The 66714-nt window shown below is 22.5% G+C and overlaps 5 protein-coding genes and 1 long non-coding RNA gene across 6 annotated transcripts; 4 read left to right on the top strand and 2 right to left on the bottom strand.

Annotated features, from left to right (window-relative positions):
* Positions 1–9749: 9749 nt before the first annotated feature.
* On the bottom strand, positions 9750–12770 carry LOC135145217 (uncharacterized). The gene is made up of 16 exons (XM_064077333.1): positions 12662–12770; positions 12478–12574; positions 12312–12421; positions 12120–12177; positions 11958–12045; positions 11873–11904; positions 11335–11421; positions 11258–11283; positions 11100–11203; positions 10972–11045; positions 10850–10916; positions 10459–10533; positions 10302–10352; positions 10166–10243; positions 9941–10110; positions 9750–9885 (listed from the first exon to the last, which is right to left on the bottom strand). Exons 2-16 carry the CDS (start codon positions 12532–12534, stop codon positions 9787–9789), a joined length of 1176 nt encoding a protein of 391 aa, XP_063933403.1. The 5' UTR covers positions 12535–12574; positions 12662–12770; the 3' UTR covers positions 9750–9786.
* A 1161-nt stretch (positions 12771–13931) lies between these two features.
* LOC135145221 (CLIP-associating protein 1-B-like) lies at positions 13932–18120 on the top strand. The gene is made up of 19 exons (XM_064077338.1): positions 13932–13988; positions 14046–14133; positions 14230–14324; positions 14379–14516; positions 15102–15140; positions 15199–15297; positions 15363–15526; positions 15590–15818; positions 15883–15930; positions 15992–16039; positions 16092–16457; positions 16506–16577; positions 16669–16800; positions 16870–16938; positions 17006–17088; positions 17432–17558; positions 17623–17817; positions 17868–17943; positions 18047–18120. Exons 3-19 carry the CDS (start codon positions 14304–14306, stop codon positions 18118–18120), a joined length of 1980 nt encoding a protein of 659 aa, XP_063933408.1. The 5' UTR covers positions 13932–13988; positions 14046–14133; positions 14230–14303.
* Positions 18121–24969: 6849 nt separating this feature from the next.
* Positions 24970–33044, top strand: LOC135145224 (squalene synthase-like). Its single transcript, XM_064077341.1, has 9 exons — positions 24970–25052; positions 25134–25252; positions 25350–25453; positions 25565–25773; positions 26944–27036; positions 28647–28703; positions 31866–31993; positions 32180–32393; positions 32763–33044. Exons 2-9 carry the CDS (start codon positions 25148–25150, stop codon positions 32966–32968), a joined length of 1116 nt encoding a protein of 371 aa, XP_063933411.1. The 5' UTR covers positions 24970–25052; positions 25134–25147; the 3' UTR covers positions 32969–33044.
* Positions 33045–33110: 66 nt separating this feature from the next.
* On the bottom strand, positions 33111–44144 carry LOC135145220 (CCA tRNA nucleotidyltransferase 1, mitochondrial-like). The gene is made up of 16 exons (XM_064077337.1): positions 44105–44144; positions 43768–43832; positions 41356–41503; positions 36614–36687; positions 35313–35366; positions 35190–35256; positions 35048–35141; positions 34841–34911; positions 34648–34782; positions 34500–34594; positions 34112–34214; positions 33990–34055; positions 33845–33907; positions 33663–33749; positions 33431–33523; positions 33111–33238 (listed from the first exon to the last, which is right to left on the bottom strand). Exons 3-16 carry the CDS (start codon positions 41492–41494, stop codon positions 33111–33113), a joined length of 1269 nt encoding a protein of 422 aa, XP_063933407.1. The 5' UTR covers positions 41495–41503; positions 43768–43832; positions 44105–44144.
* Positions 44145–44468: 324 nt separating this feature from the next.
* Positions 44469–50990, top strand: LOC135145219 (succinate--CoA ligase [GDP-forming] subunit beta, mitochondrial-like). Its single transcript, XM_064077336.1, has 12 exons — positions 44469–44550; positions 45117–45216; positions 46225–46337; positions 47725–47804; positions 47981–48064; positions 48440–48499; positions 49073–49169; positions 49233–49327; positions 49383–49494; positions 49605–49696; positions 50675–50795; positions 50854–50990. The coding sequence occupies exons 1-12, from the start codon at positions 44469–44471 to the stop codon at positions 50988–50990; spliced, it is 1173 nt and encodes a 390-aa protein (XP_063933406.1).
* Positions 50991–57274: 6284 nt separating this feature from the next.
* LOC135145212 (uncharacterized) lies at positions 57275–59313 on the top strand. Its single transcript, XR_010283370.1, has 3 exons — positions 57275–57363; positions 57466–57529; positions 59235–59313. It is a non-coding gene; the product is annotated as an uncharacterized LOC135145212 (long non-coding RNA).
* The last annotated feature ends 7401 nt before the right edge of the window (positions 59314–66714 follow it).

Below are 66714 nucleotides of genomic sequence, written 5' to 3'. Positions count from 1 at the left end.
ACGAAGAGAACTAAAATTTATAGAAAGCCCCAAGCAGATCATTACACCTTTACTAGCTCCTCCCAATCCACCGAACACCCATTCTCCCCTTATCCTCAAGTACAGAACCAAATAATCAATATCACCAACACCGAAGTCATTACATAAAACATAGGTTACGAGTTCAGAAGAATCAATAAACCAGTTACGGTTAATGAAGTTGAAAGTAATTGGCTAAATAAAAATACATTAGATGCTGTTGAATACACTTCAAAAAATGATGTGTAATATACAAATACTTTGGAAGACATGAAAAGAAGTAATATTTATAAAGCTGAGACCAATCAGAGAAAACAAGAATAGTTTACTGTATACCATCCATGACATATTTGACCTAAAATGAGGCAAAATCATCAGGTGACTATAATAACCATATGAAAGCTGCAAAAATATCCACAAAAAAACATATTTACCATCACTTGGAGATTATCATTAAAAGAAAAAACATAGTAAAGTCAGGCTCACTGCAAGAGGTTTTTAACAAACAAAAAGTTTAAGCTACAGCATTTTATTAAAAGTCCCTTTCAAATTATTGGTGCTAATCGCCTAAAAAAAGGTCCACAAATTAGATCAGCAGACATTAATTCGGCACTTATGTAAGAGGTATCGAGGGTTGCATGTGCTTATGTAAATGCAGCTCATGCATGCGCTAGTTCTGCTTTTACCTTTATCCTCTTATTTTTTGTAAGGTTGGTTTAGGGCTTCTTACGAACCACTATTATCATATGTAAAATTTTATAAAAGATGTAATTTTTATTATAAAAATAAGTAATTGCATTCATGCATTTTAGTTTTTCGAGTACGTATATTAAATTACATTAAAGACTATATTTTATCTTATTATTAGCTTTTATACGTATTGTTTTAGAATATATATCCTCGAGGGCTCTCGGCCTATATAATCAACAAAACACAAGACTCGAAAACCCCGTATACATACATATTTCCGAAAGGTTTTTATTTACCCAGAGACCATAGATTATTTAGATATTAGTTAACAACAACTTCCACTTAAACTATACCAAAACGGTACAAAATGCATACTATAAATAATGTAGCGTTTTATGGTCTTTAAGATTCTGCTCGATTAATTCAATAAGATTATACTAAGAGAAAAGTAATACGCATATATTTAAAGACTAATTGGGGGAAAATGTATATTCTACTTTGATAACTATGAAATTATAGTAGACATATACGTTGAAGACTGCATCATTATAGGAAATCACTTAACATTTAAAAATTATTTACGAGAGGAATATAATGTTAAGAATGGCTGTGGTACTGAGACAATTTTGGGAATAAACGTAAACAATTAAATCCAAAAATCGTAGTGAGTAAAAAAGATAAATTCGAACAACTAGCACTTTTATACCAAGTTGATATTAACAAAGTAAAAATTATCTTTGTCAAGGGGAATTAAATTATACTCTCTCGAAAACAAAAACAAATTGAATACTAAGCATTATAAACTTCCGAGTCTTCTAAGAAATATTGCAGACAGTACAAAACTTTATTTTGCCTTCGGTACTTCCCTTTTAGGAAGGTTTATGCATAACAATGATTAGTTTCCCCTCAAAGTGGAAAGAAAAATTTCTGAGCTATTTAAATAACATATAAGATACACAACTAATAATTAAGACGCCCAACTGATAAAAAATATAGTAATAATTTGCTATATGAACGCGTAAAGGAGAGATAACTATGACTTTCCCACTACAAATTGGTCATACTGCGCTTGTAAATGGCAATCTAGTGCACTGAAAATCAAGCATGGGTAGCCCTGTGGAGCTGAATACATAGAAATTAGAAAATATACCCAAACAATAAAAAATATGCTAATAGAATTATTACCTAACAAGGAAACGAAAATATGTTATATTCTGGCAGTGAAACAGTAAAAACATCTTTAGGTATGAAGCCTCCAACAAGAGGCCACTATGTCACGTAAAATTAATTTATCACATCAATAACATCTGCAAAGAATAATTAAAAGATCAAAACCACACGGTCTAAAATTAACTCAGCGCGTTAAGAAGAAACAGGCTATACAAAATATAAATACATACACAATCAAATATACAAGGAAAGTAACCCATAACAGAGGGTCACAACAGGAAACAACTAACAACAAAACATAATTTCCTATGCAAAACATTTTCTAAGCAAATAATTTTACATCTGATAGTCAACAAAACCACAACTACCATTCATCAATAAATAAACAAGAAAATCAATTATAATTTTATATAATGAAAGCATTATAGAATGTAATAGACATAAGAATACGTAAGCGAAAGACAACCAAAAAACTAAAATTACAGAAGTAAAACAAAATAGAAATAAAATTTTTTTTTGAAAAATGACCCTTAATAAACCAATCAGTAACCAGTAATTTAACCACTTAAAAAACAGAATGGGGAAAATTATTCTTTCGAATGTAATGATCTTCAACTAATATATTATAAACAAATAAGAATATTATATTATATTATGATACAAAGGAATATAATAGGGTTAGTTAAAAAATAAGAAGAGCTGTCATTTTTTTTAATTGCTCTCGAGCCGTTTTAGTAGCACAACGCCACAACCTTACGAACACTGACAACAACACGACACAAAAAAGAAAGAGGGCGACGCTTTCAGCACCCCTTAAAATTGTTTAATTAGGTTTGTGCCCTCAGATGGTCAACCCTCAACTACATATAACACAAAAAATTTTAAATTTGTTAAAAAGTAAATCAATGTTATAAACATGGTAATAATTTTTGATCTTGTGTAAAGGTATAAATTCATTGAGAAAACTGAGCATTAAGTGTGCTTGCTTTATAAACCTTTATATTTTCTTCTTACAACTCCTCTCCATAATGAGGGATTCAGATTAAGCAGTTTGATTATAGAAGATATAAATTTATAAATAAAATTGTCGTGACAACAAAACTAATTATAAAAAACCGTCGTCCCAGACGCATTAACAAAGAGCTTACCGCATTTCTCAACAGGCAAAACTGTGGGACTTTTCTGTAGTAGCCGACGATAGATGACCATCTTTTTGGCGTTTTGTAGAAACCTCTGCCGCACCCCCACCTACGCCACTTAAGAACCACATGAGGTGTATGAAAACAACAAAGGTTAGGCGACGAAAGCAAGACACCGCAAGAGCCCTCGCCTTTGGTGACGGACTTAGTAAACTGAGCACAGATGAAACCGCTGCTGAAATCTCTGCACTTTATAACCGGAAAGTAGTCGACCCTAACGACATTACTATGAATTGCTAAAAAAGTTGAGATCTGTAGCGATTAAAACCACCTTTCCTGTTTTGCAACTTCTACAACGTTGGTTGGCTCCTTCCTATTACGAAGAAAAACAGACACTGTTGTAATATTACCTAAGTCTTCGTGGGATTCAGCAGATTCAGCAGATATGGACAAAAACCACAAAAACTTTGGTGATCTTTTTATTACGCCGGTTATGAGAGTTTGTGGAGACACACGAATCGCTTCCAAATTCCAAATTTGGTTTTCGAAGAGGTCTCTTAACGATAAAACAACTTTTGAACTTCGTTGAGTAGTCAACTAAGAACTTTAATTTTTAAGAACTTTACGGTATCGTCTTTCTCCATGAAAATGTCTCTGACCGCATAGGGCATGAGAAGTCTTTTACGCAAGATACGTGCATTAAAAACTCCACCCTCTTAGGTTATAAGCGTCGTTACTGTACGGATGCACCTTTCAAATGACACTCGGCATTGCGCTGTAGCCATACCGACTACTGACAGCTGATGTTCGGCAAAGCTCTTTTTTTTTCTCTCGCCTTGCTCTTCGCTCTGTGCATCAGTGACAACCCACTCCCTACAAATTCTCACTTCCGTGTCGCAGTTTATGCCGATTACACTGCAGCTTACGCACCCTCTAAGCTCCTCTCATTACTATGGCAAGAACTACAATACTACTGAAAAAAGGCCAACTGGGGTTGGTTGTGGGGGGCTACCATTAATGCAGAAAAAGCAAGCATTTCTCCTTTTAAGAAAAAGCACTACACTATCCCGTTCCTAGATTCTTCGGGGCTCTCAGGCCAAGTACTGGGACTTCATACTTGTTGCGACAAAGTTGGTTGCAAACGGAGAATTTGTTGCGACTTGGGTGAAAGTAGCAATCCAGTTACTCTGCCCTCTATTGTGTGCAAGAAACACAATATACTGCGCAATAAACTGCGCTCCTATAATGCGTACTAGTGCCCTATTATGGCCTAGCATCTTTTGGATGAACGTACAAAAATCATCAACTATGCATTCCAGCTGTCGCAACAAAACAAAAACCTGCAATTAATGACCGATGCACCTTCATTCGCACTGAAAAGTTACATAACACAGGACGACCAGAAAACATTTTTTGGAGAGCAACTACTATTTCTTTTGAACGTGTTAATAAACACTTAAAACACCATTGGATCTTACACATGAATCCTGGATAGGCGCACGCTTTGAAGGGCTTCGTAACTTTCCACACTTTGCATACCTCTTCGCACACATTTATGTATATATAAACTGGTGAGGTAACTAAGGAAAATTGAATAGGGACTTCTCCAATTAACCTGAATTATTAGCCAAACTAAGCGATCTGCGCTCAATATTACCAAGTAGATGCATAAAACTTATTACCAAAATGAACGAGGTTTTTCTGCTCTCTGCTTGTTTGTTCATTTTTCATTTTTGTACGGTAAGCCACAGTCTCGGTCTGGATTTGCCTGTATGGTATCTAACAGTAATTGTTATGGATTCTGGTCCACAAGACTAGAATATAAAAGGACAATGATCAGTAATAAGGTTATCATTCCAGTAATTAATTGATTAAAAATAAGTGTTAGTAATAATCTTTTAACAGAGAATATTAATAATAGATTAAGGCTTTATTTAAACATTTACGTCTGTGGGCTCCAAAGTAGATAACAGTTATTTTTATAACAGTTAAAGAAAACTTACATTAGTAATTATTAATTTTTTTCCATTTCTAAATTATTTATATTGTTTTGTGTATTCTTAATTTGTAGGAGCAATACACAGTTTCCCTAACGGCTTCTTTTGGTGTAATTTAAAAAACAGTATTAACGTATGATAAGCGTTAGTTTAAACTTTTAAACGGCGTGCCCTAGTTAAACTATAAGATTAAATTGGTATGCAATTAAGCAGAGGGTAGACACGTCTTAATAAATTGCTGCGCACTACACTTGTAACGAACCGGTGAAATAATGTTACTTCCATAAAAATAATTTGGGAAAGGAAAGCTATTAATATAAAAACATAAAATTCTTTAAATAAAAAACATGAACGGAATAACCAAAGATTAGCAATGAAAACGAGGAATAATAACCGAAAAGTTTACATATCATGTCACGTGAAAATTGTCTTTCGCATCTTAAAGGCTTGCTTCTTCTTTTAATATACGCATGAACACTATTGGAACCTGCAACAATTTACACAAGTTTAGCATGACTGCTTCCGTACTCTTATAAATCTAAAACTTAATGTTTTTTTGGACAACTGTGCAAGTTCAAAAGGGCTTACAAGAGCTCTTTTAATTGAGGCTATTAGAGTAAGTTAATAATAATGATATGGATGTCTATAATTTTTAGCATCACTGCATTTCCACACCAAGTAAAAACAGAGATTTTTTGCTAGATAAAAAAGGGAGTTTAAAGTAAAAATTAACCCTCTTTCTTCTGGTGTTCCAAGCTACATAAGTATAACTAAGCTAAAATAGATTGTAGCTTTTATTTATTCACCAACGATATATTTTATTTTTATTAAGCAATTACGCTTTTAATTGACTTTAATAAATATTTTGTAAAAACTATAGGTATAGTATAAGTGCATGTTATTTTCTATCCGCCCAAAAAATTGCTTTTAATATGTTAAATTCAATGAAGTGATGTTCCACAGTACACGATTAAAGAATAAGCGCTTTTTTAGAAAACACGCTAAAAGTAGTGCTGCTATAATTTTTAGCGTACAGATGGAGTTAATTACAACTACTATTTTGTATAAATTATGGGAACATAAAGTATATTCGAATTTATTCTAAATTTTACCATAGATGTATATGTATATATATATATTTAGAAAAACAAGGAGTATTTTCTTAATACCCACATATATATGTAGCTATTTTAATTAAGAAAACAAGGAGGTTCATCGCTATTTGCTTATTTGCACGTTTGTTATTTTTATTCGATATTTGGGCCCCAGTCTTTAGGTCTTGATTGATTTGTATTGAAGCTAACAGTAAAAGTCTGTTCTACAAAGCTGAGATGTGAAATAACAAAATTTTTCGGTAGTGATCATTCTAGTAATTAACTGTTTAGTAACAATCTAGTTAATAGAGAATATCTTTAATTAGTTAAGACTTTATTATAACAAGTATATCTTGGATTGTATATACTAAATATTTTTTAAGCTACTAATAACAGAAGGAAAAATAGTAGAAATAGTACTATGTTCTTTTCATAATTTTTTTTTAACATTTACTAATGAAAATTTTCGGCTTTAATGATGACAGAATGCTAACATTTTTTTTTACACTCTCATTATATTTATATTAGGCAAAATCTTGTGTTATTAGTATTTATTTAAAAAAGTAATATGTAAAAACACAAAGCTCACCTCTTTCTCATCTAAGCTGATGCTAAATAGAGACTGTGCAAGGAAAGTACATGTTTTGTTGTTGTTAAACACACAATAATACTGTCTAGGTAAACAGGTTAGTCATACTATGATTATATGAAAATGACTAAAGTACATACTGAAGTAAAAGTAAACTATTTTGGCTATTTTAAGTATATAAATATAGAAGAATCTTAACATTTCTTAAGTTCATAGTTCTTGCCTTATATAGGTGCTCGGTAAAGTTATTCTCATGACCAAAGTATCCTTACTTAAGTTCTTTTTTTCGCATTTTCGAAAAACAACCTTTTATACCAAATTCTAGTTTATATATAACTTTCAAATAGTTATATGTATTACATAAATAAAAGATAACCAAATTGCAGAAAACAAAAGAGGGTAGGCCGTCCAATAATAAGCTGGAGGGAGTTATTAAGGTTTAACTTTTCGGGTTTCTTGAAAGTAGCTTTCCCCCCCCCCCGTCTGTTCCCTAATAGTTCATTAAAAAAACCCCAAAACCTAAAGCTGGCCTTTCTCCTCTAAACTGCCGAGTTCCCAATAAATCCAGCAAAGATTTAACTTAAATAGCTTTTTCCTCAGTAAACTGATATATTATGTTGTAACTCTAAAATACGCAAGATGTGATAGCACCGTATTCACCGGCCGTTGTCAGAATTATTTTGTCTTCGCGCCGCCGAAGTTTTGCAAAAGTTGTAAAAAGAAAGGCCGCTTTAGTTTTTTACAAAGAGGACGGGCGAGTGCTTCTCTTTATGTGCTTGCGGAGATAATACTGCAACAAATAGTTGTTCTGCAATAAAAAAGAGGTAGTAGCAGACTACGGTGTCACTAGAGCTCTTGAGTCTGCCTAAGTGCAATAACTTTATATTCTAATATTATTTGTTTTTGTTACAATTAGTATCTTCTGGAGATAAGACAGACCAGAAATTGTGTAAGGTATAATGTTTTCAAGAAAAAAGGTAATAACTTTAGTTATATTGGGAGCAAATGAACTGAATAAGATTGGAACAGTTCTCTAGTCTTTCTGTCTTAATGTAAACCGTTCTTAAATTAAAACAGCACTGGTATTAAATGGTAGCATGCGCTTTACTAAATTCAATCAAATTTATTTTAAAAAATGTATATAAATGCCCTTCTTGAGGGAGAGGACAACTTTTTTTGGTTTTGGCTCTCGAGGTGAGCGAACTGGTAACCAGTTTTAAGTGCACAAAACGCATGCAAGTTATCACGACGCATTTTTGCATTAAATGGTCATAACTGGCAATGAAACTACACTTAATCTATACAATATTAAAATTTATGCAGAAACGGGTCAAAAACTTTGTCTTAAAGCTGTTTGTTTCTTCTAAAGGGCTTGATAACCGTTTAAAACTAAGTAAAATCAAATCGATAAAAGAAACGTAGGGACATTTGGAAATAGTATTTCTCAAAACACACAATAATTAGTTTTGTTAACGCTATATATATTGTCATCACTACTGTTAGTGCTATAATTAATATTTTAAAAAAATTTACTATTAAGCTTAAAAGTATAAAAAGGACAAACTGTAATTCATCTATCCGGTCGCCACTACTAACACATATTTTCCGGTCTTTGAACCCCCTTTCATCTAACTGTTTTAGTTTAAAACAGATTTATTAAAAAGTCGTAGTCGAAAAGCAAGGGAAAAAAAAGAAAGAATTTACCAGTATGGTCTAGCATTCTTAAGAAATTTCTTCTAAATATTTTTATGATTCCATTATCTTATAACAATAAAATAACAAGTAATTACGTATTCTATACCTCCCAAAATATTTAGTAAATGAAAAGTTAAAATTGTAATTAGTAAGTAAATTTGCTTTTATGCCAGTGGCTGTAGGATGGTTCTTTTCATTGGTGACCTCCATGGATTTTGTTGACCTCAAAAACTACTATGAAAATGTCTGCATTATGTTGGGCACTCAACCCGCTTAAAATATTATGTGTTGAGATTAATATATTAATAGTGGGGGGAAAAATGGAACATAAAAATATTAACGACGGAGATTTGCGGCCTTTGTCCTCTTATTCTAATTATCTGTTAGTTAAAGAGTTGTATCTTTCACGTAGCGAATTACTTTCTATTACCTCCTGTTTAAACGTAGATAAAACTCAAAATCAACATAATAAACAATTAATGAAGGAAAATATAAACTTTTGGATTGATGAGGGCATTGATAGAAATAAGTGGGGAGTTGATGTTAAAGGATTTATAGTTAAAGTAAGCGCTTGCTTTGAAGTTTGTTCTGCATTTTACTTGGTGGGTGTTATTTCTGGTATCAACTGCTCAGCTTATACCATTTCAGTTGAGTTTTTAACGTTGAAAGATTGCTTATTTGAATTGGTAGTTCCTTTGGAAAGTATTAGTAATCACCAATTCTTTAAAGAAGATTTGAAGTGGGCGACACCTTTACTCTCTGCAACTAATGTAGATATTAGCCAGATGTTGCGTCGTCGAAGACATTTAACAAAGTTTCTCGGAACTTTTGATAATACTTTTAAAAGTGGCACTTCTTTAACTAGTTGTAACGAATTTAATGAGGATATATTTGATGAGGTTATCAGCGAGTGTACAGTTGTATCTCTTTTATGTCCAATAACTTTAGGAAGAATAAGCATTCCTGTGAAAGGAATACGGTGCAAACACGCACAATGCTTTGACAAAAAAAATTTTTTACAGCTAAACGGAAGCAAATCTTTACTGAGCAACTGCCCTATTTGCGGAACTTTAATTAAAAACCCTGAAAAAGGAGGACTCGTAGTTGACCGCTTGCTTTTCGATGTTATTAAGTACGCAGCAGAAAGAAAAATAAATAGTACCAAAGTGTGGATGTATCCGGACAACTCGTGGAAAATAATTGAGCAAGAAAATTTTTATGATGAAACAGCGAAGTATTTTGTTAATGAGTCCACGCAAGATGTTATAATTATAGAAGACTAACGCTATAATTAGTGGATAAATTATTTTGAATACTGTAAAGTTGCTTAAAGATTGCTAATTTTCGCAATCTGTTCTTTATTTTAATTTTTCTCCGGCGGCGTAGAATTTAGTTTAATATAAAACGTTAAAATCAAGACCGCAGGCCGCCTTTTTTACTAAAGAAACTCCGTCCATTATTTTTATTGGTTTGTCCACGTCAAAAGTGATTTTCTATAAATTTAAAAACGATTATTAATAAATATAAATTTTTTTTTAAAATTGTTACGTCGAAGCAGTGACCCCACGCAAAAACATGACCACGTTCTGTTACACCAACCACGTGGTTAGTTCCGCAGTCCACATCCACAAACGGGTCACGCGACTCCTCGTGACCAGTGGAAAGCCGATACACGTGCCTCTCGTTAGCAAAGCCATCAGCACTATTTATGTGGATTTCTAAAGGAAGAGGAAGTCTGATAAGGGAGGGGAGAAACACTTGAAACTTGAAAACCTTGATCGTCCGACTCGGGCACTGCTGCTGCGGGACATACACGTGGGTTCTGGCCAAAACCAAACAACTTTCCGTTCTCTAATAGAAAGAGATTTAGTACCAAAATTGAAAAAAAAAAGTTACCGCAGGTGCTTACCAAGTAGAGCAACAGTGAACGAAGCGCCTGCGCTAATTTTTTTAATGGGACCTGAAAGAAAAAAAAATTATAGTATAGTATAAAAAAGGGTGTAGAAAAAAATATGTTTAAGAAAACTGAAGTTAGAATAAATAAACGGAAATGGGAAAGAGAATACTTTGGTCGGGAAGAAAAACTTCGTCAGGAATAATTCTTTTTACAGTGCGGATGGAGTGAGTTCCTCGCGCAAAGTCTACAAAATTTGGTAAAAAAAAATTACTTGTTATTTTTATTAATAACCTGTTTCCTTTAAAAAATTAAGCAAAAAAAGGTTTAAAAATATTAATTATTTCTATTAAATAAAATAATCTATAAATAATGATTCCTATAAAATAAAAGGTAAGAATAATAACAAATAAAAAATTAATAGTAACAATAAAAAGTACAATTTAGTTTATTAAAATAAGAAAATACTTTATAATAATGATTATAGAAATAAAAAATTTTTTATAAAAGATTTATAATTATTATTATTACTTATAAAAAATTATTTATCATAATTGTGATACTTTCAGAGTAAAAGGGGCAATAGGGGCGCATATAGCCTTCATACTGTTCGTTCCCAAATACAAATAACTATAGTATACTTACAAAATTTCAAAGCGGGAGCATAACTGAATCACAAAATAACTTTTTGACGTCCGTGGCATAAAACCACCACGCTGGTATGCCAAATACCGCACGCAACGCTCGTGACTTCCGTCCCTTTTTCCACAAAAGGAAGAAAAAGTATAGCGCAACCGAATAAATAATAGTAACCCTCAAAGAACTGCAAGGAAACTGGCGTAACGATTTTGTGGTACGGAACGTTGTCAGTGGCATCGCCGGTATTTTGCTTGTATTCCTTTGAAGTGCCACCTAAACTAAGCCATCCCCAAATGTACAACGCGTCCCTTGTGCACGCCACACTGTGGTACCCGCCAGCACTGACCAACCGGACGTCCTATTTATAAAAAATACCATTGAAACATGTGGGAGGTCTGAAAGAAAAAACCTTTTCTAGTAAAGTGCGGACGGGGAGAAGCGTGCTGTCGTAGATGTCCGTCCCGTTTCCCAGTAAACCTCCTCCCCATGAAAATACCTCAAAGCGAATTGTTAAGTTCAATTTTATATAAATTACAAATAATATCTAACACCTTTTAATAATCAGGAAAAATGAGATAATTTATGACAGTAGTAAGTGACAAAGTGTATTATATATAATTTTTTATATGAATATTATATTTACACCTATAAAAAACAGTATATATATAATATACTTTTTAAGTTTATAGTGGTTGTCATAATTTACAGAAGCAGTATAAATAGAAAAAAAGTTTATAAAAGTTTAAATTTTTTTTTTAAAAAATTTGTACTTACCTTTATTATAAACACTAAATAATGAAAGAGAGAAAAAAATTATATTATTGATAATTAAAATTTTCAAAGCTTAACAGGTAGATCCGCTTATAAAAAAATTTTAATTAAAAAAACCATTGGAAATTTTTTATCGAAATCGCTTTTATAATAAAGAAAAAAGCAAATTTACTTACAACTTTTTGGTTTGGTTTTTGAGTAAAAAAACCTAAATTTAAAGCATTAGCTACTGAAATAGTAAAAGGCCTTAAAAAAAGAAACCCAAAGCAACATTGTGATAGAAACCAGAAGACGTGTGCAGGAAGCGCGCTTCTCTTAAAGGTTTGAGACGGAGTGGCACACACTGGTCCTAATTAATCGTAACAGAAAAAATTATATAATTTATTTTAAAATAGTTTTAATAGAAAAGTTAATAAAAGAAACATCTGGCTCAGTTTTACAGTAAGTATGCCTTCCAATTTGGTTAAAGCAGTCGTCGCCCCTTTGATTATAAATTTAAAGGTATAGTTAGAAGTAGCAAAGTTAACTTTTTTTAGTATGCTTTAAAATTTGTGCCTAAAAGTGGTAAAGTCAACTTTTTTAAAGAACGACAAGTAAAAAGAAATATCTTTTTACCATCCGTATAGATGTCCGTACTCTGAACTAAAATTAGTATTAACGTAGTCGTCTGCGCCGTCACCGCATCCTCTGACGATGGCGGTGGTGTGTGCGGCGCCACAACTAACCTTTCCGGTAAAATTAATGTTAAGTAGATAAATATAAGCTTTCAAAAATTTTAAACCTCTATAACTTTACGATTATTAAAATATTTCAGTAGAACAGGTTCAGAGTAAGTCATGTAATTGCCCGTGCCGTTCTGGCCATCTGTACCATTTCCCCTTAAAATTTAAGAAAATTTATCTTACTGTATTTTTTGATTGTTGATATTAAATTATTTAAACGAGAAATTGATGTAGATAGCTGACCAAACGAGAAGAGCAGAATTTAGTTTTTTTAAAACGTTGGGCAAAGGAGTGGCATATGTTTCAAAGTCTTCAAAAGTTAATTTAGGTTCAGAGATAGTTGCTTTATTATTATTTTCTTTTAAATAAAGTTTTTGAAAGTTAATTACTAGATTATGCCAGAAGGACAAAGATCGTATTCTATTATTTAAAAAAGGTTTTATCTCAGGCCTCATATTGCCTAAATCACCATTGTTAAAAACTTGCAAACCAAAACTCCGCAAAGAAAATAAGTAATATATGACTTCCTGCTTTGTTCCTGAAAGCTTTAAGCCTAGTCACTTAGTATATTTATAAGAAAATAGCAGATTGTGGTGGTTTGAAAAGTTATTTCCCTCCTCCAATTCATAAGTTTTTACAGAAGAGTAACGTTCAAAGTAAGTGTTTTAAACAACCAAACCACGAACTAGTTAAAGAGAACCCCTATCTGTTCCTTATAAGAAAAATTAAATCTCGTGTATTTTTTAAATGACTTAATATTTAGTTTCTATATACCATAAAAACCTATAATGAAAAATAATTATCAGAGGATTAGGAGAAACTTCAAACAACTTAGTCCGCAACGTCTAAATTCTACGTAAGCTTAAACTGAATTTTTCCTCTTTACTTGTATAATGGTGTTATTTTTAGTTTATATGTCTAGCAACTCGCTGTGAACGAACTTAACAACCGCTGTTTTGTTGAAAACTCCTATGGAGACAAACTTCTCAATAAAAAATATTTAATTATTTCTTGCAAAAATATAAAAAATAAATAAAAGATGCTTTATTTTACCGTTTACTTTTGGTGTTAACATAGTTAAGCTTATGCTAGGCAAACTAGGCGTTATGCTAAAACTATATTTTTAATCACAATTTAGAAAAGTTTGTACAAAAAATAATAAAAGGTTTACAAAATAATTAGCTCGACATAAACAACTTGTAATTATAAATTTTTTTAAGTTTTTCTTTATATGAGTTCACTTATTATTAAATATTATATAAAATAATAATAGGTTATTAACTAATAAAAAATGAAATAAAAATTTCTATACAAAAACTATAGAGGCAGTGAAGTGGCGTTACAATAAAAATATTGCGTGACCCCTTAGTATCCGGCTTATAACGAGAAGACTCCACTCCCCTTTGCTATTTCTATTACTTGCAGTTTTTCATGTAAATGCTTTTTCACTGGACTCAGTTAAGACGCAGACTTATAAAATATATATACTATTGACTGCAAAATGCAGAACTTCAAGCTTGAAGTAGAGTTTGAAGAAAATAATCTAGAAAAGAATTGCCCTCCCGTTAAAGTATTCTGCTGAAGTTGCTGTTTTGTTTTTTAATAGTTATTAAACTTATACTTGAAGGTCAACGAGAAACAATTACAAACAGAATTTCTTGCTCTTGGAAAGTTATTTACTGATAATACTGCAGATTGGTTAAAAAGGAAGGATGGTGGAGATACCATTTCCCTTTTTTTTTAATTTAATATATATAGTTTTACTACTACATATGCCCTTTTTACTTATAAAAAAATATTTTTAAATATAGCGCTTCTCAGGTTCCGTAGTTTAGTTTCTGGCTCTGCTCAACTTGATTGTTTAATAACTTCCCTCAGCCGTGTTATGTCTGAGCTTACTATAATTGTAAATTTTTCCTTTTATTTTAACTAAATTTTTTGAAATTATTATAATTTATAGTTAAAAGATAGGCGCTCTCAGCTATTTAAAGAAGCTTGTCTTGCAGTAGCTCACCTCTCTATTGTATTGGGGCGTAAATTTGATCCTTTCATCTCGGATGTTTGCAACGCTTTAATATCTGTTATAAATCGCGAAAAAGTTAATTTTACAGCTTATACATATAAGAATTATTAGTTACGTTTTTTTTACACACGCATATATAAAGTTTATATTAACCAATATATTTAATATATATATAATATTTTGGTTATAAATATTGTATTATGATAATAGAAAATACATTTCTTTTAAAAAAAAATACATTTTTTTAATTGGATCTATAATTTGGCTGTACATTGTTTTTTTTCGTTTTTTTAAATAAAATTTAAAATTTTTTACTAAGCGAAAATATTATATTAATAAATTTGTACGTTTTAAATTTTAATAGAAAATTTCTTTATACTTTTATTACAAGATTTAGTTATATAGATATTTAATTACATTTGAAAATTTACGATACTTGTATTTAGTAAAACAATGAAATTAAATTGAATTATTTTATATAATCTAATATTTCCCTTAAATTTATAAGGACTTATTGTTATGCATTTTAAAAGGTTTTTATTTATATTTAATGTGAGTCCTGCAATTAAAATCTACTTGTTTGGTGTTTGCGTAACTAAAGCGATTTAATTTTTTGTACTCTTAATTTTTACGTACAATTAAAACAATTATTCTCTCTAGCGGATTTTTGTTTCCTCTAGCTATTGCGCCATATTGCAGGTTATTATTATATTAATCTTTAAGTATTATAAATCAATCCTTTAAAATTTAAAAATAGATTATATCAAATTGCCCGAGCGCGAAATTTATTTCAGTGTTGGAACAAAACATGAGGAGCAAAAGTATTATTGTTGCGCATCACTGCCTTCTTTGTCTAGTATGTTCTATATGAGTACTAGAAGGAAATACAAAAGAATAGTGTATTATATGTATATATATAAGACTGAAGTCATTAAAATATGGAACGAAAATTTGTTGGGCAAAAGTTTTGGCTCCATTACTACCTGTTTGCAGCAGGGGCTAGGCCACAGTCAGCGGGAGTGCAGAGTTGTCTCACGTGTCGCCTTTTGGGAGATGTACAAAAAGTTTCCGCACGAAGCAATAAAGTTTATAGTCTTTTTTTTACACTGCAAAGTTGCGATCAGCCCGTCTAAACGAAGTTTTGTTAGTTTTTATAAGAAGCTGATTGGCCGGGCAAAGGAAGAGCTCGTTAAAGCCAAACCGCCTTCAGTGGCATTTGAGGCGCCCAGCGAGAAGCCCTTGTTCTTGGAACCCCCTTCTTTGCGATCTCTAAAACGGTCGCTTTCACGAGTCTCTAATGGAAATCAACAAACGCCCACTTTAAGGAAAAGTACGTCAAGATTGGTTAGTAATAAGGAGAATAGAGCAAAAGAGCAGGTGAGCGGGCCTACCGGGTCGAGATTAGTTTTTATTTTAATTTTTTTTTAATTTGTTCGCTGAGGTCTCGTTGAAAATGGGCAAGTCATCATTTTTAAAAGAAAATGGGAAAGTATTTTTCTTTAAATTTACTCTATAACTTTTATTTATAATTTTAAAATACGAACGCATAGTTGAACGTTCCGAATATTGAGCCTCCTCAGCGCGTGGCTGCGAAACCTGTTTATATATATTTTTAAAATTTTTATCATTTCTAAATTCCATTGCGTGAAGGCTGCCAATTGTCAGTTTCCCAGAAGAGTTAACCTCGCGGATACGTTAGAAAAACCTCTAAAAGAGGGGCGGCGTCCGGCTTACATGTCACACCGGCAGCCCCCGTCAACCCCTGCAGGCGAATGTTCTAAAAGGGCCTCCACGAGGCCTCATCCCCGCGAGGGTAAAGCCGTTCTAAAGCCACTTGGAGGAGAGGACGGCAGAGCGTTCTTGCAGGAAAATAGTTTGGTGGTCGGTTCGGGGGAATCCACGGCGGCAGTGCGCAACCCTCAAATTGTCGCGGAAAAGGGCCCGGCGATAGAATTGGCCGAGCTTTCATCGTCCACGTGCCCCTCGTCCTGTCTTCCGGCCGAGCGCATTTCTTCAGTTTATTTTTTTCATAAATTTTTTTTCGTGGATTGTCAGTTTCTTTAGGAAGATATTTTTATTGCGAGTGGAGAATCTACTTTACAAAGTCTGGAAGCGAGATTGGATTGTGATTTGACTGTAAATTTTATTATTTCAATTTTTTTAAATATAAAAAGATTAAATTATTAATAAAAGTTTTCATTTTTTATAATAATCACTTTTTTTACAGGGTAATAAAGAAGAGGAGGAGCTTGCCCAACTAAAAACTATTTTGAGCCAAAAAGCAGCAGTAGATATCAAAGAAGGACTTCCTTGCGTGTTAAATTTAATAAAACAAATTTGTTTACCGGACTACATTTTAGTTAATTTTTTTTTCGTGTCTTTAAATATTTTTTTAAATAATATTAATCATATTTATTTATTAAAAAAGGAAGCAACTTTTGAGTTTTTTATTAAACTTTCTGAAGATGACGGCGTGGAAATTTCAAGGGTCTTTGAAGTATGTTTTTTTAAATCTTTATTTTTTAAATTTTCTACTTTGCAATGAAAAAAAAATTTTTTTGAAGGGCTTGCAAGACTTGATGCCTCGTGTTGGTGAACTTCAGAATGATTTTTTGGCTGTGCAACTTTTAACTTTACTGCTTAACAAGTTTCTTGCTATTCTTTATTATATACTTTTTATATAAAAGGTTAAGAGAAATTTTATTATATGAAAGAAAAACCTTAACACATTATTATTGGTCCTCTAAAATTTTTAAATTGTTTGATTGGGCTTTTTTTATACAGCCAATTTTCTTTAAATTTTTTGATTTTTATATCGGACTTTTTTAACTTAACTATCTAAATTTGATTCTTTTAATTTTTTGAATATTATAAATTGAATTTTAATATTTTAATAATTTTCTTTACTATAAAATTATTAAACTTCCATAAAACTTTTGAATTTATATTGGACTGTATTCTGAATGAATGTAACAAATTTATTTATAAAGAAGAAAAGATCATCCTCTCGCGGAGTTTCTCTTTCAGCTCTACAATGACCATGTGACCAAGTCGTCTTGTTTCCGCCACTGCAAAGGTGTGCTCACTTTGGGCCTGCCCCTCCCCCCACCTGCTCTGGTCGTCCTACGCTCTTCTCCCTTATTTTTTATAAATTTTGCGGAAATTTTTAAACATCTTCCAGCTGGCCGTTTTGCGCCATCTAATCTTATTGGTCCCTCAACTTTTGCCGGAGTACTTTCCGTTTGACCGGAAAGATGTTGGGCTGCTTAAAATAGTGTCGGAGGGCGCTAGTCAAGCTGCCGACGCCGACCTCCGCTACTTGTGCGAGACTCTATTTATTGGTTTGTGTCAACTTAACTCGATTACGGTGAATAAGGTTCCTCTGGTCCATATTTTTTGGTCCTATTTGTTTTTTAACTGTTACAGCATATTGAATTCCTTCCAATTAATCTTCAAAAAGTCGCCATTGATATTTTGAAGCGGAAAAAAGCGGAAAAAAGCGGTTGGGAGTTTTATTTTTTAATTTTTATTTAATTTTTAATTTAGTAATTTTTTTTTTATTGAACTTTCGTTGAAGATAATTTTTTTTTGAACATTTTTTTCAGCTAAAAACGATACCATTTCTATTATTCCTTTTCAAGTACAGCCGAAAAGTTCTGAAGAAAAGAAAATTTACTAATTCAAATAAAAAGTAGTTATAATTATAATAAGCTACTTTTAAAGTATTTATTATTTTGTTATAATTTCAGATCCATTATAGAACTCTTTCAAGATTGAATACTATTTTTTTTCAAAATTGAAAATTTTATATTTTCTGGAATTAAATTCAAAATTTAAATTTTTTTTTTTAGGCTTAAAATTCAGCGGTTTTACTTTTTGTTGCCTGTTTCAACGATATGTATATAAGTTTACAAAGATTTAACCATTTTTATAAAAATAGTATTTGTTAAAAATAAAAAAAAATAATATTAAAAAAAATCGAAAAAAAATTCTTTACAAAAATATGAAACATTGGGTTAATAAAAATAATGAAATTTTTTAAATATAATAATAATTAATGGTAATGTACATATCATAAACGTCACGATAATAATTTTTACATAAATTTAAAATAATGAATGTACACCACCAAAAAGGGAGAAGTTAACATAAAAACATAAAGTACAATAATACGAAATAGCAGAACACCGAGCAACAAACAAACACAGGAACATTAAACTTAACATTCACTATTAAAAAACTAAAATCCAGAAGTAATCCATTCAAATTTGAAGATTTTAGTAGCTTCCGAAGCCCAATTAAAAAAATAATTTGACAGTGATACTAGATCTATACACATTTATTAAGTTTAAAAGAGTGTTATTACAATTAATTATAGAACAGTAATTTATATTACAAAGGTTATTATATTAGAAAGCCCATAGAGAAATTATATGGGTAAGCTTCAAGTAAGTTATGCCCTTGGCAGGAAATTATTAGGAAGAGGCAAGAAATACTAATAAAAAGGTCTGAATGCTTGGCATGCCAATCCTTAGCTTCCTGGGCTTTATTGTGTATCTATAAAGCTACAAGGCCACTTCAGTGAGAGGCTCAACCCCTTTGGTGTTAGTGCAGGCTTTTTTTCCATGAACTTTGTCGTGCTTTTTTCCTGTGTCACGTTAAAGGCGCTATAGTTAATCTATAGGTGCTACGCGTTTAAGAGCTGGTGGTAACGTTCAAAATTAGTTTTTAGTAATACGGTAGGAACAGGTGTGTCCTTTATAAAGGGTATAAACAGTTCGAAAACTAATTAATTAAATGGTTTCCTTGTACTACCTGTACGCTTGTTTTGTTTTTTTGAATTAACTTTATATATATATGTCTACTATTGTATATAATGTATGACGTTTTGCATATACTCACTCTATTTTACGAATTTATAAATCATACATAACTTTTTATATAGAAAATCTGAGTGTGTTGAGTTTTTTTATCTATTCTTATTGTTGACCTTTTTTAGCTCATGGTTAGTAAGAAGAGCCTACCTTTACGAATATTTATATTCATTCAATAGGAGCAATTCATAATTTTAGACGTCATTTAAACTTTTTGTTTGTCGCACTTATTGTAAATAGTTGGAGATAAAAACAAATTTAGAAAAAGAAAATAAACATTTGTTGAATTTTTAAAATTATTTGGTTTTGAACTTTTATTTAAGAGAAAAAAATCCTTCTATTAAAAACTAAATGCTTTAATAATGCTAGCAGTCTAATAATAATTTTAAGTATTGTACGTCAATTTTTTTATTGTTTAAAAAAGCATACGAAAAGTTATTATTTGTTTAGCATATACTTTTTATAATTCTGTTTACTTTTGCTTTAAATAAAGTATGTATAAGCTTTTATTTATGTTTTTCTTTTTTTTTGAAGATTTTAAAGGATTTTTTTTAACTTTAGTTTAGGGACTAGTGGTAAATTAGCAGTTTCTTTTACCTTTGCTAAAAATATTTGGTCTTTTTATCTGTTCCTTATTTAAGCTTTAGTAACTTCATAAACGGATTCTCTTTACAGCAGTTTAGGTTTTGCATTAATTTTAACGGTTTAACATTATATCTATATGTTTATACGGCTATAGTCCGCTTTCTTCGATGTGCTTCAGTCAGCAGACTTAATAAAAATAATTTCATCCTTTATCGCTTAAAATTTCTGCAGCGTTTTTTAAAACAGCTAATTTTATGGGCACGTTTACTTTTTTAGCAACTTTAAACGGGTAACAAATCTTTTTTTTCGCCTGAACGTTTCCTTGTTAACCTTCGTCTGCTAAGGTTTATTATTATATCATAAAAAAGAAGTCCAAATATTTTCAGTTTTTCACACTTTTTTTATACTTTTAAGTAAAAAGAGTATAGAAAGTTTTATATAAAAATCTTCGTAAATTTTACTATTTTAGAAAATAATTTTTCACATTATTTTAATATATATTTAACTTTTATGTTTTAAACAAAGAAAAAGTTTAACCTTAATTTTTTAAGAGATTTTGAAAAAAATAATTTACTAATTTTTTTATTTATATTTGTAAAAGTTAGTAATATTTCTAGCTTTATAACAAAAGTTTTTGTAAACTTTATTAATACTATTATTACCGTTTTTTTCATTTTTTTATTTATAAAGTTCGTTTTATTTATGTATATTTTATTTTTATTATGATTATTACAGAATATTATTAACTTTACTTATTTTTTTTTTTTCATATGCAAATGCCTAGTATGATAGGATGGGTAACTTTAGTAACCTTTCCTATAGAGTACGCGCCTATTGTAAAATGCGAGCGTAAAGTACTTGTATTTTATTTATGTAATAGTTACCTAAAAAGAAGTAAGCAATAAATTTAAGTATTCTTGTTCTCTGCAACCAAAGCAGCGTTGCTATAATTTGTTCCACACCCGCCAGCATTTTAAAAATAGCGTAAATTCTTGTTTTAAAATTCTGCAGTATTCACAGTAGCTTTGATAGGCCTCAAAACTTCTCTTTTAATGTTTTTCTTGCCAAAAAATTCTCTAAAAATTAATATTTTTTAAATTTTATTTACTAACTTGTAATAGGAAAGAATCAATGGCAGAAATATCCGTGCTGCCATAGTGTGGGAAGCTCATTTTTAGGTAATAATACGCCAATTCACCTTTTGTTAAATAGTAAACTGCTATAATCTCCTAAACTACAATGTTAATTCTCCCTCTCATAGAGAGCGACACGCTTTATAATTTTTTTAATTCATTGTACAAGGTAACTGTCCTAGGTTAACTGTACATTTACAGGGAACTTTACAATACGAATGCAAATAAACCCTTAAAAAGGTTATTCCTTCCTATCATCTCCTCTAGAGCCCGCAGTCACTAGATAAGCTTAAAAGTTATAAAAAGCGATCTTTTTTTTAATTCTAAAGCTTCTAGATTATCCCTGAGCTTGCCTGTTTAAAAATAGTAAGCTCTCCCCTGTAGAGTCTTTATTTCTTGAGCTTTTAAAATTTTTAACTGCACTACTATAAGAGGGCTCCCATTTATTAACTGCGCCTGCACAATAATCAATAGTACGAACAGACGATATATTTGAAGTAAATTATAAACTGTAACCTACTTTTTAAGTATTATTGGTTAATAATATAACCAAAGTATATATGTATATAAGTGGAGTAATTAAAATGGTTGTTCTTTTTATTGTGCTGAGGTGACTACGACTTTTACTTGGTTGAGAAACATTTGTTTTATAATATTAGGTAAAGAATAATCTATTAAAGGATCCTCGAGTAACATGGAGGGGTGAATTCTGTTTTGGCATTTAGCAACTTATATTAAAAATAATTAATTTATATAATAACACTATTACTAAGAGTGAACAAGTATTATAAGGTAAAAACTGTTCACTTTAAAAAAATAATAAAAAAATTTAATTTTTTATTTTTGCGAGGGAGTAATACTGCTCGAGCAGTAAAGAGTTAAAGATTACTGATGTAGACCCCAAATTTTGGTCTTAAAAATTCAAAATATAAATTTGTTCTTAATGTTTATATTTAGAAACCAAAGCAAGTTTATTATTTAAGTATTATCGAATGCCATAAAACAATATACATATTAAATCAGAATTATAAGTTTAAAAAATATGAATAACTATTTAAAAGTATAAAATTCAATATATAGATGTATACCATTCTAAAAAATATGGTAACAATTAAGAGATCATCAATAAAAATACCAGGGTCATACTAAGTTAAATAGATTTAGATAAAATATATTCAAATAAATATTTATTATTTTAAGTACAAAGTTGGCATTAGTTATTTTTTAAAATGTTAAGTTTAAAAATGTTGTCAAAATGGAAGTTTACCATGTAACGTAAAAAGTATTATTTTGTGGTCCGTCGCCGGTTTACCGACTATTAATACCATTACAGTATACTTGTATTTTGCTTAGCTTTCTTTTAGGAGTCAAGAATAAAAAACTTGGTTAGATTTTTAGAAAAAATTAATTTTTTTTATTTAAGACGAAATTTATTTACGTTTCACATCAAAAATAACTAAAAAAAATAAATTAATTATAAATTTAAAATAGTTGTAACAAAATTGTTAGTAGAAATATTTTGGTTTTTTTATTAAGTGCACTATAAAGTTTTATAACGAGACGTAAGTTAAAAATTATGCAAACTTGGGGTCATGTCTGTGCCCTCTAAACACTTAGGATAAAGATGAGAGACTGTACTCTATTCCACATCCACTTCCAGTAATAAAATTATGCTAATATTCATTAATATTAAAAAATAGCTTTACTTAAAAGGCCCCTAAATAAATTTACCCCTTTCCTATAACTAATACCAGACAAACTACATTAATAATTTATATAGCAGCGACTAGTGTGAATTTTGGGCCTATAAAAAGTATATATTAAATAATCCGATTTTTTTAATGAAGCACTGACTAATATGTGTTAAACTCAGACTTAGATTTTGAGTTTTCCGCCTAAAAAGCATGAGTACAAATATAAAATTTGTTAAAGATTTAGCTTAACAATTTTAAAAAAAAAGCTGGGCTTTTCTTCTCAAGTTAGTAATATATCCGAATTTATACGGGTAAACTATGAATAAAATATCAGAAAAAATTATTTTTAGAAAATTAAAAGTGTGGCAAAACCTTTGGATTTCTTTTGTGCTACTTTTGTTGTATGGTATATTTTAACTTGCCATTAAAAATGAGTAAAGCAGGTGCTTCAAGTTTTCAATTTTTCGGGCTGACAAAAACAGGTTTACTAAAGTGAATAAGGAAGATTTTAAAATTTATAGTTTTTCGGCAATTTACAGACAAACAAGGAAGGCGGGACCACTTAAATAAAATTTCTTTCTGTAACATTTAAAATTTCAAGTCCCAAAGATGCAACGAAGTTTTTAAAATGATAAAGAGCATTGTGAATCTAGGAAGCATAGTTTGCAGAAGGCTTTACATTATTAAGATGTTTCTAAGAATTACTCTTTTTTTTCTTAAAGAGCTGAAAAAGGGTTTTAAGTTCCCCACTTAATTCGCAGCCGTACGCTTGTAGATTAGCAATAAATAACTAGAATTAAGAAGTTTAGCTAAAAGTCCCTTAAAAAGATTTTCAGTAGTTGACTCACCTAAGCAGAAACCATAGATATAACCAAAGAAAATCCACCAGCTGTATTTGTAATGCAGAGGTGGAATTAATTTTGAAAATGGAAATTAAAAATAATATAATACTTATTAGTTGTAATATTATATAAATTTTAAGAAATTCTTACTATGATCACTTTATCACGTAATAAAATTTAACTGAATACCATTTTTTTTCTAAAAACACATTGTCATATGAAAAAACCTTTTTATTAACTTTATGCCTGTGGTCAAATTTCCTATTTTTATAAAAACTAAATAAATATGTAGTCGTGGGTGAAAACATAAAAACTGGTTTAAACTTTTTTTGCTATTTCCTACATTAAAGGAATAAGCAATAAAGCTTAACGAACCCAGAAACGAGTAGAAGTAACTAATAACTTTATATCAGTAAACGGGATTATTTACCAATAACGGATTCTCTTTAAAACTCTTCAACCGATTACCGTTATTTGAAAATTTTATTTTTTAATTCCAGCTCGTTCTGCGTTGAACCTATTCATGGGTAAATTATTATCAGAAATGTTAAGCCTAAAAACTGCTAATTGTGATGATTCCACTCTATACAGGCATAATTGTATTAACTGAAAGCTAAAGTGCTGCACAGTCCCATAACGTTAAAGATTAGAAACAGGTAAAAGTCCAAAAAGTTAATGTAAAGACTAGAGTTTGTTTATAAAAGATTTCTGTTAGTTGGTATTTTCTAATTTAAATATAAACATAAAAGAAAGAAAAACGCAAACGTACCCAAAAGACTTGGTTAATATTACTGTGAAGTATAATATATGTTACAGCAAACATTCTATTTATGGGTTTTACGTTTAGTATTCTACTAAAAATAACAATTCTAATTAGTAAATAACATAAAGTTATAATTAAATTAATTATACTCAGAAATTTACTACTACAAACGAATTTTTTTTGGCAAATAGTAATATCTTTCTAGTCTTTCTAATGAATTGAAATTAATAATATACGTCAAAAGTGGATGAAGCGAAAGTGTTTTACCTAATTTGTTTTAAGCTTATTTCTTTTTTTTTATATCCCTCTATTATTATGAATATTAATAAAATAACTAGGCTTGTATTTTAGTTATCTGTTAATCGTTTGTTTATCTTTTACGTTTTTTAATGAAAACCTATCATTTGGGTTGTCGTCCACCCAAAACTGTTTTCAACTAAAAAGGAAATGCATAAAGGCGAGTTCTCTTTAAGGGGAAAGTTTCTTGCCAATACGGAAGACGGCAGTATTTTTTACTGGATATGCTGTAGACTTCTTATCAACTTTCGAAAGATATATATTTTTTAATACGCTCTTCTCTTATCTAAAGTAGCATACGCGTTAGCATAAATAACGTAATGAATCAAGTTATAGAATCACTTAAATATAATAAGTTAGACGAAGTTTGCGCTTTGTTAAAGTATAAATATGTTTTAGGCAGCAAAATACGCCCAACTGAAGGTTAATATAGTTTTTATAAGTAATAAAACTTTAATCACAAAAGTAAAAAAAAAATAAATATACAATTATAAAATTGTCTAGATGTATCCAGCGATATGCGTCGCTGTTATGAGCTGCTAGAGAGCACAAGTCGTTCTTTTTACGCTGTAATTATGAATTTGGATCCGGAATTAAAGCCAGCCATATGCATCTTTTATTTGGTAGAAAACTTTTTCTTTAAGTCTAACATCTAGTAAAATATTTTATTTAATTTTTTATTTACTTTTAAACTTTTTTATATCTGATTTTGCATAAAAGGTGTTACGTGGTCTAGACACTATTGAGGATGACATGACTTTAGACGTTGATTACAAATCTCAACTTCTTCGAGATTTTTATAAAGTTCTGGAAAAGGATTGTTGGTTAATAATTGTTATTTTAAAAAAACTTATATCTCATTTTTTTTTTTTCTCCTTCCTTGTTAACTTTTTCAAATAAGTAACGTTTATTATATATATAATAAAAACGTAAAGGAATTTTACTCAAAGTGGCGAAAATCAAAAGGATCGAATCTTGTTGGTGGAGTTTGATTGTGTCATTCGAGAGTTTTGTAAATTAAAAAAAGCCTATCAAGAAGTTATAATTTCCATAACCAAGCAAATGGCGGAAGGCATGATCTATTACGCCGCTGCCATCGTCGAGACTTTAGAGGATTGGGACAAATATTGCTACCACGTGGCTGGTTTACTTTTACTTATTTTCAGATCAAGTTATTTTTGATTACGAAAAAATTTACATTTACATTTTATATCGTAAAATAATTCTTATGTGATTTATAATTACATTGAATTTGGATTTCTAATTTCTTTTATTATATTTGTTTTATAAAAATTTATAATATTTTTTTATTCTTATATTCTCAACTTTTTATTATAAATTTGATTAAAATTAATTGTTTAACTATTTTTTTATTATAAAATTTAATATTAAATTATGTTTTTATAACATTTACTTAGTTACATTTATCTTTTTATATTAATTTTATATTATGTCTTATAAAAATCTAATTAATTAATTAATCATTTTTTATAACATTTACTTGTTATGAGTTTATCTTTAATTAATTTTTAAAAATTTATAACCTTTACTTAACTCTTATTAATCAATTAATAATATTAAACAAGCTGCTTTATTGAAGGTGAAAACAGCGGTTCCCACGTGCATGCTGGGGACTCAAAAACTTTTTTTTTTACTTTTTTATAGAAAAATGATTTGCGTGATTTTTTATTATTCTCAATAATTTACCATAACGAGAAATTTTCGATTTATATTTAAATTTATTTTTTTTTATAAATTTTTTAAAAGAAATCTGTATTATTATTATTTATTGTGAATATTTAGCCATTTAGCTTATTATATTGAAAAATTTTTGATTTTTATATAAAATTTCTTTCAATATTCATAATTTTTTGGTATTTTTTCGGAATAAAATTTATTATTATTTATTATTATTGTCCCTTGAGAGGGACTTGTACACATACTAAATAACCTGCGCAAGTGCCTTTAACTGGTATCACCGGTTTATAACTTGATGTCAATACCCAATGACTGCACCATATTTATTTTTTATTATTATTTTTTTTTTTAAGTTTTATAGTTTTATTATTTTATTAAAATTTTTTTTATAACTACTTTCTATTATATATTGGAATTTTTTCTAATTTATAATTTTAGGTTCTAAATTTTTTTTAAAATTTACCATGAGTACTTATAGTTTATAATATTTTTTTTATAACTACATTGTATTATACATTGAACATTATCAAAATTTTAATTTCCTGTCAATAATTCTTTTATAAATTTACTTTGAGGTCTTTTTGATTTTTAATTTTTTTAAAAACTTTTTTGTCAGGGCTAGTTGGAATCGGATTATCTAAAATTTTTTCAGTAAGCGGGTTGGAGGATGAGTCAGTGGGCAGTACCACGGAACTTTCTATCGCGATGGGTAAATTAAATTTAATTAATGTTGTGGAGGATTATTATTATTTTTTTTTGCATTTAAACTTAAACTTTTTTTTATTTTTTTAACAGAAATAAAGCATAACTATTAAAACAGTTACAATTAAAGAGACTAATAAAAACTTATTTTTAATTTCTTTATTAATTTTTTTAAAATTTTGATTATATCACTTTTCATTTTAAAAACTCTTTTTGGAAATTTATGGTTAAATTATGAAAAATAACAAGTTTAAGTAAATTTTAATACCGTTATTATATTTATTATGTTAATTAAGTTTAAAAATTAAAAAAAAGTTTATATATAAATTTAAATTTTTATGCAAATTTACATAGTTTCATAGTTAATTTAATTTGTTTTTGGCTTAAACTTATATTCAAAGCAATTTTAAGAAAATTAATAGTTTTGTGTAAAAAATTATAAATAAAAATTAATTATATATATTAAAACTTTTATTTATTAATCTCTAATAAATTAATAATTTTGAATAAAGTTATAAATATAATTATTAATTTACTTATTGAGTAAATATTCAAGTAAAAAAAATTTTATGTAAATTTATAGTAGAAAATATAAAAGTTTTACTTTTTTTTAATTTTTAATAAATTTCCAAGGAAAAAAAAAATGAAGGTTAAAATAAATTTTTATTAGAAAAAAATTTATGAATTAATTTATCTAAAAGTTTTCATTTTTTAAGTAAAGTTACAACTAAAAAAAAGTTGAGTTAAATTTTTATTAGAACATATTTTTTAAAATAATTTTTTTCCAAAGTTTATTTTTAAATCTTATTTAATTTTTTAAGTAAAAAGAAAGTTTAAATAAATTTGTATTAGAAAATAAACTTTTTAATAATTTTTTAATAGTTTTTATTTATTTTTAAATAAAATTACAACTAAAAAAAAGTTTAGAATTAATTTATATAAAAAATTAATTATACTTTCGATTCTTTAAAAGTTATAATTTTTTTTTAAATTTTATGTAATTTTACAAGTTAAAAAAAAGTTCAAATTAATTTTTTATTATTAAATTAATAATAAATTTATTTTGTTTGTAAAGATTCTAAATTTCTCTTTATTATAATATATTTTTATTTTTTTTAATATATTCTATACTAAATCTATTTTTTCTTAAAGTTTTTAAAATCTTCTCAAGCAAAATTAATTATGAAAGTATAAAATTTTTACTTCTTTTTTTAATATAATTTTTTGAATATTATTTATTTTCTTACGATAAACTTTAATAGGTTTTCATATTAAAAATTTTTTTTAAAAGCAAACTCTTTTTTGTAATAAAATTTTTCGTACTTTAAGTAGTTTTTTATGTATAAATTGTTTCTAAAATTGTATTATTATTATTAACTTTTTATAAATATATTGTATTTTTATTTTTATTTTTATTATAACTTTATCGTATTTTATTTTTTTTAATACTTATTAAAAAACTTTTATTATTTTTTTTATATATCTAAAAAAGTTTCTTTCTATATATTATTATACCACATTTTAAATTTTTTTTGCTAACTTTTATTATTCTTAATGTTGTGTTTATTTTTTATTATAATAAATTTTATTAATTTTTTTTTTTCATAACAAAATCAGGTTTGTTCCTTCAGAAAACAAATATTATTCGGGACTTTTTAGAGGATTTCTCAGAAGGTTTTTGATTTTTTTATTTATATATCAATAAAATTCTATTAAAAATATATTTTATAAAAAATAAATAAATTTTTATATAAAAGTATGAATATACGATAAAAGTTTTTATACCAATAAAATTAGTATTCAAATTCTATATAACTACATTTTTATATTTTTTTATTTAAATATAATTATACGATAAAAGTTTATAATAATAGTTATTTAAATTTTATAATAAATAATTTTTTATAATTAATTTTTTTTAAAATATGAATGTACGCTAAAAGTTTTTATAATAGTAATAATTTAAATTACATAATAAATATTGTTTTATTAATAATTCCTTTAAGAAATTAATTGTTTATACTAGTAATAATTAAATTTTTTATAAAGTAATTTTTAGTACTCAAGTTGAATTTATGGTAAAAGTTTTTATAATAAAGATATTAATTTAATATTTTTTTTATTAGTAGTTTTAACAAAGAGTTTCTTATACTAAAATATGAATGTACTATAGAAGTTGTAATAATAATAAAATAATAATAATTACTATTATTTAAAATATTTTAGTGCTTATTTTTATTTTTATTATAATCATTATCATTTCTTTTATTTTTTTGTTTTATACCAAATTTTAAAGAAGAATTAGTATATTTTTCATTATGATAATATTTTTTAATATTTATAATAATAATTACTATCTTTGTTATTTATAGAACTTTTAGTGAATATTCTTACTTTTATAATAATAATAAATAATTTTATTTTATTATTTTTTTGTTTTATATTTAGCGATGACTTTTTTATTAGTTTTTGTAACAATAGTCATAATAATAACCATAATAATAATAATAATAGTTTTTTTATATTATGATAATTATAATTTTTACTATTAAAGAATTTTTTGTGGATATTTTTACTTTCATAGAAATGCTAATTTTAATTTTTTTTTATCGTTTTATACAAAATTTTTATAAACTTTTGGCATTTTATATACAATAATAATTACGAGTATTTGGTTTTATATAAAATTTATTGAAGTTTTATTATACTTTAATTTAGAAAATATTATATACTGACTTTATTATTTTTTTTACAATATCTATTGGGAACTTTTTCGTTTATATAAAGTTTAGAAAAGTTTTAGTATTACTAAAGTTGTATAATTTCATTATTATATTTATATTGAAAACTTTTTATTGTTAATATAAAATTTTTTTAGTATATATTTATTACCAAATTGTATAATAGATAAATCTTTATAATAGTAATTATAAATAAATTTTTTTTTTATATTTTTATCCAAAATTTTATAATAGTAATGATATACTCTTATTTTTAGTAGTAATATAATAATTTTATATATACATAGTATATTTTTATTACTAAATTGTGTAATAAATAAATCTTTTAATAATAATTATTATATATAATTTTATTTATTTACTTTTTTTATTTAAAATTTATTTATTTTATAAGCATTTATAAATAATATATTTTTTTTACTAAAGAAAACTTTTCTGTATAAATTTATAAAGTTTTAGTATATTTTTTTTTTATTAAATTGTAAAATATATTTATTTTTTATTTTTTTATTAATAACTTTTATGAAATTTTATCTTTTTTTCATCATCATTTTTAGTTTTTAACTTTTTCATTATAGAATAATAATTTTTTTATTTTTTTAATAATAGATATAAACTTTTTTTTAATAAATAAAAACTATATATTTGAGGATTCTGATAATAATAAGTGTTAAAAAAAATTATTGATATGAAATATTTAATATTAAATAAATATAAATAGTTTTAACAAGTAATACTTATAAAATATAATTATTTTAAAATAGCCAATAAATAATAAATATAATAAATAATTATTAGTAAATAGTAAATAATTATATATAAATAGTAAATAATAAATAAATAATAAATATTATAATACTTATGAATAGTAAATAAGTAAATATAAATAAATAATAAATATCAATATTAAGTAATAAAAATAAAATAATAAATAATAAATAAAATAAAAAGTTTTTGTTTAAGTAATAATAATTATTTATAAATAAAAAATGCTTTTAAAAAAATTTATATAAATATTTAAATATCATAAAATTTCTGAAGTAAATTCTTATGTTTTACTGTTTTATATTTATTTACTTGAAAACTGATTTATTAGGAAAACTTTTATTGTACTATAAAATTTATTTAAAATTTTTAGTTACTTTTATTATAATAAATAAATTCAAGCGTTTAACCCTTTTTTTTATTGAATTAGAAAAATGATATAATTTTTATGAAAGTATTTTATATATACTTTTTAATGAAGAAGAAAAATGTAATAATTTTTATGGTATAAAGTTTATTATTATTTTTTTTATTTAAAATTATTATTATTTCCTATATTTCTCAAAACTCTTCTTATTGTTTTGAAATTTTATTATTTATTATATTTCTCAAAACCTTTATTATTAATATTTGTATTTTTTAAACTTTTTATTATAATTTTTTTATAACTTTAAAATACTCATATTATTTTGTATATTTCTAAATTTTTATTATTAATTTTTATATTTAAAACTTTTCCTATAAATTATTATTTTTGGAAGATTTTATTATTACTATTTATATTTTAAAAAAACTTTACTAATATATTTTTATATTTTCTAAAACTTCTATTATTATCTTTTATTAAACTTGTATAATTATTATTTGATATTATAAATTTTTTTTAAATTTTTATTAAAAAGTTATTAATTATTACATTTTAGTAATAATTTATTATATTTTTCCTATCATTTTACTTTTTTTAATATGAAAATGATTTTTTTTTTCCTTTATATTAATTTTTTTTAATTTTTTTAAAAGTTATTTACTTTTTAAAATAAATTTTACTTTATTACCTTAAAATTTTTGGTAAATATTTTCAATTATTATTCTTATATTTTACTTTTTCATTATTATCGTTACCCCTTTATTCTTAACACGTTAAAATAGATTTCATTAAAATATTTGTTTATTTTTTTTAAAATATCATTATTTTTCTTATCAATCATTTTACTTTTTTTTGTAAATTTAAGTTAAATTTAATTATTTTTAGTTCTAGAACTTTTCACTTCAAAGTTTTTAATGAATTTTTTTGTTGTGAATAAATTTTAAGCATACATATTTGTTATAGGAAGAATATTCTGGCCTTCTTCAGTATGGAAAAAGTATGCAAAGCGTATTGAGGATTTTAAAAATATTCGAAACAAGCAGGAAGCGTTGCAGTGTCTAAACGAATTAATAACAAATACTTTAAAACATGTGCTTTTTATTTTATTATTTATTATAAGAAAATTATAAAAAGTTATAAATAAATATTTATTACAAAAGATATTCATAATTTTGTCATTTTTTTATTTAAGTTTTTTATATATATAAAAAATTTTACTTTTTTTTTCCATCATTAAAAAATGATTGATTCTAACGGCGGTATTTTTTTTAATGAAGGTTCCTCAAGTCTTGGGCTACTTAAATTCCCTCCAAAATCAAAGCGTCTTCAACTTTTGCGCCATTCCACAAGTCATGGCAATCACCACATTGGCTCTATGCTACAACAATTACAGCGTTTTTACTGGTTGTGTGAAAATCAGAAAGGGGTTGGCAGTAAAATTAATGACAAACACTACAACACCAGCGCATGTCCAATGGACTTTCTTTACGGGTTCTTCCCCCATGTCTATTCGTTTATTGTTTTTATGATAAAATATTGGATGTACTTGACTGGTTCTTTTGCATTATTTGATTATTGCCACTGGTTTAAATTTTGTGAAAATTCTTCTGATTATTCGTACTTGCCATTTTTTATAATTTTATTTTATTTGATTGGATGTTTACGCAAAATTCCTTTTCACTAACGAATAAAACTTATGCTAACTGTGATTGGTCGTTTACGCTATTTTATAAATATATGAGTTATATTTTAGCTTTTCCTTAAAATTACAGAGTTTAATTATGATTGGTTGTTTGTGATATTTTTCATTATTTTTATTTGCTTAAAATTTTTAACTTTTTTTTCGGGTTATAATTGCAGAGCTCAAAGAAATTTATGATAAAACTGATCAGGAGCCAATGGCCAACGCCGAAACGATGAAGGTCTTAAAAGAGTGCTTCCAACTGCCAATGATAGCTCCTTTATTAAAGAAAGGACGACTATTGCGCTTGGAGGGAAATCGACCAATCATATTTTGTTTACTTTTTGTGGCCACTCTTATATTGTCCGTCAAAATGCAGCAGTAATAGCGACGGGGAAGTCCAATAACATAAAAACTTCTACAGCGCGAAAAAATTAGTAGTTGAGCGCAACTGTTTTAATGAAATTTATAACAATGAAACGCCAGTTTTTTAGAAATAAATAAATAAAAAAAATGGAATATAAAAGTCATTTATTAATATTATTATCATTACTTTCCGCTGCAATTTTTTTCAGAAGCTCTTTTTTAGTAAAAGAATAAAAACTTTCTTTCCAGTACGTTCTAAGTTTTTGTAAGGTAGCACCTACCAGTTTGCCTGTGAAAATACGTTAATTTGCACCAAGTAAACAAAAATAAATTTTCATTGGTCAACTAACGAGTCTACCAACGGGTTTTTAGCCAGTAATAAAAACCACCAGCCAAAGTAAATTTAGTGAAACTTTATTAGTGCGTAAAATTTAATAATAATTATAGAAATATTATAAAGAAAAAAAAATAAAGACAAAACCACGTGGAATGCCGCAAGCAATGACGTCATTTCCCGAGACAGGAAAGTCGGGAATTTCAAAATCAATTAGTACCTGCGCACTTTCGGGATCACCTGCATTATGACTATTATTATTATTTTATTATTATTATTTATTATTATTATTATTATTATTATTATTATTATTATTATTATTATTATTATTATTATTATTATTATTATTATTATTATTATTATTATTATTAATTGTCACCCCAATAAAGCAAAAGTTCGTGAACAAAAAGAAGCTTCACTTTATCGACAAGCAAATCGGTGGCGTATTTAAAGCGTCGTCGAGAAACTTAATAAGACTTTTTATTTGTTTATTTATAATAATAATAATACCGATAACAACAATAATAATAATAGTAATAATAATGATAAATAATTCTGCACGTTTATTTTTTTCTTCAAAGAGAAAGTCTTTGAAAGCGTCGCGATGTTGAAGAATAAAAAGACCTTCAAAGCGTATATAAAAATAATAAAGATAAAAACAGTAATTATAATAATATTATAATTATATTAAGATAATAATAATAACCTAAATTTTTTTCATTATTAGACAGATTCCAGCGTCTATGGACGCAAAGAAAATCCTCTGACGTTTCTAATCATATTATTAAAATATAATAATAATAATAATAGTAAGTAAAAGGGGTGGACCTAATAAAGATACCAACAACGACACCGGATTGGAGGAGAAAATGGAAACAGTGGCCAATGAAGTAAGCCTGTTGCGATTAACCAACTGAATGCACTCGCAAACCTAAAAAGTAATTATAATAACAGTAGTAGTAATCATAATCATAAACAATAAAGCAATAAAATAAAAATAACAAAATGCAAAAACGAACCATATCTAAATAATGCACCAATGAAACATTATAAAAAACCTACGCATTACACAATAAGAAAGTTTTAAAAAAGAACCCAATAACTTAGCAAATAGGAAAGCGTTATAATTTTACAAAACGAATGCCCACGGTTAAGCGCAGATGATTGGGTAAAATATTTAATATAACAAATATAATGAAAAAAAAATTCCATTAACCCCGCAGTCAAACATGCACTTCATAATATTAACGTTTCGCGGGCCGGTTAGTATTTTTTGAAGTTCGTTCCATATTCTTTCCCCTGAAATAGTTCCTGAATAATAACAATAACCATAATAATAGTAATGGTAATAATAATATTTATACGAAGTCCATTTTTTAAGTGCTCAATAGCGTTGATGATGTCTTCATCGTAGTCGTCTGTGAGAGACACGCGGCCGTGAAAACGAAAATACCGAAGAATTCTTAAGTAATCTTCGCATATTCTACGCATCGGCGAACCTTAATATTATTATTATAATTGTTAATACTATTATTATTATTGTGTATAACAACGAACCAACAAACCGGATAATGCCAAGCTTTAAATGTTCTCTTCCATTAAAATAATCATAAAGGTAACCATCAAAACTACAATAATAATAATAATAATAATAATAATAATAATAATAATAATAATAATAATAATAATAATAATAATAATAATAATAATAATAATAATAATAATAATAATAATAATAATAATAATAATAATAATGATAAACGCCTCAAACTCATTGCGTTAATAGTCAAGTCTCTTCTTTCAGCATCCAAACGCCAATTCTCCGTAAATTCTACAACCGCGTGACGGCCGTCACATGCTTTTACTCGTTATTATTAATAATAATAATATTATTATTTATTTATGCCTATATCGGTACGAAGTGATGTTATTTCATAAGTTTGTTTAGAAACTAATGCCGTGATGGTGCCGTGCTATAGTAAATTTTAATAATAATAACAAGAAATAATAATAATAATAATAATAAAACCTGAAGACCAGTTTCATAAAAACGAACATTTTCGCTCTTGAAAAGATCAGAAACCTTTTTTATGTAATAATAATAACTTCTGATATGAATATTATAAAAGTTTTCTTTATAGTATTTAAAATAGTCTTATTTTGTGTAACAATATTAACGTTTTTTATAGTAACGATAATATTAATAATAAATATAAAGTACATAATAAAAGTAATGACTAAAAAGTGTAATATTTATAAAAAAGTAAAATTAATGGTTTTGGTATAATTTTCAAATATATTAATAATAATTGTTAAACTTATCTTAAACTTTATAATAATAATAGTAATAAAAGTTTCTTAACTTTTCTATAACTTTATAATAATAATAATAATATCTTAGTCTTTTTTATAAGTTTATAATAATTACAATAAAAGTTTCTTGTACATTTTTATAACTTTAATAATAATAATAATAGTTTCTTAAACTTTTTCATAACTTTATTATAATAATAATACTATACTGTTATAATGATAATAATAAAAACCCTATAAAGTTTCTTCCACTTTCTATACCTTTTTAATAATAATAATAATAATAACGATAATAATAAAAGTTAAAAGTTTCCTTGAACTTCACGTGCAACTACTTTAGAAAAGCTTTTAACTTTTATAATCTTAATAATATTAAAAAGTTTCTTAATACACTTTTTTATACTGTATTTAACTTTTACGATAATAATAAATAAAAATAATAAATAATATAATAATTAAATTTCATTTTTTTTAAGTTGGTAGAAACTTTTAACTTTTTCTTATTTATATTGCATTTCCTTAAACTTAAAATAATAAAAATATTTATAAGTAGTAAAAGTTTTAGTTTATAAAATTTGGGAAAGTTATACTTTGAAGTACTGTAAAGTAAAAGTTTAAGGCATTTTTATTATAAAAATAATATAATTTACATATAATTTGACACTTTTAGGTAAATTCTAATAGAAAATATTAAAGTTTATAGAATAATTTAGTTAGCAACAAAACTTTTTAACACACTTTTTCATTTATTAAGAAAAATAATAGAGAGCTTATACATAAATTTACTTTATAAGTAAAACCTTTATGTATATTTAATCAAAAAAAGTAAATTTTATATATTTTCTTTAAAAGTAAATCTTTTAAGTATTTTTAGTATAAAATAATAAAGTTTATATATAAATTTACTTTATATTAAAGATTAATTTATAAATTTTCTACAAAAAGGAACTTTTAATAATATATATACTCCAAAAGTAAAACGTTTATATATAAAAAAAAGAAGTTTATATATATAACTTGTGCGGGAGTGGCGTTGGTGGCCAAATCTACGTCACCAGGACATTTGTTGAGACAAATATCTCGAACGACTCCTAAAAAAAGTTAAAAAAACATTAAGAAAAATTTCGTATGAAAAATAAATAATCAAAATATACAATTATTATTAATAAAAAATACTATTTTTTATTAATAATCAATAAGAAAAGAAAAGTTCATAAATATTAATAAAATATCAATAAAAATATACTTTAAGTAATAATAATTGTAAAGAAAATAAAAAGAGAATAAATTAATAAAATATTCATAAATAAATATATTTTTTATAAAAGTTTATGGCAAAAAATATTTTAAATGCTTCCTAAAAAAAGGAGCTAAACTAAAAAAATAATATAAATATCGATAAAGTATATTTTATTATAATAATAATAAAAAGTGAGAAAGAATAAAAATAAAAATAAAATACTTAATAAACTTTTTTTTTTAAAGTTATTCATAAATATTGTGAACGACTCCTAAAAAGTATTGATAAGTAGTTTGCAAAAATATATAAATATTAATTTTTATAATAATAATTATAAAAATAGAAAAGAAATAAAATATTTTTTTTAATAATAATAATAAAAAATTATTTTTTATAATTATAACAATAATAAGAAAATAAAAAATTAATTAAAAAAATATTAATAAAATGTATTTTTCTATTCTATAAAAATAAAATCATAAAAATTTTTCATAGAAAACAATAAATTTAAAGAATAAGTAATAATAATAATAAATTTTTATGTCTATTATGCAATTGCTTTCTTTATGACTTTCTTGTAAAATTGTTAATAATATTTTAATAAAAATAAAAATAAAACTGTAATATACCAATAAATATTCAAATAATAATAGATTTTATTATACAAAAATATATAATAAAAAATGAATTTTATTATTGTTTAAAGAAATAATAAAAATATTATTAAAATGTTAACTTTACTATACTTTTTAAAATAAAATTTAGCAAACTTTTTATGAGATTTCACTAGAAACGGTTTATTTCGTTAAAATATCATTAAAATAAACGAAAACACATTTTTAATATAATGAAAGTTAATATAAAATTTAAAGAAGAGTAAGAAAATCCTTTTTTCTTCAAAAAAATTATAAAATATATGAAAAAGTAGAAATATTTAGAAAATATTTAAATAATAAAAAATAGTGAAAACTTTAATTTTTTCATGATATCAGTATAATATAATTTTTAGAATAATAAATTTTTAACTAATATTGTAAAGAAATATTAATAATAATAAGTAGTTCCGACAAAGAAAATCTAAGAATATATAAGAAACTTATAAATTTATATATATTATAAGTGTATTTAATATAAATGTAATAATTATTTAAAATTTTTATTTATTTATATAATTTTACAAAGAATATATAATGAATTATAAATTTTTGTCTTTTATGATATAAAATAAAATATCTATTAAAATGTTGTAAAAAGTAAAAATATTAATAAAACTTGATAATAAAAAGTAAATTTAATATTAAAAATACATGTTTAAGAACTTTTGCCGAATAATTTTTTTGAAAATAAAAAATTTGTATAATAACTTTTTGTAACAATAAAAATAAAATAATAATAATACTTTTCCAAAGAAAATGAAAGGAATATAATTATATATACATTATAATAAATATATATGAAATAATTTTACATAGAAAATAAATAAAAATAATATTGTTTTCAAAATATTAATAATATTTAAAAAAATAAAATACAAAAAAATTTTTAAATAATAAAAAGTTAAATATATCATTTATTTATTCTTTTAAATTTAGTTATAATAATAAATAATAAAAATAATAAATTATAGTTTAACAAAGAAAATTAATAAGTTTTATATTTCTTTTTAATATTAATATGTAATTATAATATTAAAAAAGTAAAAATAATAATTAATAAAAAATAATGAAATAATTTTTTTACTAATAAATTGAAATTTAGAATTATAAATTATTATAATAGTAATAAAAAGTAAATTTTTTAATAAAACAAAAATTTTAAATAATTAAATAGTAGTAATAAAATTTAATAAATATCTAAAATAAATAATAAAATTATAAATAATAAAAAGTAAATTTTTTTAATAATAAAATAATTTTATATTCAAAAAATAAAAAATAAACGAAAAAGCTCAAATAATACTTTTACGATAAAATAATTGAAAGTATATTAAAAAATTAAATGTATTAATAAAAATATAAATAATAAGTAGAAAAATATTTTTTTTAAAAAAATATTTAAAGTTATAAAATAATTAAATAATTAACTTAAAAAAAAATTATTAACAATTATATAATAAAATAATAAAAAGTATATTAAGAAATTATAATAACAGAAAGTTAATATTTTAATTTTTTTATGATTTTAAACATTTAAAAAAAATTATAAAAAATAATAAGAACAAGAAAAATATATTATAAAGTTTAAAAAAACTATTTTTTTTATTTTTCTAAAGTATTATAAATAAAATAATATTCAGATAAGTTGAGTAGATTTCAAAAAATATTTTATTGAAACAACAAATCTAATGAAAAAAGTTATAACTATAAAAATAATATTAAATAAATTATTAAAAAAAGTGAACCTGAAAAAAAAAATATTAATTTATAATAAAAATTTTAAGTAAAAGTAATAAATTAAAAAAAAAATTAAATCAATATAATTGATATTTTCTCATATTGTTATTATTTTTTTTTTTATAATACAATATTATATTTTTTTAATTTTCTTACGACTAATATATTTTATTATTAAAACTTTATACATATACCGATGTTTCCTCTTAAAAAAAAGTAATGAAAAAGTTGATCTTCAATATTTTTGTTATGAATTTTAAAAGATTCAATACGCCCACAAAAATTAAGTATAAATAAATATAATGAATAAAAAAATTAATAGAAATAATAACTAAAAAAACTAATAACAGCTTTATAAAGAACATTAAATAAGAATAATATAAAATAAAAATATACAACATTTTTGTAAAGCAGTTGCTTATTATTAGTAGTAGTATTATATTAAATACTCTAAATTATATAGGAGCTACTTTGCATGGGGAGAAAGTAGACTATCTTAGAAAAGTACTTTACTTTATTATAAAAATAATATAATAAACTTTAGATTTTTATAGTAAACATTATTATAATAAAATAAAGAATTTATTATAGATATAAATAAATAGTGAACCTTAAAAAAAAAAGGAAAATAAAGCAAATCAATAATAACTAAAGTTGAAAATAATAAGTAATAAAATTTACATTTATTATAAATAAGAATAATTTAAAAATAGAAATAAGTAAGAATTTTTATAATAAAAAATCAATAATAATAAAAGTTGAAAATGATTAATAATAAACATAAAAATTTATATTTGTTATAAATAAGATATGGCTCTACAAAAATAATAAAAAGTAAATCTACAAAATAATATAAAAATATATATCAATAATAAAAATTGAAAATAATAATTAATAATTATAAGAGAAAAAGAAATAAAAATAAAACTAAATTATTCCTCAATAAGAAGTGATTAGTATAAAAATAAACCAAAAATATAAAATGTATAAATTGAAAATAATATTAATAGTTATAAATAAATTAATTAATAAATAATATTAAGTAAAAGTAAATTTTAGATACAAAAAAAATAATATAATTTGCTTTAAAGTAAAAAAAAAATTTATTATAAACCAAAAAAGCTATAATTAATAAAATAAAAATAAAAATAAAATTTTGTTTTATAATAAAAAATGTTATTTATAAAAATTTATACCTAAAATAAAAAAATTTAATAGATAAATTAAAAAAGTTTTGAAGTAAACATTTGTAATTAAAATCAAAATTTTATTTATAAATCATATGTTATATAATAAATATTTATAAAAAATTTCAAAAATTTAATTTATTAAAAAAATTGTAATAATTCCAAACAAAAATTTTATTAATATATCAAAAAAACTTTAGAGTATAAAAATTATTAATAAAATTTAAATCTGATGTTAAAATTTATTAAAAAAATAGAAGCAGCCTCCAACAAGTTTTAACTGAAAACAGTGATTAGTGAAAGATATTTTAATAACCGTTGATTGAAAAAAAAAAGTTATAAAGTAAAATTTTAGAATTACAATTAAAAATATTCAATAAATCAAAAAAGTTATAAAGTAAAATTTATAAATACAATTAAAAATAATTAATAAATTATAAGTTGTACAGTAAATATTTGCAAATACAAGCAAAAATTTAGTTATAAATCAAAAAAGTTATTATGAAAATATTTAATATAAATATCAAAATTTAAGTAATGAAACGAACTATTCAATAAAAACTTTTAGTAACATGTGAAAGAAAGAACATAAATAATTAAATAATTAGTATAATGATGATATTAATGATAATAATAATAATGAAACAAACTAAACACAAAAATAAAAACCATAAGAAATAATACTAATAATAAGAAAAAATATTATAAAATAAAAACTTTAAGCAAAACAAAAAATGCTCAAAATAATAATAATTATAAAAATAATAAATAATGAAAAAACTAAAAAAATAATAACTTTAAGCAACGCACAAAATGTTTAAAATAATATTAGATAATAATAATGAAACAAACCAATAAATAAGAATTTAAGCGAAATATCATTTATTTAATGTAGTAATTATGAATAAATAAAAGTTGATAATAAAAAAGTGAAGCAACCTCCAACAAGTCTTAACTGAAAACAATGCTCAGTAAATATTTTGTTCAAGTAAAAAAGTTGAGGATTGAGAATAGAATGAAGTCGGTGATTTTGCTCAGAATTGAGTGTATATTTATAAGCAGAATCATCGTGAGCCATTCTGCTGCACTATCAAAAGAGTCATAAATAAAAGAAGATTTTTAAAAATAATAATAATAATTAAAATTAAAAAATTGACTAGTAAAAGTTTTTTATAACAATAATTTTGTTTTAAATAATAAAAAATTTTTATAAAATAATAATTTAAAAAAAAAATAAATAAAGCTGATTGATAAAAGTTTTATATAAAAAATAATTTAGTTGTAAAAAATAAAGAATTTTTACAAAACAATAAAATTTATTATAAAAATAGTTAAATATTGACTAATAAAAGTGATTTAAAATATTGATTTAGTAGTAAAAAATAAAAAATATTTACAAAATTATAAAATTTATAAAATTTATAAAAAAAATTTAGTTTTAAAAAATTTGAAAAAAAATATTTGCAATATATTACTTTTTAAAAAAGAAATAACAAAAATAAAATTGACTAATAAAAGTTTTTAAAAAAAAATTAATTTAGAAATAAAAAATTTAAAAAATATTTCCAAAATATAATAAAATTTTATAAAACTTATAAAAAATAATAAAATATTTTTTACTTAAAAAAGTTATTAATAAAATAATTTTGTTGTAAATTATAAAATATTTACAAAATAATATATTTTAGTAAAATTTATAAAAATAACTAAAAATGACAGTTAAGTATATGAAATAAATTCTATAAAAAAAATTATAAATTTTTCATAAATTTGTTAAAAATAATAAAAAATATCTCCAAAATATTTTTTTTTAATTTTAATAATTTTAACTAAAATTAAGTAAATAAAAGTTTTTTATAAAAAATTAAAAATTAGTACTAAATTAGTTTGTAAAAAATAAAAAATATTTTTTTTTTAAAAAATTTAAAAAACCTTACAAAATTGATAAAAAATATTCTTCTAAAAATTTTAATATAACTAAAAATGAATATAAATAAATATAAATGGGTAATAATTAAACTGTGAACAATAATTTTCTAAATAATAATAATAAAAATTTATTAAACAAATATTTTTATTATTTCAAAAAATAAAAAAATTTCACAATAGTAAAAAAAAATGTTTCTTTAAAATTTTTTTGGTATAACTAAAAGTGGATATAAAATTCATAAATTATTAAAAATTTGGTTGTAAGTTATAATAATAGAAATTTATAAACATTATAATTTTTAATTTAAAAATAAAGGAAGTTTACAAAATAATAAATAAATTAAAAATTTAATTAGTTTAAAAAAATAAAAAAATATATTTTTAAAATTTTTACTATATAACTAAATATGAATATAAAAAATTATAAATTATTAATTTAGTTGTGATTCCAATAATTTTCTAAATAAAAAAAATAAATTTTTAATTGATTACTTAAAAATATGTTTAAAAAAAAGTTTTTATTGTATAACTGAAATCAACTTTTAATGAAAATTAAATAATAATAATCTAAAAAAAAAGCAATCATTTAGAAAATTAGTTGAAAAAAAATTATTAAAAATAATAATAAAAAAATTATTGCAATACTAAAACTTATTATAATTAAGTTGAAAAATTTATTATAAAATATTACTTTTTTAATAAATAATGGGGAAAAAAATTTGCCATTCAATATGTATAAACATATTTTCTTAAAATTAAAATCAATAAGTAAAATTAACTTATAAAAATTAAAAAAATTAACTAAAAAATTTAGTTATAAAAATCGAAAAAGTGTAATAAAGTTTATATAACATATTTTTTTAATAAAATTTCTTTTTTTCACATTTTATAAATTATCGATAAATTAGATGTAAAAATTATTATGTTTACAAAATTATTAATAAAAAATTATTTTATAAATAATATTATTATATTACAGAAAATGACTAAATAAAATTTAAATAAGAACGTTTTTTAAAATTATTTATTATTAATTAAAAAAAAATTTATTTAAAAAACTATATAATTATAAATAATTAATCAAAAAATTTTTTTTTACAAATTTATATATAAAAAAATACTTTTTGTCAAAACTTACGAAGTATAATCAAAATTAACTTATAAAAATATAAAAAAATTAAAACTATTAGAAATCTATACTTTAAAAAAATTGAAAAAGACAAATTTTATTAATTTAGTTATAGAAAAATAAAAAATGTTTCTAATAGTAATTAATTTTCAATTCATTAGTAAAACTAAATTTAACTAAAAATAAAAATAAAAAAGTGCACAAAATTAAAAATTTAAAAAGAGATTATATGGATAAGTCATTAAAAAAAAATCTAGAAAAAAAAATTATTTTACAAAATTTAAAAAATATACTTGAGATGTGCTAAAAAAACTTTTATGCAAGAAAAGTTGATGAATTTTCGTTCTGTATACAAAGCCTGTTTGTAGGTATTTTTTGAGATGAATTTAAAAAAAAGTATTAAGTGACTTGAAATCAAGTAAATAAAAAGTTATTTAAAATAAAAAATAATCATAAAAATTAAAATTCAAGTAAAATTTTTAAAAAAGTAAACAAAATGTCAATCAGAACAAAATAAAACCATAAAATTTTTAAAGCAAGTAAAATTTTTTAAAACTTGAAAAAAAAAAATTTTATAAACTGAAGTAAATAAAAAAGTTTTATATATATTAAAAATAAAAGTATATATACATTAAGCACAATACTCTTTTCAAAAGTAAAAAAACTTTATAAATTAAATTTAATATAAAACAAGATGAGTAATTTAAATAGTATCCAAAAAAAATGCCTGCTTTCTGCATAGCCAGCCACTTAGTCTTTATTATAAAAAGAAAGCCTTTTCTATGCTTCACATGTTGGTTACATTTAGAATTTTTATTAAAAAAAAATATTCATGTCTCTATCTCTACTAAAAAAACCAAATTACCGATTTTTTAGTTTATACTATGTGCGCTTTTTATTTTTTTAATAAAAGTAATAAAATTGTAATTAATTATTTTAGAATTTAATAGCAAAAAGATGTTTAAATCTTCATGAATATCAAAGCAAAGATTTAATGTCTCGTTATGGAGTTAACGTTCAAAAATTTGTTGTAATTAGTAATCCTGAAGAAGCTATTGAAGCTGCAAAAAGTTTGAGTATGTTTTTAGCTAAAACTAATTTTCTTAATTTTAAACAAAATATTTAACCTTTAAAGTGTTTTTTTTTAATATTTTTCTAAATTTATTGTTTATACTTTTTTTTATTTTTTTCGATAGTGTTTATGAATTTTTTTTATTCTCTTCTTTAATACTTAAATTATTTATGCACTTTTTAATGCTTCTTTTTATATTTTAATTTTAAAAAGTATTAAAGTGTTTATGCTTTATATATATATATTTTAAATATTTTATTATTAATATTAGCGCTTATGCACATTTTTAACCTTTTTGTAATTTTTTCAATAATTTGAAAAGTGTGTTAATGCTTTTTTAATCTTTTTCACCTTTTTTTAAGTAATTTTTTAAAGGTTTAATAAAATTATTTATAAACGTCATAAATTATTATAAATATATATTAAATAATCATAAGAAAAGTCAAATATATTCACTAAAAATTTAAAAACTTCTTGAATAAAATGTTTACAATTTTTTTTTTCTTATTACTACTTTATTATTTTTTTTAAAGATTATATTTTTTAATCTTTTTTAATATTTTTTTAAAGATGCTACGGAATTTGTAGTCAAAGCACAGCTTCATGCTGGCGGTCGTGGTAAAGGAACTTTTAGTAGCGGTTTAAAAGGCGGTGTTCACGTTACAAAAGAGTTCGTCTATTTGTAGATTTTTATTTTTCTACACAAATTTTATATTTAAAAAAAAATTAATTTGTTTTATTAAATTTTCAATAAGCTAAAAATTTTATTTAAAGGAATTAAGTTACTTTTTTTTCATATTTTTACCTAAATAAAAATAATTTTAATTAAATTTTAATCTTTTTTTTTTGTTAAGCATTACAAATTTTGTTGCAAAAAAAATTATTTCAAAAGTAATATTACAATATAAAGTCAATATTTTCTTTTTTAATTTAATTTTTAAATAATTGATTTTAATTTTTTTTGAATAATCAGCGTTAAAGATTTAATATTTCTATGCGAACAACATGTTAATACAGTATGCTTATATTTTTTTTTCTTTTTTTTACTTTATTTGCATTTATTATAGTTTTTACTTTACTTGTTTTACTTCCTTATTTTCTTTTATTCAAATTAAATTAGTATATTTTAAATTGAATTTACTTTTTTTCTTAATATTTTTCTTTTTTGATATAATTTTATATTTAATTAAAAATTCTTTAATCTTTATAATTTACGTGTTTTTCTTTCTTATTTTCATCTTATTTAAACTAAATAATTAGTAAATTTTTAATTTTTTGTTACTCAGATTGGAAGATTCAAAATTCTTAGTGAACAATTTATTTTATTGTTACTATTACAGTTTGCTTGTTATATTTTTATTTCATTTTTTTAATATATTTAAATTTGATTTAAACTTATATTAATTAGTAAGTAAATTTATTTTTTGTTAAACAGCTTATATTACACCCCTTGAACAATTTATTGAATTATTATTATTACGGAATTATTATTATTACAATTTACTTTTTTTTTCCCCGTATTTTTGGTTAGCATAAAACTTTTAAGCGAACAATTTATTTTATTATTATTGTCTTTATTAGAATTTACTTGTTACTCTTTTGAAATTTCTATATTTTGTCTAAACAAATTATTTTAAATTTCTTGATTAGTAAATTTTTATTTTTTTTTGTGAATCAGCATTGAAGAAGTGAAATTTTTATGCGAACAGATGCTGGGACACAGGCTTGTTACTAAGCAAACTCCTATAGAAGGAATTTTAGTAAAAAAAGTGATGGTCGCCCAATCTTTTGGTGCCGCTTAAAAAATTTGATCTCAATTATAAAAATAATTATAAAATTAAATTGACTTATTTTTATTATTTTTGAATTTTGATATTTTTATAAATTTTTAATGGGGAATATTTTTATTATATAACTTTTATGAACTTTTATAAATTTGGTTAAAATTTTTTTTTTGATTTTTATTATTTAAATTCATTTAAGATTAATTTTTTTATTACTTACTATTTTTAAAAACTTTCAAACGCGAGAAATTTTTTTGTTACAACTTTTTGAAAGTATTTATTTATTTTTTTATTAAAAAATTGTAAAATTTTAATTATAATTTTAATATTTTCTATTTCTAACATTTTTATATATAAATAATTTTTAAGGCGAGAAAATTTTCATTATACAAATGTTTGAAGATATTTTATTCATTTATTATTATTTATTTTTTCTTTTTATGTAGACATTACATTTTTTTACTATTAAAATATTTACGAAATCTAAATTAAGATTTAATTTCTATTATTATTGTTTTATTACTACCTTCTTTTTTTATTCTTTGTAATTTTTAACGAAGAATTTCTTTAATATTTTTATATATTTATTTATTATATATTTTTTTTATTTTTTTTTGTAGACAAATTTAATTTAAGATTTATTTTTTTATTACTAATTTTTTATTCAAATAATTTTAAACGAGAGAAATTTTTTAATATTCAACTTTTTAGATGTTATTTTTTATTATTACTATTTTTTTATTTTTTATTATTATTAAGAATTTCTTAATTTGAAATTGATTATAATATCAGGGAAATTAATTTATTATTATTATTATTTGGTTTTCCTTTAATTTTTTAAAAACTGTTTTTTTTGTATTTTTTGTTAAGTTTATTTTTTATAAAATTTAAGTGACTTTATTTTTTATAAGGAATTTGGTTTGCTATATTTTTGTGCACCAAAAAAGTTTTTGTTATAATTATTAATCCTGATTTAATATTTTGAAGCAAGTTAAGCTTTAAATTTAAAACAACTTTTTATACAAAAAAAAAATTAAAATTTTTATTATTTATTTTATTTTTTTCTTATTAACAATTCACGCTAAAAATAATATTATAAGTAATATTAAAGAATTAAACGATAATAAAGTAGTAAATTTAATTTATGAATTTTATTTTTAGTAATAATTGTTTATATATTATTATTTTATATATATAAATATTAATTTTATTATTTTTATGAAAAAACTAATTTGTAAATTTTTATTTAGTCGTTATTACAATTGACTTTACTGGACATTTTTATACTACTTTGGAGAAAATTGTTTCTAAATATTTTCAAAATCTCTTTAACTTTTTCAACTAAATTTCGGTAAATTTCGTATTAAATAATAATTTTTTTTTATTTTTTTTAGGAGAAATTTTGCAAGAAAATTATTTTGCGATCGTTTTAGATCGCAATTACAACGGGCCAGTAATGGTCGCCTCTCCGGAGGTCTTTTTTTAATTAGTATAATTATTATTGAAATTTAAATATTTTTCTTATTATTATTATACATAAAAATTTTGTTATATATATCGTAATTACTTATTATTATTGTGTAAAACAAAGTTTATGAATGATAACTATAGAAATAGTAATAATAATATTATTAATAAGATACTTTCTAGGGCGGCGTGGACATTGAGCACGTGGCCATGAGAGCCCCAGAAAAGATTTATAAGGAACCAATTAATCTTGCAACAGGACCAAAAGTACTTTTTTTGTTTTTTAGTAGCAACTGTTATCTTTTAGAGCTGTTTTTTACAGAATAATAATAATAATTATGATTAGAAAAAAATAAATTTAAAATTTATGTAAACAAATTAATTATAAAAAGTTTTATAATAAAAAGTAAATATAAAATTATTAATATACAATATAAGAAATTTATAATAAGGAATTTAACATTTTTTATTATTACTATATTATTTGCTGCTCTTTGTGTAAATTATCACCAATAAAAAGTATAGTAAATAGCTTAATTGATATTTTTTCATGGACAATATGCTTTTACTTATTTATAATAATAATTATTATGAACTTTATTTAGTACAAAAACTTTTTTTTTTCATTATATTTCTTGCTAGCAAGAACAAACCTCAAGACTTGCTCGTTTATTAAATTTTCAAGGAGAACAAGTTGAAGAGGTTTTGGAATTCCATATAATAAAATTTTCCGAATTTTTTTTTGATTGGTTACTATAATTAAATGCTTCCTTACTATTTGCAGCAAATTACATGTTAAATTAGTAAAATAAATATAATTCGTAAGCTAAAAAAATTTTTATACGTTTTTTTATTATAAAATTACCCATATAGTCCACGTGTTTATCCACGTGCATACATTTTTATTTGTTGGTACTTAACTTTGAATAAAAAATTTAATAGAGTTCATTCATTATATTATGTTATAATTATTTATAGTATTTTATTTTTCATTGTAACTAAAAATAACTATTTTCTATTGGTTATTATTTTTTATACAAAACATTTTTATTAAATTTATTAAAGCTTTTTATAGTTCTCCAAACTTTAACTTTTGCTTTTATATTATTATTAATTTACATAGAAAACTACAATGTTTACTTGTCATAATATATATAAGTTTTATTTTTATTATAATTATTATTCACTTTTTTTTTTGCTTAATATTTTATTTTTCCTAATAAAAAATAAAATTTAAAAAAATATTATTATTGTTATATTAAAAATTTTTTTAAGGCGCAAAAGCAAATGCTTTTTTTATATAAACTATTCCTTGAAACTGACGCTACTCAGCTAGAAGTTAACCCTTTTGGTCTAACGCCTTATGGAAAAAGTTATTATTATTATATATAATTATTTTTTTTATTATTATTTATTAATAATATTATTATTATAGTTGTGTGTTTTGATGCTAAAATAACTTTTGACGATAACGCGTACTTTCGTCAAAAGTTTATATTTGGGATGAGAGACACCGGAGATTCTCGCGAGGTATATTTATTATTACTATTATTATTATTAACATTATTGTTGTTATTATTATAAGAATGAAGCCGAAAAGTACGGCCTGAACTATGTAAGCTTAAAAGGAAATATTGGTTGTATGGTTAATGGCGCCGGCCTGGCCATGGCTACTATGGACCTTATAAAACTGAATGGTTATTATTATTATTATTATTATTATTATTTATTATTATTATTATTATTATTATTATTATTATTATTATTATTATTATTATTATTATTATTATTATTATTACTATATCAGGAGGAGAACCCGCGAACTTTCTGGATCTTGGCGGAGGCGTTAACGAGGAAAATGTTGGAAATGCTTTGAAAATTCTTATTAAAGACAAAAATGTTTATATCTTTTTCACTTTGAATTTATTTCATTATTTTTCTGCCTAATCAGATTTGGTATAAATCTACTAATCGGCTTTAAAATAATTATTTTACTTTAAAAAAAATTATTACGAATATGTTAACGACTTTTTTTTTTATTTTTCAAACTTCTTATTTTCTTCTGTAAATTAAGTACTATAAATCAATAATTTTTTTTATAAAATTTAAATTATTATTTTTTTGCTTTGATTCGACTGGTTATGAAGACAAAACATTAAAAAAATGAACGCCTCTTATTGATTAAGTAGGTATTAATTCGGCGTTTAGTTATTGTGTAATTTTAAAAAATGGAGCCCAGGAAATATACTTGTAGTAAAATAAATTATAAAGCGGTTTTTACGAATGTTTTTTATTTTAACTATAAACTACCAAAATAAAAATAATTATGACCAATTAGTTTTGCAACGTTCAAAATAATATAAGCATTTTTATTGGACAATTTTTATATATTTTTCAAGTTACGAAGAAAACATTTTTTTCCTATAAAAAGTATTAATGAAAAAGTTTTTGTAGGTACATTTTTTTGTATTATTAAAACAAAAACTTTTAATAAAAAATTGAAAATTTAATATAAACCTTTTCAAAACACTTCTACTCCGCACACCGCGTGCTGGTCACAATTTTTTAACGGAACAAAAATATCTAAAACAGTTTTGTTTTTCCATTTAAAAGGAATACTCGAAAACTTTTAAAAGGTTTTAAAAAAAAGTTATTAAGAAAAGTATATGACGCTTTTGAAATGTTTATTCTTCCAACTTTTTGTATACAACTGGCCTATCATATTTATATTTTGCGTTGTGAAGGCTTTATTTAATAGACTGACTTGAATTTTTTGGGGATCTTTGGTAGCTTAATTTATTTATAAAACTTTTAGATGAATTTTTTTTATAATTGGAGTTTTCTCTTTGCTTATTTATTGTAAAACTCATTTTATAGGTTAGTTCTATTTTCTTGAATATTTTTGGAGGCATCGTAAATTGCTCTGTAGTGGCTAATGGCGTATTGAGAGCTTGCCGTTTTCAAAGTGTAATTCCACCAATTACTTTACGTTTAAAAGGTTTGTGGTTTGTAAAAGTTTTTATTTAAAATAAACTTTACTTTTATAATTTTATGAGGCACCAATGAAATGGAAGCAAAGAGGCTACTCAGCCAATCAGGATTCAATTTGAAACTGTTTGAAAATATGGATGAAGCTTCCATTAGTGCCATTAAAGATGCTTATTGCAGTGGAAACGCTTCTTGTGTTATTTAATAAAATGTGAGAAATAAAGTTGTTATATTTCCAAAAAAAAATCGGCGCTTTAAGTTTAGCTAAATTGTACTGTAAAGATAGATTTTGGTGTTAAGTTATAAAGCAGTCTACCAAATAATAGCCCTGCTTTCTTGGTTGGTCCTCGAAGTTCACGTGGGAACTTCTGTTCAATCTTCAATAAAAGTTTCTTTGATTAAATTTATACTAGTTGTGAGGCGAAACATGACCAAATTAGAAAATTTACAATCTTTTTACTACTGTAGCTTTTCACTTTTGCGTTATGCTATCCGTATTACTACCAAAAACTATTAAAATTTCAAAAAAAAAATTTATTGGGTCGTATTTCAAATTCCATTATAAATAATTTTCTTAGTTTTTTGCACAAAACTTTTTGTAAACCGAAGAAAACATTATATAAGGCTTTTTCTTGGCTATAAATTATTACCTTTTTTTTTCAGATTTATTTTCAGATATACGGCAGCTTTTTCGTTTAATCGAGCGAAAGACTAAAAACTTTTATCTTTAAAATAGCAAGTTGACGTCATGAAGTCCTTTTACTTTAGTATCAAGAAATTTTCTCCGTAAACAACTTTGCCCCAGCCCCCCACGTAGCCTTTAAGCGTTCTACCTAGCCACAAATTTCTGTCTTCGCCAGTCACTTCTTACACTGAGTACCCTCTTGACCGATAATTCTGGAGCCTGCAGCACTATATAGACCCGCATACGAGCCGTGGAGTAATGAGTTTTTTATACAAAAATGTCAAGCGAGAGAATTCTAAGCTGTGGTGCTCACAAACCTACAAAGTGGCGAAGGTAAGGTTGAACAGCCCGACTTTATAGCTTTCATTGTGCAAGAAGTGTAAACTTTTGTAGTTCCACAAGTTTATATATGCGTTTGGGCTACTATAGCGGTAAATCGACCTCTGTGGCAACTATTAATAGAGCCCTCAGATTACAACTTTAAATTACATGAACCAAAGTTATTACTATTATTGTAACTTAAACAATTGAGGTAGTAGTAATAATCAATATATTATTATAATTTTTAAAGTTATATGTTTTTATATAATAAAAATTTTACTAAATATTAATAGTAATAAATTTTTAGAGTTAATACTAGCCTGTAATAAAACTTATATACTTTATACTCTAACCGCAGCTAACCTTAACTTTTACTTCTATATATGTATAAAAAACAAATAAATATAATGTATTTTATATAACTTAATATATATTAAAATAAATTAATAAGTATATGAACTTAAAAAAAATTAAATAAAATATTACGGTTTTGTTATTTTTTTGTCCCTTACATATTTCCATTCTAACAAAATTTGTATAAATATATATATATATATGAAAAATTATATTAAATCAAGGATTAATCAAATATTTGTATTATAATGTTGTGTATAATTAAGTAGAATAACGTAAAGCATAAAATATATATAGACATAAGTCAAAGAAATAAAAAGAGAGCAAGGAAGGGGCTTGAACGATTTCGGTCTGTAATTACACCTTTACGAGGTCGAAATTTGCTTCCATATATGTACAATAAATTTAATTTAACCAGATAAAATTATACCTTGCTTAATTTGTGTCTAATTAGAAAGGTAGACCAAATTAAATTTTTGTATAGCGATGAAAAATCAATTTCCCTTTCTTGTGATTTTATTGGTTGTTTCTTAGATTTCTGATTGAATTAATCACGGCTCAATTTCCTGTGAAAATTTAGAGGGTTATGTTTTGTTTTTTTTTCGTGTTTTTGTATTTATATGTATGTGTGTATCTTATGGTTATGTACTTTATACTTAATGTATTATACAATATGTTTTTGGCGTCCATGTTCATTTTTGTTTTTCTATTGTGTTTTTTGTTTCTTGTGCTCGTATGCTATGTTGTTTAGTATTTTTTCTTGTTACATTCTACTTGTTTTTCATACTAGTAAGCAAAAAGCTCAAATACTCGAAACTGGTTGACTCCCTCGAGGTGAAGAGTAAAAATCCGGGGATCCACGTGACGGATTAATATTTAACGAAGGCCACGAAGCTGAAGTTTTTCATTTATTAATTTTATTTTTAACGCTTATATAAAGTTTTAAAACAGATTTTGAACATTTTTGCAAGAGTTGTACTCTTCTTATAATGAATTTATCATTTTACCGAAGTAAAACTCATCTGGAGAATTGTTTAAAAAGATTAAAAGTAAGGAAAAGGCAGTTTGCTAACCAGTTAATAAACGGTTTTGCGCAACTTTTTTATTTAAACCCACAAAATTTATAAATATATTTTTTTAATTATATATTATCAGAAAATCATAAGAAAAGGTATAAAATGATTAAAAAAGAGATTAACGAACTTGAAAAAAAATTACGTACAATAGATAAGGAAAATTATTGTCAGGATTCTGCAGTATCAAATATTTAATATTTATTTATAAAATAAATTTATATTTTTTTTGGTTTTAATATGTTTTATGACTATATATTTTAAATTTAATTTTATTTATATTGTTTATATATTTTAGTTATAACTTAAAATTACTTACATTTTTTATGTTATTTTTTTTTAATTTTTTTGAATCCTTTATTTAAATTTTTAGTTATTATATTATTATTACTGCTAGACCGGATGTCATGTTGCTTATTTTGAGGCCGATTGGATCATTAAATCTTCTCCTTTTAATACAGAAGATTTTGATTGTTGTAAAGATTTTTTTAAATTTTTTAACAAAATATTGATGTTTGAAAATATTTTTCAAATTCCATATTGAAATGTTACAACATTTAAATACCAAAAATATAATAATTTTAAAATTTTTTTTTAAATTATTTACCTTAAAAATTTAATCCTTTTTAAGATCTATCAAATTATTTGGTTTATGTTAATTATTTCATAAGTAATTATATTTTTTTCAAAAAAAAATCTATAAAAATTTTATTTTGTATGTTATTATAAAATTTTTTGTATTTTGCTTAATTTATTTGTTTTAAATTTGTTTAAACCTTAATATTTATTTCATTTTAGTAAATTAATTTAAATTAATATTATTTTTACTTAATTTCATAAAAACTTTAACTTTAATGGAAAAACTTTAAATAAAATAATTTTTATTAGGAATTTGTAATCTTTTATTTGAGTTATAAAGTTACTTGAAAATTTTTGAATTTATTTTTATAATTTCAACTTGTAAATTTTTTAAATTTATATGAATTTTTTCATATATATAATCATTATTATTTACTTAAAATAAGCAAAGAAACTTCTAATACAGTTTTCACACATTTTTCTGATTATTTTATAATTTTTTTGGGTGTAAACTATTATTTATGAAAATTTTATTTTTTTAAATTGTGAATTTATTATAATTTTTTATTTTTTTGTATGAAATTTACTTTTTTTGGTTTTTATTAAAATTTTAAATTTTTATGAAATTTATTTTCTGCAATTTAAAATTTTTTATTATATATTAATTTTTATATTAAATATTTTATATAAAATTTATTAATAATATTTTCATAGTTTTCATAATTTTTTTTAATTATATATAATTTTTAAGAATAGATTATACTTTATTTTTTTTAAATCTATTCCTTTTAATATTTTTATAAAATTTGTTATTTGTAGAAAATTTGTTATTTATAGCTATAAAAAAATTTTAAATATAATAAATACTTTATATTTTTTATAAAAATATTAAAAAATTTATAGATGAAATTTAGTATTATTTTTTTGACTTTTTAAATTTTTTTAATTTTATATATAAAATATTTAAGCATGAATTATACTTTTTTTATTTTATTAATAAAAAGTTTATTAAAGTTAGAAATTTTTTATTATTAGTTTTGTTCTATAAAACTTTACGTTATTAATAATTCTCTTAGGTAATTATACTTTTTTTATTTTTATTTTAAAAAATTTTTTTATAGAAGTTTAATTTTTTTTTTTAAACTTGTAGTATTTATGTTTTATGAATTCTTATTAATATAAAATTTATTATGTAAAATTTTTCAAAATATCAACTAAATTTACAGTATAAATTATACTTTTCTTATTTTTATTTGAATTTGGTATTCATATGAAAGCTAATTTTAAGTTTATAATTTTTATTTTTTATTAGTAATTTTAATAAAATTTTTAAAACATTAAATTTTTTAGTTTAAATTATACTTTTTTTTATGTATGTTAGTAGAATGTTCCCGAATGTTCGTGATTAATACTAGCAAGTGCCTTAATTTAAGGGTGTAAATAGCGGGGAAGAAAATGGAAAAAGTCTTTTTTCGTGTGCGTGAAGCTTGGTCGAGGGTGCATTTTTTTCGTAATTAATAGCCAATTCAGTGCGTGTTTTTTTTGTATCTCGGGTGAGCAACGCAATGAAGCTGTATATCGATATTCTTGTTATTCTTCGCTACCTTTTATAGGCGCTGTAGTTAAACACTACGCGAGAAGATTAGAAGTTTTAAACAAACTCTTAAAAAAAATATTTATTATATCAAATTAATTATTAAAAATTTTTGAATATTAATTATTTTTTTCAGTATATTTATACTTTAATTCATATAAGTTAATATTTTTATGTGTTAATAAAAATTATTTATTTGTTATTTTTTTGTATAAATTTTACTTTTATATTTTATATTAAAAATTTTTTCTGATAAGTAAAATTTTTTATTATAATATTTTCATTTCTTTTATTTAAAGTTTTCATATTATATAAAATTTTTAATAATTTTATTTTAAGTTGGATTTATACTTTTTTATTTTTTATTAATTGTTGTATAAAATTTATTATATGAAAATTTTGAATATTATTTAATCTTTCAGTATTAATTTGACTTTTTTAATTTACATTTAATATTAAAAATTTTTAGTTTACATTTTTATTGGAATTTATAATTCTATTATTCTTTATTATATTTAAATAAAAATTTTCAAAGGTTAAAAATTTCTTATTTTATATTTTCTTAATAATTTTTATATAAATTTTTTAGAATATTTTATTTTATAGTATAAATCGAACTTTTATTACTTTTACTCTGATTTCAATTTTTTGTTAAAGCTAAATTATTTATTACTACTTTTATATTCCATTTTTCAAAAATTTAAAATGTTTTAGTTTATTAGAAATTTTTACTTTTTTATTTTTATTAAAGATAAAATTTTTTTTTAAAAGATATAATTTATTGGTAATATTATCTTAACTTTTTACTACTTTTTTAGTTTATTTATTATATTATACGAAATTTTAAATTTTGATTTTTACTTTTTTTTTCTATTATAAAAAATTTATAGGTTTATTCTTTTTAATTTAATTATAAATATAAATTTTTTTTAATTATTCTTTAAAATTTTTAAATATTAATATTTTTGTGTAAATTATACTTTTCATTTTATTTGTATATAAAAATTTTAAAAATGTCGAAGGTTCAAATTTTTTTTTTATATATTTTATAAATTTTTATATTTATTATAAACTATTAATTAAAAAGTAATTTTATTTTCTTATTATTTGTCATACTTTTATTATTATAATAATTTTTTTTATTTTATATAAAATTTTTTAATAAAACTTTTTTTGATATCAATTATATATTATTATCGCTATTTATATACATATAATTTATTGAACGTAAAATTTTTTAATTTATTATTATTATTTGCAATAAATTTTTTACTTTTAATTATAATAATAAAAAAATTATTTAGTTTAAAATTTTTTTTTTTATATTTTTATTAAGTAAAAATTTGTATAATGAAATATTTTAAACTTATCAAATTTATATGTATTTATAATTTTATTATAATAATCTTATATTAATTTTAGTGTTTATATTAAAAAAAAATTTTTTTAATTCTTACTTTTAGCCATTAAAGATTTTCCCGATATTTCTTTGGATACATTTGGAAATAAAAAATTTTGTCTGTTGACTATTATTAATAAGTAAATAAATTAATAACAAAACTTATTATTATTACTATTAAAAAGTTAATTCTTAACGTAATAATTATATTTAGTAGTAAAAATTTTATTAAAATTATAATTTATAGCTGTTAATATTAATTTTATTACGAATAGTAATAATTATACTAATAATAATAACCAGTACTAATATTAATTATAAATTAATAATAAATATCAATACTAATATTAAAAGTAATTATTAACGCATTAAATTATTTAAGTAAATTTTTTTTAATAATACATAGATATTAAAAATTATAAAATTACTAATAATAATGCTATTAATAAAAAATAATAATAATAAACTATTCCAGCTCTGATGCCGTACGCTCGTACTTTGTATCGACAAGCCACGTGGCCAGAGATATTAAAGGAAATGTATTGCAAACGGGAAAGTATAGAGATAATGAAGGTTTCTTATTATTATGATTATTATGCTTATGATCTTTATAACTATTACTATTATTATGATTATGATTATTATTACTATAACTATTATTATTATTATTTGTAGGCAATGAAGGCGAATGTGTAACTTTTATACTTCTGTTAAAACCACAATATATAATGGATGTTTGGTAAAATAATAATAACAATAGTAAAGCTACATTTATTAGCATTAATATTTATTATAACTTTATTAAAAAGTTTATGCTAGTAAGCACGTGATCCTTTTCCTTCACCTATAAGAGCAAAGTAATAATTTTATATATTTATTAAAGACATTTACTCATTAAAAAATGTTATAGTTATTATTCTAAAAATAGTGTTTACGAAGTCTTAAGTGGCCAAAGAAGAATGTTTAAATCATTAATTAACCAATCATTTTTTAAGTAAAAGTTCACAAAACATCAACTTTATTATTAAAAAAAAGCGTAGAATTGCGGAGCTTAATAACTTTTACTGTATAATTTTAATAGCCAATAGGGAAATTTAGAATAATATTTGACCAATCATTTTTCGAAAGCTAAATTCTATCTGATAATGATTGAATAATTTCATTTGAAAAGTTTATATATAATTCATCAAAATTTTACATTATTTAAAGTTTGCATTGTACGTTTGGTCATTCGTGTCTCTTAGAGTCAATAGAAAGTAATGTAGTATTCAAACTATTTTCGTAGCCAGCAGGCCATATTTATTTTATTATTAGCCATTTAGCTGACGTTAACCAAGACCGTTAACATTTTCATCATCGAATAAAATATAAATATTTACTAGAGCATTTTAACTCGACAAAATTTATTATAAACTAGAAAATAAAACTTATTCATTTTATTTATTGTAATAATAATCCAATAAAATTAAAGTTGCATTTAAATTTTTTTTTCTGGACAAATAATTTCATACTTTTTACTGAACTTAACCACGTTTTTTAGTGATAGCTGACCAATAACTGCTAGGCCACCTAATACTTAGCCGAAAAAACATTAGTGATTTTAAAAATTTTCAGCCACTAAATTTTTGAATTTTTATTTCTGACTTATAAGAATCAAATAAAAGATTCATCTTTTTTTTTTAATAAAAGATTATTCGACTGTACAAACGTTTACTTTTTTATATAAAACTTTAAGCATTTATAAAAATATTTTTTATAAAGTACGTCTTTTTAATTACTTTTTTAATAAATAAAATAATATTTTTTAAAAAAAAAGTATAACTAATGAAATTTAATGTATAATGATTATATTTATCTAGAGCAGTATTTACTTTTCTTTCGTGTACTTTTCTTATAGACATAAATTTCTTTACATATACACTTTATAATATAAACTCTGTTGAAACGCGTAATTGAAAGCGCCACCGCAACCTTATATTATATTTTTATTTCTTTTCTTATAATAAATATTAAGAAAATCTTTTATGGTAATAAAATATACTCGTTCAGCTATTAATAAAAAAATAAATAATAATTATAATTTTAATATAAAAAATTTAATAATAGATCAGAAAATAAATTAGAAGTAGTGTAGTTTTTGCCCTCACCACGTGCACATTCTAGCCCTCGGCTATTGTCAGATTTATTAAGCGATTATTTTTCTGATTATTATTTTTAGTGTAATTTTTTTTCTAAGCTTTAAATGTCTTTTTTTAACCTTTTACGATACTAATAAAAATAACTTTTTTGAGATTTTATTAAGCGATACTTTATTATTATTTTTTTATATTTAATAATATATTCATTAAACAACGTTATAATAATATTAAAATATATATATAACAGTATAATAGTTTATGCTTTTAGTCGTTTACGAAGAGTTATTGATAATATTTTTTTTGCAGTTATTTGGATCTAACTACCTATAATGGGGCTAATAAGGTTATAAGTTACCCATTTGTTGATCTTTCATCTGATATTAAGGATTTGCCTTTCGAGGTTTATTATTATTATTTTGATTATAATTATTATTTATATAAATTTTATATTATTATTATTATAAAGCCTTATAACTTCAACCCTCTTACGGATTATGTTTACGTGTTTCCCTTTCCATTATTACATGAAAAAAATAAGTTTTTATGCTCGCAGGGACACGGCGGACGCTTAACTCACTTTTTTCCTGGTTATTATTTATGCTATTATTATATATATATTACTATATATAATTATTGTTATCGTAATTATTTATTACTATTTTTCTAGTCATTGTTAGTATTAAAGTTAATGTTTTTAAAAAATATATTAATATTAATAGTTTAATAATGTTTGTATTATGTTGATTATTAAATACAGTTTGCTTATTTTTATTGCTATTATTATTATTTTTATAAGGCACGTGGCACGCTATAGATATAGAGTGTCCTATAGGGACACCCGTTCTTTCCGTTGGAGATGGAGAAGTTCCCTTCATAATAAATTTTTTTTAAGAAAAATTTAATTCTCATAAAAAATAATAAAAATTTTAAGTTCATATATTTTTATTTAAAGATTAATCACAAATATTGTAGTTATAAACATATTTTTTAAATTTTTATCCAATAGAATTAATAATAAATAATACTAATAATCATAATTATAAAAATTGTTATGACTATTATAATTATTTTTATATAATAGAATAAATAATAATAAGTATATTTTTTTATATTAATAGTAATATATATTAAATTCTCGTTTAAAATTCCTATATAATGAAATTTTTAATAATTATTAGTAGTAATGAATAGGGTTTATAATAATTTATTAGGAAAATTAAATATTTATATTATAATGTTATTACTTTTCTCCAATAAGATAAATAATAGATATAAATAGCAATAATAATATATTAAAATTTTCATGTTAAATATATTTATATTATAAAATTAATATTAATAGTATTATTATATTTCAAAGATATTTAAGTTATTATTTTTATATAATAGAATTAATAATAATAAGTATTGCGTATTTATTTTATATAAAACTTTTTTTTATTTTTAAATTTACAAAGAATTATATTTATTATTAAATTATTAAATATTAATAAAAGTTTATAAAAAAAAATAAAAAAAAATAATTATTAATAATAAACGTAAATATTTTAAATAAAAGAAGATTTTTTTGGTATTTGCATATTAATTATATATATATATATATATATATATATGTTTTTTAAATATACAAAATATTTTAATCAAGAGAAATATAAATTATAGCAAACTTTTTTTAATAAAAATGATATACTTCTCAAATATATATATTTGTATTTTCTTAAATATATTTTTTTTCCTAACGAAGCTTTTTATAATTTATAATATTTTTTAATGAAATAAAAAATTATATTTTAGAAAAATTGTTGTTAATAATTTATATTAAAAGTAAGTAAATAATATTATACAAATTTACTTTAAGAATAGTAATAAATGTATAATTTCATTTCTTATATATTTATTATTATTTTCAGTAAATTTTTTTTAAAAAAAATTATTGAAATAAATTTGATTTATAAAAAAGTTAATTTGATTTTTTTTTAGTTGATGCGATTTTTTTATTTTTTACTATAAAATTTGAAATGAATTTTATTTATATTTGTATATTTATTATTTTTAAAATTTATTTTGATAATTATGAAATTTTGTGATTTGAAAAAGAATTAACTTGTTTTTATTTAGTTGAAGCGTTTTTTTAACGTATTTAATTTGAACTGATTTGTAAATTTTAGACGTTGATAACTTTTTACACGTGTTCTAAAGTTATTGGGAATGTATAATTTTTTTAAAGACTTTTTTTTTTATATATTTTTCTTTATATTATATTATTAATAATAATAATAATAAAGCAAATAGTAAAAAGTACGCTTTTATAAAATGTAAGTTTTTTAAGAAACAGTATTAAAGTCTCGAGAACTTTTTAAATTTATTTAAGGTTTTATATAAACTTTAGAAAATTTTCGCATATTGTTAAATTTTAAAAATTTATTACGATTTCTATATAAAACAGTTGAACTGGAAATTTTATTTTTAGTTTTATTATAATTTAGTAATCAAGTTTGAATTTTAAAAATAAAAACTAAATTTTTCACTACAATATGCTTCAGTTTTCTGCAAACTTTCCTCTGCTTTGCTAATTTTACCGTCTACTTAAAAATATTGAAAAAAGAGGAATTCATTTTATACAACTATATTTTATTGCTATAATTTTTTTAAGTAAACTTTATATTATTATTACTCACTTTATACGTTTTTATATTAATTTATTTTTTTTATTAATAAAAATTAATTAACTACTTCACAATTTTTAGTTTTAATTTTTTTTAATTCATTATTACACAATTCTTTGTTTAATTTTACTTTTATTAATATAACTATTACTAGATTTATATATTTATTTTTCTTGTTATTGAGCTTTTCGTTTATATTATATTCAATATTAACTACTTCAAACTTTTTAATTTTAATTTTTTTTTAATAATGCATTATTACACGATTTTTTTTTTAATGTAATTCACTACAAGACTTTTGTATTAAATTTTTGATTAATTTCCAATTAATTATAGTTTTGCAAAATTTGTTATAAAATTTTATATATAAATTAGTTGAACGGGGATTTTTATTTTTATTTTTTATTATAAATTTAGTTAATGAGTTTGAAGTGTATATAAAATTTTCCTTAAAAGTATTTGAAAGCAAAAAGTAATAAAACATTATTTTTTTTAAAAAAAAATTAATTTTAACTATATTTTTAACATTATTGCAGGTTTTTATTTTTAATTATTTTTATTGAATTTCTTCATATATAAAATATAATAAACTAGTTCAATATTTTTAATATGATTTTTATGTTTGATTAATTCATTACACAATTTTGTTTAACTTTTTTTTTTTTTTTAATTTTTAATTATAATAAAAATTTTTTTTTTAAATTTTATTTATTGAATTGACTTTTACAAAATTTTTAGTTTTAATTAATATTGCAAAATTTTTATTCACTACTACCAGCCTTTTGATTCTGAAATTTAAAAGTTTTGCAATATTGTTAAACTTTAAAACTTTAATATGAAGATTTATATATATAATAGTTAACGAAAATATTAATTTTTATTTTATTATAAATTTAGTTCTTAAATATGAAGCGAGTTTTATTAAAAGTATTTTAAGAAAAAAGTTATTTTATTTATATGATAAAGAAAAAACAATAATTATTTCAATATTTTTTATTCTAATTTGATTAACTACAAGATTTTTTTATTATTATTAACTTTTTCTTAAATTTTTTTAATAAATTTATTATTAACTTTTAAAATTTTGATTCACTATTACAAGATTTTTATTTCAAAATGTTAATATGCTATAAATAAATTTATTAAAATTTTCAAAAAGTTTGTATTATTTTAAAGAGATTTTTATTTTTTTTTTCTATAAAATTTTATTAATTATTAAAATATATTCAAGATTTTTAAATTTAAATTTATTGTTACACGATTTATATTGTAAATTTAAATAACTATAACGTTTTTACATTATAATTTCCTTTTAAAAATTTTATCAACTCTTACAGGATTTTTAATTTTTAATTTTTTTATTAAAATAACTTTATATTTTTTTTTTTAAATTTTTTATTAACGTCTACAAGATATTAAATTTTTTTTAATCTTCTTTAATATAAATAATGTTTTTTCATATTTTTTACAACTACAAAATTTTTATTGGGATTTTTTTTAATGTTATTTTAATTTGTTTTACAAGACTTTTAATATTAGATTTTCTTAATAAATTTTTAACTAATTATTGCTAGATTTAAAATTTCAAAATTTTTTATATTTTTTATAAACTATTAAAGATTTTTAATTTTTTTTAATTATAACTAACTTTACTATATAATTTTTTAAATTTTATTTAGTTATTTTATGATTTTTTCTTAAGCTATTTTTTAATTTATAATTTATACTAACTATTACAAGATATTATTTTTTTTATTTTTCCTTTAAACTTTTTATGATAATTAAATGATTTTTAATATACAATTGTATTAATAAATTTTAAATAATTATTACAGGATTTATAAATTTTTTTTTCTAAAAAAATCTTAAATGAACTTTTACGAGACTTTAACTATAAACAATTTTTTTTATTTTTATTAACTATTTTACGGTTTCTACTTTATAATTTCTATATAATTTTTTTTTTTTAAGATTTAATTTTTTTATAATTCTTTCATGAACTTTTACTTGATTTTTAGTTGTATTATTTATTAATTATTTTGAATTATTATTACACGATATTTAATATTTTTATTTTCTATAAAAATAAAAATTTTAATTAATTATTACACGATTTCCACTGTAAATTATATTTAAAATTTAGATAACTAACAAATTTTTCAGATTTTTTTTACAAAATCTTTATAAACTTTTTGTAATTTAGTTATATTTTTTTTAATTTTTTGAATAAATTTCGCACGATATTTTTTATTTTTAATTCTTTTTTTTATAAAATTTTTAATTAAATATTTTACGACTTCTACTATAAATTTTCCCTAAAATGTTAGGGACTTTTACAAATTTTTTTATACAATTTTTATTAATTTTTACTTGTAGTTTAGTTTTATTTTCTTTATAATTTGAATTATAGTTACATGATTTTTAAGATTATGAATTTTTTTATAAAATTTATTTTTCTCTACAAGAATTTTAAATTTAATCTTTTCATAATTTCTTATTGACTTTTTAATGATTTTTAGTTTTATTATATATTGTAATTAATTTATTAAAACTTATAATTATTATAATTTTTTTTCTCAGCTTTACAAGATTTTAATTATTAGAAGAAGTATAAATATATACTAATCCATAGATTGTTGAAATTTTACAAGAAAATTCAGTTTATGGCATTCACGTTGATGGGCTTTATAAATGGAATTCAGTGATGATTAAGCTAAATAAAAATAATATTTTAAGAAAATTTAATAATAATAATAATAATAATAATAATAATAATAATAATAGTAATAATAATTTCATTTTTGTTGAATACGTGCACATCCTGAAGAACAGTTGCCCATTTGCTGTTGGTGATCGCGTTTTCAAAGGGTTTATTATTATCATTATTTATGATTATAATAAATTTAAATTCTGTAATAAACAATTTAATTTAAATATACTTTTACCAATTTTAAAAAAATTATGAAGTTAAATTTATATATTTATATAAATAATAAAATAAAATAAGTTATTAATAAAAATTTAGCTATCCTTGTAGGAAATTATTTTTAGGTAAACTAATCTTTTGAATAATTTTAAGGCTACATACTTAGAATTTAACATTTTGTTAGACAAGAATTTTGTTTTACGGATTTTAATTAAATTTAATGTTGGACGAATTTTGTTTAATAAAATTAAGTGAAATTATTCTAGGTTAAAAAATATTTAAATTTTTGTTAGACTGAAATTTTGAATAATAATTTCAATTATTAAATTTTAGGTCACAATAATAATGAGTTATTAGAGGAAAAGCATGTTTAACCAAATTTAGTGATAATAAAATCGGTACTATAAATTATATAGACAGCAATTGTGTTTACAAAAGTTAATATAATTAACTGCAGGCTACAAAATATCACACAAATTAAAGTTAAGAATTTTGTAACAAAATTCCTGTTTGAACAAATTTTATAAATAATTTTTTAATTCTTAAGTTTAAGTTTAATTAATTATTAGACAGCAGTAAGTAGTAATCTAGTTTAAATTAATTAAAAGACAACTTTGATTAACCAAATTTTAACGAGATTTAATTTAATTTTTATTTTTGATATATATCAAATTTAATATTAAAATATAAGTTACAAAATTCTACATGAAATTATTGCTAGACAGCATTTATGTTTGCGAAACTTGATTAATTTATTGCTAGACAAAATTTGTATAAGAATTCTAATTTTAATAATTTAGTCTTCAAAAATAATAAATTATTCAATTGACAAATAGCAATTAAGCTTTAATAAATTTTATTTATATACTTACTTTTATACTGAAATTTAGTTAATAAAAGTTTAGAAAATAATTTTTAAGCCCCAAATTTATTATATAAATAATTATTAGGCAGCAGTATTCAATGAAATCTAACGAAAATAAAATTTTCGGTTTTAATTAATTATTAGACAACAATGGTTTAACAAATTTCAATTTGTTAAACAAAATTCATTGAAAATAAATTTTAAACTACAAAAATATAAATTAATTGTCGTTAGAAATTTTGTGTAACTAAGCTATTGCAAATAACTTATAGGCTGTAAATTTATAACAAATTATTGTTAGAAATTTTGTTCAATAAAATTTTAATTGATTTATTGTTAGACAAAATTGACAAAATTCATTTTGATTAATTATCAGACAGCAACTATGTTTGACGGGAAACGCCGGCTTCTGTCCAACTCCGCATTTACATTTTCAAGTACTTGAAGACGGTGAATTGTCTTCTCCTACAACAGATTTTTATTTTGAAACTGAAACGGGCGTATTATTTAAGCCGCTTGCTGGAAGAATGTATAATAGCAATTCGCTTTAGAATTTTAAATGCTATAAAAGAGTGTCAAAAAAAGATTGCTTTTTTCTATAATTATAATTAAAATAAAGGAAATTAGTGCACAGCATATTCATTATTAAATAGAAAAGTTTTCTATTTATAAAGAAAAGTAAAGTTTTTTTAATATATAAATTATGAATGCGTGATAAGAACTAGTTATTTAAAAATACTGGATTTAAAAAAAAATTTGTATAAATTAATTTTATTATCTTTATATAAAATATTTATGCCTTGCTATGAACCACTCATAACCATTTTAACAAAATGTTCTTCAAAAGATTACATATAATGGTTAGACAAAAAGCAGTTGTAATAAAAAACAAATGTTGATAAGATTCGTTATTACTTGCTTTAACTTATTTAAAGCAAAGGAAACAACAATAATAATAAAAAAAGGATTTATATGAACCAAAAAAATGGACGGAATTTAAATGAAGCGAAATCTAAATTATTACCTGTAAAAAAAATACTTGCCGGACAATCAATAGATAAATTTTATCAAAAAATTATTGCATTTTTAAAATAAACTTATTTTTATAATAAAATAATTTTAACTTTTTAGTATTGTAGCAACTATATTTTTTATTCGCGAAAAAAAGGGCAGTTCATATACAAAAGTTTGCATTAAAAGCTAAAAGGGAAGGAAATTAAGTTTATAACCATTTGCTGGAAATTACTTTAAAAAAAGTTTTTTTTACAAAAAATTTTTAACTTTATTGAAATCAAATTTTGCTTTTTGAAGTTCTTTATAATTAAATTT

The sequence above is a fragment of the Zophobas morio genome, unplaced genomic scaffold, assembly GCF_036711695.1.
Source record: "Zophobas morio isolate AGI-343-1 ecotype UQ-CSIRO unplaced genomic scaffold, CSIRO_AGI_Zmor_V1 ptg000133l, whole genome shotgun sequence".
NCBI lineage: Eukaryota > Metazoa > Arthropoda > Insecta > Coleoptera > Tenebrionidae > Zophobas > Zophobas morio.
The sequence above is the reverse complement of the archived record's forward strand: the minus strand, read 5'-3'. Positions and strand labels throughout refer to the sequence as shown.

What these genes read in the sequence shown, in the direction of transcription:
- LOC135145217 (XM_064077333.1), bottom strand. Translation starts at nt 12,534, where the DNA reads ATGACTTACTCTGAACCTGTTCTACTGAAATATTTTAATAATCGTAAA. An exon ending in ATAATCGTAAAGTTATAGAG is followed by an intron (nt 12,422 to 12,477) that starts GTTTAAAATTTT and finishes TTTACCGGAAAG; the next exon opens with GTTAGTTGTGGCGCCGCACA. An exon ending in AGTTTTTCTTCCCGACCAAA is followed by an intron (nt 10,353 to 10,458) that starts GTATTCTCTTTC and finishes TTTTTCTTTCAG; the next exon opens with GTCCCATTAAAAAAATTAGC.
- LOC135145221 (XM_064077338.1), top strand. Translation starts at nt 14,304, where the DNA reads ATGTCTGAGCTTACTATAATT. An exon ending in GTTTACCGGACTACATTTTA is followed by an intron (nt 16,801 to 16,869) that starts GTTAATTTTTTT and finishes TTATTAAAAAAG; the next exon opens with GAAGCAACTTTTGAGTTTTT. An exon ending in AAATTTCAAGGGTCTTTGAA is followed by an intron (nt 16,939 to 17,005) that starts GTATGTTTTTTT and finishes ATTTTTTTGAAG; the next exon opens with GGCTTGCAAGACTTGATGCC.
- LOC135145224 (XM_064077341.1), top strand. Translation starts at nt 25,148, where the DNA reads ATGCGTCGCTGTTATGAGCTGCTAGAGAGCACAAGTCGTTCTTTTTAC. An exon ending in ATATTGCTACCACGTGGCTG is followed by an intron (nt 25,774 to 26,943) that starts GTTTACTTTTAC and finishes CTTTTTTGTCAG; the next exon opens with GGCTAGTTGGAATCGGATTA. An exon ending in CCAATGGACTTTCTTTACGG is followed by an intron (nt 32,394 to 32,762) that starts GTTCTTCCCCCA and finishes TTATAATTGCAG; the next exon opens with AGCTCAAAGAAATTTATGAT.
- LOC135145220 (XM_064077337.1), bottom strand. Translation starts at nt 41,494, where the DNA reads ATGGCTCACGATGATTCTGCTTATAAATATACACTCAATTCTGAGCAA. An exon ending in CCAACGCCACTCCCGCACAA is followed by an intron (nt 35,367 to 36,613) that starts GTTATATATATA and finishes TACATAAAAAAG; the next exon opens with GTTTCTGATCTTTTCAAGAG. An exon ending in TGCTTGCGGCATTCCACGTG is followed by an intron (nt 33,239 to 33,430) that starts GTTTTGTCTTTA and finishes GTATTTTCACAG; the next exon opens with GCAAACTGGTAGGTGCTACC.
- LOC135145219 (XM_064077336.1), top strand. Translation starts at nt 44,469, where the DNA reads ATGTCTCGTTATGGAGTTAACGTTCAAAAATTTGTTGTAATTAGTAAT. An exon ending in AAGGAGAACAAGTTGAAGAG is followed by an intron (nt 48,500 to 49,072) that starts GTTTTGGAATTC and finishes AATTTTTTTAAG; the next exon opens with GCGCAAAAGCAAATGCTTTT. An exon ending in TTCTTATTAAAGACAAAAAT is followed by an intron (nt 49,697 to 50,674) that starts GTTTATATCTTT and finishes CTCATTTTATAG; the next exon opens with GTTAGTTCTATTTTCTTGAA.